The sequence below is a fragment of the Lynx canadensis genome, chromosome D2, assembly GCF_007474595.2.
Source record: "Lynx canadensis isolate LIC74 chromosome D2, mLynCan4.pri.v2, whole genome shotgun sequence".
NCBI classification, from domain to species: domain Eukaryota; kingdom Metazoa; phylum Chordata; class Mammalia; order Carnivora; family Felidae; genus Lynx; species Lynx canadensis.
In genome coordinates this window covers 2,695,756-2,760,877 of record NC_044313.2, presented here as the reverse complement: position 1 = coordinate 2,760,877, position 65,122 = coordinate 2,695,756, and the positions used below count along the sequence as shown (strand labels likewise).

General features: G+C 48.9%; 1 protein-coding gene across 1 annotated transcript; it reads left to right on the top strand.

Annotated features, from left to right (window-relative positions):
- Nucleotides 1–13,140: 13,140 nt before the first annotated feature.
- GLRX3 (glutaredoxin 3) lies at nt 13,141–45,066 on the top strand. The gene is made up of 11 exons (XM_030334622.1): nt 13,141–13,246; nt 19,491–19,599; nt 28,456–28,530; nt 29,273–29,474; nt 34,371–34,543; nt 34,783–34,844; nt 36,915–36,972; nt 38,708–38,760; nt 41,328–41,367; nt 41,462–41,554; nt 44,817–45,066. The coding sequence occupies exons 1-11, from the start codon at nt 13,158–13,160 to the stop codon at nt 44,865–44,867; spliced, it is 1,005 nt and encodes a 334-aa protein (XP_030190482.1). The 5' UTR covers nt 13,141–13,157; the 3' UTR covers nt 44,868–45,066.
- Nucleotides 45,067–65,122: the final 20,056 nt, after the last annotated feature.

The window sequence follows — 65,122 nt, the reverse complement described above, 5'->3', positions numbered from 1 at the left end:
ACTTAATACCATTGAACTCTACACTTAAAAATGTTCAAAATGAATTACCCTGTGACCCAGCAATGGCACTACTAGGTATTTATCCAAAGGATACAAAAATGCTGATTCAAAGGGGCACATGCACCCCAGTGTTTATAGCAGTGCTATCAACAATAGTCAAAGTATGGAAAGAGCCCAAATAGGTAAAGAAGATGTGGTACGTATATACAATGGAGTATAACTTGGCAATCAAAAAGAATGAAATCTTGCCATTTGCAACAATGTGGATGGAACTAGAGTGTATTATGCTAAGCGAAATAAGTCAATCAGAGAAAGACAAATACATGATTTCACTCACATGTGGAATTTGAGAGACAAAACAGGTGAACATAGGGGAAGAGAAGGAAAGAATAAGATAAAAACAAAGAGGGAGGCAAACCATAAGAGACTCTTAAACGCAGAGAACAAACTGAGGGTTGCTGGAGGGGAAGTGGGGGGGGGGGATGGGCTAGATGGGTGATGGGCATTAAGGAGGACACTTGTTGGGATGAGCCCTGGGTGTCATATGTAAGAGATGAATCACTGGGCTCTACTCCTGAAGCCAATACTACACGGTATGTTAATGAACTTGAATTTAAACTAAAAAAAAAGGTAAGACAGACAGAAATAAATAAATAAACAAATAAAATAAAATGCCAAGAAGTCTTTAATAAGAAAAAAATGTTTAACATGGTGAATTTTACGTATATTTTACCACAATAAATATTAATTATTTACCACAAATAAATGAATACATTAAATATTAAAAGAAAAGCATTTCTCTGCACACCATTTACCATCCCTCGCACACCACCTTCCAGGGAAACGGCTCTCAGGTGACCTGAGGTCCGGTTCCACCCTGCCGATGTCCAGCTCCCAAGCGAGCTGCTTTAACCTCTCACCCCCTGCCCCCCTCAGTGTAGAAGTTCGGGGTGTAAATAGCGATGTCTGCGTCAGCGCGGTCCTGTGCGTCTTCCGCGAGATACCGTCTGTACCGTGGCGAGCCTGATGTGCGGTACTTGGTCACTGTAGCTGCCCGACCATCTCTAGTCTGTCCCCATCTGAGCCCTGGACCTTTCGGAGTCCAGGCGGTTTCTGGAGGTTCAGTTGGCATATGGCTGTCAAACCTAACTAGTGATGTTCACCGGGGCAAGCATTCATTTCTAAGCCTCAGTTTCCTCATCTGTACAATAGGAATGAAATGGCCTGCTCCTGTCACCTGCCTTCCAGGAAAGAGGGAGCTTCAAAAGTAGCCTGCAGATGGCCTCGGAAACCATGTACAGCTCAGCCCGGTCAAGGGAGATCGCACGTGTGTTGTAGGGAGGGGGATGAGTGACAGTTCTGTTCAACTTTTGCAAAGCTAGGGCTAGTTTGTCATGAACTTAAACACCCCCCTTTCACTCTCCAACGACTTCTTTTTTTTTTTTAATTTTTTTTTCAACGTTTTTTTTATTTATTTTTGGGACAGAGAGAGACAGAGCATGAACGGGGGAGGGGCAGAGAGAGAGGGAGACACAGAATCGGAAACAGGCTCCAGGCTCTGAGCCATCAGCCCAGAGCCTGACGCGGGCTCGAACTCACGGACCGAGAGATCGTGACCTGGCTGAAGTCAGACGCTTAACTGACTGCACCACCCAGGCGCCCCTCCAACGACTTCTTTTAAAACTTGCTACCTCTTCTTGTTGGGATGTGAAAGAGACAATACATCCACAACCTCCAGTACAGAGACTGGCACACAGTAGGTGTTTAATGAATGCCCCTTCTTTTCCTTCTTGCCCTCTTATTGAAAGAAATTCTCAGCACTTTCTTTGGGCACAAGCATAAGGATACCTTTCTTTCTTTGAAGTTCTCAGCTTTTAGACACTATCATAGTGGTAAGGGTCATCATCTTTGCCTGGAAACACTTCCCCCTGTTCTGCAACAACTTGCTTCTTCTTGTTCAGATGTTGGCGGTCCCGCCCCTCCTCAGAGAGGCCAAGCTGACCCGCTGACCTAGAGCAGTCACCTACACGCACCTCAGCCGTGGCCTGACTCCAGTCCTCCAGGACACTCAGCTCAGGGGTCAGTTTTCCTTCTTGCCGACCGACGTCCCGTAGGCCCCACCGAGGGCTGGTCCCCCACTGGCTGGGACTGGGCCTGCCGTCCATCAGGCGTTGGAGCTGGAGCCGTCAGCTTTGCGTCCCTGGTGTCAGTGAAGCCACGGCAAGGGTGTCTTTGTGTTCAGATACCAGAAACAGGCTCAGAGGCCTTACCTGTGGAGCCCAGGGCTGCGGGAGGACCGGCTGGCCGACCCGAATTCCCTCGCAGCTCCGTTGGGACCTCTCACCAGTTTTTCTGCCCCATAGCCCTTCCTGCCTGTGGAGAGCCTCCCGATTAGGCTGCAGGTGTTGCTGGAAACCGGGCAAGTTTGCTCACCCCAGCAAACAAGCACCAGCAACAGCTCAGGTCTGCCATTGGCCCCAAGGGCCTTCGTCTCACAGGCCGAGTTTGCAGGCGCCCTGCCGGAAAGCGCGGAACCGGCATCGGCCCTCGCGAGGTGACCGTCTGTTGTGCGCCGGCACGAGGAGTCTATTCTGCACACTCCCCTCTGTGCCGCCCCTTCTGCCCAGGAGTGGGCGGTCGAGGGCCTTCTCCTCCCTGAGAACCAGCCCGTCTCTGCCTCCCTGGGTACGGCCTCACCTAGCGGCCTGTGTCCATCCGCCGCCTTCCCTGACCAGGAGCCCCGTGCCTGTCAGGCCTCTCTCTTCCCACCTCTCTCTTTCACCTCTGGGCTCAAGGTCCAGCCAACGTCCAGCTCGCCCACGGGACTTCCCTTCCGTGGCTCTGACGGCCCTGCGGTCCTCCACAGGAGCCACCCTCTGTCTGTCATGCTGTCTGTATCTTCCCACGTGGGCCCGTCTGGACTGGCCAAGTAACCTGTGCCAGGGGACCCTGACTCCAATGTTTTCTGCATCGAGCTGGTATACGACACATGCCCTTTATTGGCGAGTTAACGTGGAACGTGTGCTGCCTACGAAAGCCTCGGCATGGTGCTTTCCTTTCCGTCGTGACGAGAAGCCAGCCGACAAGTGAGACCACCTTCAGACACAGCGCCAAGTCAGGACTGGAAGGGCAGCGCTTCACGCGCTGACGGGGAAACTGAGGCTCGCTTGCCCGCCCACTCACTCATTCCAAAACATTCCGTTGCCTGGAACACGGAAGGTTCTCTGAGTGGGAGTAGGTCTGTGGTCCATGAACTCAGGGTCCAGCCTGCCACTCTCTGGAAGCTCCGTGAGCATGTTTATCTGTGTCCCCAGCTCCCAGCGCGGGCAGGGCCCAGGGCGGGTACTCAGGGCAAGGCCAGTGAATGAATGAGTGCAGCACCGTTATCTGCGAGGCATCGGCTCCAGCCACAGCCACGGCGGCCTTCAGGAGGGTGCCCTGCCCTCTGGCCTCTGGGCTGCTAGCGGTAAGGACCTCTCTTCTCGCTGGGCTGGTGAGTGGGAACATAAGCTCTGCTATCTCTGGGCTCGCATCGTTAGCCTTGGTCTTCAGCAGCTTGTGAGGCCCTCGCCCTGCGGACAGACTGCTTCATCCCCAGAGGATCCGAATCTGAGGCACACACTCTCTCTAGAAGGGAGACGCTTGTTTCCCCGAGGGTCACGGTTTGTTCAATGCCATTTTAGTCCGGGCTATATTTTCCTTTATGGAAAGAGTCGGTATAAGATTCTTCTACATGCGATCTTGATAATGCTCCAGGAAGAGTTCGTTGAGGCCAAACACAGCCCAGCACGTTTCACCTTTCAAAATGCTATCTCTCCGTGGAGACGTCTCTGATCTAAGCCAGCTCCCTACATTATTTCCTGACACTGTAAGTGTACTCTTTGGGAATGACCAGCAGCAGATGATTATTTAATACTGAAAGACTTTGGGGGCACCTGGGTGGCTCAGTTGGTTGAGCATCCGACTTCGGCTCAGGTCATGATCTCAAGGTTCTTGAGTTTGAGCCCCGCGTTGGGCTCTGTGCTGACGGCTCGGAGCCTGGAGCCTGCTTCGGATTCTGTGTCTCCCTCTCTCTCTGCCCCTCCCCACTCATGCTCTGTCTCTCTCTCTCTGTCAAGAATAAATAAACATTACAAAAAATTAAAAAAAAATACCGAAAGACTTTGTGGCCAGTACAAATTAGAGATATACATGAGATGACATAGCACACGATGTGCGCGCCCCCAACCCATCCCATAACGTCCGCATAAACACTTGTTACGTACAGAAGGCAAGAAGGAAAGCTTTTTATGGTCCGTCGTTTTGCATTTTCTTCACAGGCGCCGTAAATAAATAAAAATATGAATAAACCACAACTGTGCCGCCTAAAATCAATAGTAGCTTTATGTTTGAATGGAGGGATTAATTGGGTCTCCTTCTGACCTCTCTCTGCTTCTAATCACTCGGTAATATTTGTCAAATGCCAGACACAGGTGTACTTTCTATGCTATGCTGTGTTTTCAACAATAGATTGAGATTTTAGCACGATGTTTTATATTTCATCCTAAATTTTTTTTATTTGCAAGTGTATGAAGTCACATTGGTTATGTTTGATAATCCATTTTTGGCATGTATTTTCATATAAATGATAGGGTGTTTGGGCCTCTTGGCTCTCACAACATAGTAAGGAGGACCCCTGCATGTGGAAATATGGCTGTGTGTGGGTTGGAAATAATAAGGATTATAAATGACTCACTAGGTATAGAAAATAAAGGAGAAGACTTATCGGGGAGAAGTAAAGAACCTTGCTCTCTTTATGCACCGCCAAAGAAGCCACCACGAAAGATATATTACTGTTTCCCTTCTTGTTATTTCTAAGGGGGGTTTTATTAACCCCTTTTTATCAATCAAAATAAATTGATTGCCAGTGAACGCAATATTTCCTGACTATATATAATTTGAAATTATAAAAGAAAAGCAAAGATGTGCAAGCTCATATACTACAGCTCAGGTAAAGAAGAGACAAACCCCCTCCAAAGAGATTGCTAAATAGTGTTAAAGATTTGTGCGGCCAGCCCTTAGAACATTCTCTCTAAGGATATGATCAGGCCTGGGGAGTCTTCGGGAATCCGGCTTCCTTCTGCCGTGTCAGTGGCCAGGTGTCCCAGAACACTGCCATTTCATATTTATGCCCCATCATAAAAGGACATATTTCTGCAGGGTAAATATAGGGACGGTCAATAAAAACTCGGTCCTGGGTGAGGAAGGATGATTCAAGCAGGGAGAAAAGTGAGTGGCCGGAAACCCACTGTGCATCATGAAGAGGGGACCAGTCACTGCTTGTGATTCAGGGACCAAAAATGCATGGAAAGCTAGAAAATTAGGATTTCATCCAAATGGCGGAAAGCATCGCTCCTGGTCCGTGCCAGGCTGGTAAGAAGGCGGGAGGGTCCAGGACGATAGGAGTAAAACACAGCAGGATGGAACGGGGGCCCAGCCGGGCTTCCCACACGGAGGGGCTTGGGCTGCTGGCTGGCGGAGACCTCACTGAACCAGGAGGCTCTTTGCCTCTCCCACCACAGGCCCTGGGGCGATCCAGCCCCACCTGCTGGGCTCGGCACCTGCCAGAGCCTTCCTGTGGGGTCTGTGGGACCCACCCTCTCCCTCAGACCCTTCCAGGGTCCCACACATTTGCCTCTTCACATAGGAAGGAGACTCTTCCCCTCCATCTCCGACTACTCATTGAACTGAGGAAAGAAAGAATGGTTGGAAAGTCAAAAGGGAATGTTAGCATTGACATTTTTAAGTGAGATACTTCTTTCGATTACAATGAGGCGTATTTCATATGAATGAGTGAATAATAGATACTAACTTAAACGTAGGCGAATAATGGCGTTACCACCAAGTTTTGCTTTACTCTGATGGAAGGGACACATCCATGGAGGTCTAAACTTCGGCTACTTTATCATGAGAATGTGAAATAGTGACTCATTTATTTTATATACATGCTACAGAGCAATAGGACCCAGGCATCATTTAAAAATCAGTGGTTTGCCAGACACCTTGGGGGGCTCGGTCAGTGAAGCGTCTGACTCTTGATTTCAGCTCAGACCATGATCTTATGGTTCATGGGTTTGAGCCCCACGTTGGGCTCTGAGCTGACAGTGCGGAGCCTGCTTAGGATTCTCTCTTTCTGCCCCTCCCCATGCTCTCTTTCTCTCTCTCTGTCAAAATAAATAAATAAACTTAAAAAAAAATCAGTGGTTTGCTCTTTTTTCTCCTTTCTTTTTTGTTTGTTCGGTTCTGGAGGAAGGAATTTTTTTCCCTCATGTTTATTTTTGAGAGAAAGAGAGAGAGAGAGAGAGAGAGAGAGAGAGAGGCAATGCAAGTGAAAGAGGGGCAGAGACAGACACACAGAATCTGAAGCAGATTCCAGGCTCTGAGCTGTCAGCACAAAGCCCAACTCAGGACTCGAACCCACCAACCGCAAGATCGTGCATGACCTGAGCTGAAGTTGGATGCTTAACCCACTGAGCCACTCAGGTGCCCCCAGAGCGAGGAATTTGAAGGCAGCAGCTATTCTACAGGAAAACCGCCCCAACCGTGAAAACCCGAAATGAGTGAGCTAGTTTGGAGACCATCTGAACTGAGAATCCTTTCTGGATTTGAAGCAAATCCAAATTTGTTCCCAGCACCAAGAGTTAGTATTTTGCCAAATCCCTGACATTGCCCCTGAACTTCCTGGAGGGCAGCTACTGGGAACGGGCACAGAGGCTCCCGAGCCGGCTGAGTAGAGGTGCCTTGAACGTCATGCATTTTGCCCTATCCTGCCCACTGGACTCCAGCGGGGGCGCCGTGGCGCTGGGCCAACGTTCACACAGCAACTCTGGAAAAGGTTCAAGAAGACAGATTCCAGAGGATTAAAATAAAAATCCTGGCCTACCTTAGTCCTGCCCCTGTGCAGGAAGCTGTTGTGGGTGTGGCGGACTTTCGAGGAATTTAGGCAAGTGTAAGACTACTGTGGTCGTTGATTTAACCAAAGTCGAACAGTCAGCTTCCCGGGTTGGGATGGCCTCTGCTGTGCACTGAGAACCGATGATTGGCTGTCAGCGGTGGGTCGCTGAGCTGTGTCTCCAAGGAATGTGTGTGTTTGCAGTGTTTCCCAGACCTCTGTGCCCTGAGTCCCTTCCACAGACGGGAAGGGCCAGCTTCACTCATAGTGCCTACTGGACACTCCAGATGTCCACTCCGTGTGGCGACCTCTCCGTGCCAGAGCAGACTGTGAGAGGGCGCCAAGGTCAGCGGGACAAAGGCCCATGCATTCAAGTGAGACAACATGGATGGAGAGCCAGGGTCTGTAAGGGTCCCTGTTGAGACGTGAGCTGTTGGGGCCACACAGCCTGAAGGTGCTTCCCTGGTTAAAACTTCTCAGCTCTGTTAAAGATTTTTTTTAATGTTTATTTTGAGAGAGAGAGAGAGAGAGAGAGAGAGCGAGCACAAGTGGGGGAGGGACAGAGAGAGAGGAAGACGCAGAATCTGAGGCAGGCTCCAGGCTCTGAGCTGTCAGCACAGAGCCCGATGCGGGGCTCAAACTCATGAACTGTGAGGTTGTGACCTGAGCTGAAGCCGGGCGCTCAACTGACGGAGCCACCCGGGCGCCCCTAAAACTTCTCAGCTCTCTTAAGAATGACTTCTGATTGACAAGGGATCTGGTTTGTGACACCAAGTCAAGTTCATCTGTGTCCTTAGTTCCTCAAAACCGATGCAGGAATTATAACCAGGAGCAGAGAATTAGCACCAAAAGGACTTAGAGAAGACAGAGTCACACATGGGTGCGCACACAATACGGTCTCCCTGTGAAAGGTTGACGCAAGACAACGAGCAGCTGCATAGAAACACACACAGCGATCACAAACACTCGTGGCCAACCAAGTGTCCTGTATCTGCAATGATCACACCCCGGGACCTGGACCTTCAGGTAAACCAACACGCATGTGCACGTGTAGTGACAACGTGCGGAGTTGTCCTCACCACCACCCTTCCCCCAGCCCCATACTGACATGCCTTCACAGCACAGTTCAGACTTGGTAAATGTCACAGGATGTCAAGTGCTGAGAAGGGCAGGAGAAGGTACCAGAAGTTGGCAGGTTGGGGAAAAAAGTACCCATTTGGCGGATCAGCAGATACAGACTCAGAATCAGTATTTGAGGCCAATCTGAATTCTGGCCTCTCTAGGTTGAATAAAGAAACCACTCAACAAAGGATGCTCCTTCCCCAGCCTGAGGAGGTGGCTAATGCCACCTACTGCCCGGAGACTGGTTCTGCAGCCGGTTCCGGCCACCCCGTCTGGTCCTCGGTGGAAGAGAGATTAGAATTTATGCCAGGGATGGAAAACAGGCTGTCACCTCTCAGGACGGTGATACATTGCAGGGAATTAAAAATTAATTTAAAAATTATCTGGCTAAAGTGTTTTTGGAGATCGCAATAAGTTGGATTAAGATTCGTGGACTACATTTCTTATAAATACATTTCTTCTGCAGGGCGCCTTATGAGGTACGTTCTTATTTTTTTCGTGGGTAGCAACCCCAAAAGCTTCATCCCAATTCTAGATTAGGTTATTGGGTACATGCTTACCTGCATAGTCGTATCTTAGGAGAAACTGGATTGCTGTGGAACCATCAGATAACACACATTTCTGAAAAGAAATGGAATGTATTTTTATTGGCACAGCCAAGATGAAGTATGTCTTGAAATCTGTTTTACAAATAAACTTGCACATAAATTGTCCATTCACTGCTTTGAAATCTTTTTTCACGTTTGAGGAGCTGTCAGAGGTCCCTAATAAACATGAGTCTTATTTAGTTTACTGGATATGTAATTCTTCTTTTCTTTGAAAATAATTATTTTTCAAGCAAGTGCAGCAAAAATACAACCAATAAAAATCTAGCTATGACAGCATAAACAACCTTTATAGCCAGCATATACATAGAGTTCTTCCAATAAAAGCAGTTTCTAGTAGGGAAAGGAACACAGAAAATTGGCCGACTGGTCGGAGATCAAGGTCTGGGCTCCTAAGGGTCGACAGCCTGTTTCCACTTCTCCATTGGGATAATCCCTGGTTATCGGGGACAGTTGGGGCATCCCAACTGCTGGTATATTTCAACGTGGTTTGTGAGACACCTGCCCCAGGACCCATTCTTGGGGCCACCAAAGCTGATGGACGGTGGGGTGAAGGTCCCCAGAGGGCTCTGGAGGGCAGGATGCAGACCCTCTACATTTTGCATCCGGCCCTGCGGTCTCTCAGGAGGGTGGTGTCAGGATGCCAAGGTGAGTGGGCAGGGCTGGGGCAGGGGGATTAGGGTCCATTTAGCAGAATCTGGTCCAAGGATTCTACTCTGGATTTTGGTCACCACCAACTCCGACTAGTCAGGGCTCCCTTCCAGGTGTGTTGTTTGGGCCCTTCCCAGCTCTGCGTCCTGGGGTGGTCTCACTGTGCCCTGATCATGATCCTTGGCCACCAGCACGTGTGGACAGAGCATGAACCCTGCAGCTGAAGGCTCCTGGGCGTCCCCAGCCAGGTGCAGACTCTTCCCGGGAAGCTCCGTGTTAGCAAGTTCTCAGCAGACACGCGGGTGCTCATTTATGCTTTTTATAGTAGCTCCAGAAGATGTTATCGCAGCTTGAGAACAGAAATTAAAATATGTATCCTTCAGGTGCAAATCTACTGTACTTACAGTTTTACTGTTTCTCTGCAGGGGGGCTCCATTAATCTTGTAACAGTGAAATTCCTAAGGAAATTAATTCCCTCCAGTTGGGGTTATTCTCAACTGGTCTTCGGGGGGCGGAGTAATTGGAATTTAAGAGTCTCTCTTAAAAGAAAGGAAACATTGGCCATTTTACTTGAATAACAACACTTTTTAATGCCATGCCTTGCCCATTAAAAACGCTGGTTCGTTCTCTCCCCGCCCTCCCCCCACCCCAGGACTCCGGTGTCTCTCAGATCCTTGGGGTGAGGTTTACAGAAACCCCCTCCAGGTGGGGACTTAATTCCAAGTCCTCACCTAGAGTGACCAGGCATTCCTGTCAGCCATGACTTATTTGTGTCTGCCTAGCTCCTCAGCACTGTGCCCTGCCAGGGAGTAAGTGACACTTGGCCCCAGGAAGGAATGATGTGTCATTAAAAATGCAGGGCGATGGGGCGCCTGGGTGGCGCAGTCGGTTAAGCGTCCGACTTCAGCCAGGTCACGATCTCGCGGTCCGTGAGTTCGAGCCCCGCGTCGGGCTCTGGGCTGATGGCTCGGAGCCTGGAGCCTGTTTCCGATTCTGTGTCTCCCTCTCTCTCTGCCCCTCCCCTGTTCATGCTCTGTCTCTCTCTGACCCAAAAATAAATAAACGTTGAAAAAAAAAATTAAAAAAAAATGCAGGGCGAAAATATTTCCTTGCCTATTTAGGAGCAGTTAATGTTAGCTGTCGTTACCTGGAAAAATAACGACCCCACAGTCTCTCTCTCACACTCAGCCCTCTTTAAAATGGGGTCCATTCATAGATGCAGGGTGTGGGGGCTGCTTTGCTGCCAGGAAGGCCTCCGGCAGCTCTGTCTGGAGCTTTGGTTCTCCCGGGCCAAGACTTCACAACGCGGGGTCCCGGCCTCCAGATCCCTGTGCTGCGGGTCCCTGAGACGCAGCACAGCACCCGTGGAGAAACCTAACTGTCCTGTCCTTTTCAGGGCTGGGCCGCTGTCCCAGGAGAGCTGAGCTGTGCCTGGTTCCTGACTGAGCAGGGTCTGGGAGCCCGGGAGAGGCCCCTGCTCAGGAGACACTTAAGGTGAAATGTCACTGGCTTCCCTAAGGGGGCGCCGGGAGGGAATAGAACACGGCTAAATGATGCTTCTGTATGGGGTCAGCAGAAGGTCAGTGCCTGGGATGAACACACATCGGTACATAGGCCGAAAACAGCCCCAGTATATTGCTTTCCTGTGTTTTTAAGCTCTTCCACACTAACGGGCTGGAGGGAAAGCCAAGTCCAGAGTATTCTGTAACGGGCCAAACCAGTTTACTAGGATGATGAGCTTTTCCCTTTGGGTGCAACAAGCTTAGAGACGACAGCGTACTCACAGCGTACTCACATGGAAGGGATGGGGTGCAGTGGGGTACACGAGACGGGCAGGAGGTGTAAAGAGAAGGCCTAGTGTGATCTTGGTGTTGGTCCTTCCCTGCCGCGGGTCTGGGTGTTTCCTTAGCTATGAAGTGTAGGTAGGTGGTGATGTTTTCACCTCAGCAGCCGGAGGAGCATTGAGTGATAAATACAGACTCTTTTGTGAGGGCTTCGGAAGGCTGACAAGCACTTTATACGTGTATATATGCTTATGTACCTGTAACTCAGATGCAACAGCCTCCCACATGTGGCTTGGGCTCAGGGCTGAGGGGAGTGGTCTTTTGTTGCCAAAGTCAGAGCATTTTATTTTTTTATTTGAGAGAGAGAGAGAGAGAGAGAGAGAGAGAGCGAGCGCCAGCAGGGGAGAGAGACAGAGAATCCCAAGCAGGCTCCACACTCAACACGGAGTCCAACTCTGGGCTCAATCCCACGACCCTGGGATCATGACCTGAGTCAAAATCAAGAGTTGGACACTCAACCAACTGAGCCACTCAGGTGCCCCCAAAGTCAGAGCATTTTAAAGCTCAGAGGTCAGCTGCTAACCATTATGCCTGTGTCTGATGTCTATCACTCACTATGTCGATGGTGATAGCGGCAGAAAGAGCATGAGTGACAAGTGGTAATGTAATCTGGGAGTTTTCCTTTTTTTTTTTGTAAGTAGAGAGCATGTTCTGTAGCTGGTGTGTGCTACTATCAGCAAATTCCATTTAGAGGGGAAATCAGGATTTTTAAAACAGCCACATTCAGAAGGGGTGATTACTACTGCTTTTTGAAAAAGAATCACTATTGCACATTTCCCTTGTGCATTACAATTTCATTATTTTTTAAAATTACAAAGACAGTCCATGTTCTTTGAAAAAATGCAAATGACACTAAGAAGTACATAATGTAAAAAATGAAGGTCTTCCCTTTCACTCTGCTCTTTTGCAGGGGCAAGCTCTCCTAACACTTTGGGGCACATCCTTCTGAAGAACTTTTTCTATGCTGTGTTCAGCTATAGGTAGTTATGTCATTTAATTTCTTATATTCCTGTTTAATATGGCCATCAGAGTGGGGTACCTGGGTGGCTCAGTCAGATAAGTGTTGGATTCTGGATTTTGGCTCAGGTCATGAGCTTATGGTTTGTGGGTTCGAGCCCTGTGTCCAGCTCTGCGTTGACAGCATGGAGCCTGCTTGGTGTTCTCTGTCTCTGTCTCTGTCTCTGTCTCTCTCTCTCTCTCTCAAAAACAAACATAAAAAAACTTTTTAAAAATGGCCATGGGAGTATACACCCTGTTTTGCAACATGGGGTTCCCCTCCTTCTATTGCATTTTTGCATAGTAATCTCTAGGTTTTATTTAAAAAACTTTTTTTCATTGTAAAATAATTTTGTGCCACATGCAGTTCTAAGAAATAATACAGAGAGATCCTGTGTACCTTCTCCCCCAAAGAGGACATCTTGCAAAAAACCATAGTACAAAACCACAACCGGGATGTCCATGATCACACAATCCGCCCCTTTTCTTCAGATTCCCCAGTTTTACTGGAATTCATTTGTGTGTGTATTTTGTCCTATGCAATTTTATGTTTAGGTTTGCATGTGTAACTACAGTCAGGATACAAAACAGTTCCTCATGGCTCTCATTGCATTTTAAATAATGTAATTTTCCATTTTCAGTAACATCTATCCCATTCCATCCGCACCTTTTAGTTAATTTCATTTTAGATTAAAATGCTATCCTGTGGGACGTCCAGACCTGACTTCACCTGCACTCGCGCACACACCCTCCTCCCGGCTGCTGTAGAACTGTCTGGAAGGTGCGGAGCCTCCGGGAGCGGGTGCCCAGCGAGGCGGGCGTCCGCGATGCCAGGAGCAAGCGGGTCAGGCGAGCGGGCGCTCCCCCGGAAGCTCCGCCCCCGGTTCCGTGCTCGCCCCAAGCGCAGGCCCGGGGAGGCCCGGGGGCGGGGCTTCCGCGCGCAGTCGCCCGGAGGCCCCGCCCCCGCCGGCCGCCCGCGCTCGATTGCTCTTGTCTGGCGGCTGCAGCATGGCGGCGGGGGCGGCCGAGGCGGCGGCGGCTGTGGTGGAGGTCGGTTCAACCCGGCAGTTTGAGGAGCTGCTGCGCCTCACAGCCAAGTAAGCGGGGCGGCGGGCGGCGGGGCTGGGGGGACGCACGCGGGGGGCGGCCTCCCGGGCGGCGGCCGGCGGCCCCCGGATCCCGAGCCTGGTCTCCGGGCCCGATCCCCGGCTCGGCCCGGACGCCCGGCCTGGCGGCCGCGGGGCGCGGCGGCGCGGCGAGTCGGCCCCGGGGCCGGGGGAGGGGCGCGGAGACCCCGCGGCCGCGTTGCCAGCAGCGGGCGGTTGAGGAGGGCCTAGCGGGTTAGGTGACTCTGCCTCCCTGGAGCCGAGCGGTCGAGACGTGTGCATACTCGGGTAGTGCTCGCGTGTTCCAGCTCACCTGCAGCCGCAGACGGGGATTTCCTGTTTGGGGAGCTGGCCGAGCCGGGGTCTGTGCTGCTTTGGCACACGCGCTCCTGGCCCTGGGGACGGCTCCAGAAGGGGACCCGCGGGGCTGCGCGGGATTAGGGGACACCGAACTGGGTGGGCGCGTACGAGCCAGGGCTTCCGGGGCCGCCCCGCGGCGCTCCTGCCGCCTCCCCCCGTGAGCCCTCCGGGGCCTGGGGGTTCTCTGAGCTTCGTACCGCTCTACTGCCGCCGGGTACGGTGGGGGCTCCAGGGCCGGATGGCCGGGGAGCCAGTCCCCAGCCCCGCCACTACCTAGCCTTGTGACCCTTGGGCAGGCTTCATTACCGGGCCTCAGTTTCCTCGACGGTGAGATGGATTCTTAGAGTAGCGGCTCCCTAGGGTTGTGGTGGGTGAAGGAGGAGGTGCGTGTACCCCGCGACCTCGCCTGGCGCGCGGGATCGTCAAGCCCGGAGTATTTTCAGTATGGAACAGAGTAGTTGCATGGCGGTCCCAGGCAGTAAGTGCCTGTGGACCCAATTCCGTGGGATTAACCCCACCCCCACCCCCACCCCCGGATTTGATTTAGGGGCAGGTAGTGCCCTGCTTGGGAGAGCAAGTGAGACGGGGGAGTTAGGTGCCTGTGTTGGAAATGGAGCAGGGTGAGAATTCCTGCCTGAACTTGTGGCTGGTCATGGGCTGGGGACGTGGCGGAGTCAAAGGTATTGACCAGAACAGCTCTTTTGACTTTTGAGGCTTGCTTGGAAAGTTGTTTGGGGTGGGGAGGAAGGAGAGAAATGACCAATACTCCTTGATGAAAGGTGGGTTCTGACTCATCCGCGCTTGCGTTCAGATTACCGAGGACAGCCAAGGTGGACGCTTCCTGAAAGGACCAGGGCCTGCGCGGGCCTGCCCTCTGGACGTGTTTGAACTTACTATCACCTGAAAGACTGTTTTGCTCTGTGTGTTGCACAGTTTGGTTTTTAGGTTTCATTTTTTATTCATAAAAATCCTTAAAATAACTCAGTCCGTACCGTACCACGTATTCTTGCCGCTGGCCCGCACTTAAAGTGATCCAGGAGACAAGACACCTTTTCCATAGCGATTAAACAGGCACCTGGGCAATGATGCATGGCATCCAGGAAGGGAATAAATCTGCCGGTTTCGGTGAAAATGGAAGCATTTACGTTATTAAGTAGGGGCGCCTGGGTGGCTCAGTTGGGCCTCAGACACTTGATCTCCTCCCAGGTCTTGATCTCGGGGCTGTGGGTTTGGGCCCGCGTTGGGCTCCGCGCTGGGCGTGAAGCCTACTTAAAAAAAAATTAAATAGTACTTGGCATTGTAGTCAATTAAAAATCTGCTTTGTAAACATCACTTCTCAATTTTAAAATTTTACATGAGGGGCGCCTGGGTGGCGCAGTCGGTTAAGCGTCCGACTTCAGCCAGGTCACGATCTCGTGGTCCGGGAGTTCGAGCCCCGCGTCAGGCTCTGGGCTGATGGCTCAGAGCCTGGAGCCTGTTTCCGATTCTGTGTCTTCCTCTCTCTCTGCCCCTCGCCCGTTCATGCTCTGTCTCTCTCTGTCCCAAAAATAAATTAAAAAAAAAAAAATTTTACATGAATTGAACTTTTTGCTTGCGTCGTGTCAGGTGTTTGTAGATCGCTGACACCTCAGCTGGTCTGTGCTGGGCGGAATGTTAATACCCATCTGCAGAGTAATTGAGATTTTGCCCGTGTGTAAAATACTTACGAGTCGAGTATAGGCGGTATTTAATAAAGTGTAGCTGGTGTTATCTGCAGATGAGGAACTGCAGGAGCAGAACACCTAACGAGAGAGAAACTGCTATTTATCGAGCACCATTTATCCTGCTGATGAAGAACCAAGGTGTCTGTTACGTTGTCCAAAGTCACGTTAGTTGGGATTTGAACCTGGTCCTCAACGGCACACCATGCACACTGGATTACAGAGTACTCTTACCTATAACCTAAGAGAGGGCGGAGTATGTTTGTTTCAGGTTTATATCCTCATGCTACCAGACCCAGCGTACTTAATTAGAAAGCTAAGCATCTAAATATGAGAATATTGTGGGTAATGTAAAATAACTATTGATACTATCATACTTCTGCGTTTTCAAAACGTTTTCATATTTTTGTTTGATCTTCCCAACATTCCAGGGTATTAGTTATTGCTATTTTATAATTGGGAAGATTCTATGATTAAGACCTAAATTACTCTTCAAAGCCATGTTAGTGATAATGGAATTTAAGTTGTGTAGGTGTACTTTTTTCGTTTTTTTAATTCTTAGAGTATAATTGACACAGTATATTAGTTTCAGGTGCATTATTTATTTATTTTTGCATAGATGAGTTCATACTATTATAAAGTTTGGTAACATTTTAATTAAGTTATTTTTTAATGTTTATTTGGGGGGGGAGAGAGAGACAGACAGACAGACACAGCATGGGTGGGGGAGGGGGAGAGAGGGAGACACAGAATCCGAAGCGGGTTCCAGGCTCTCAGCTGTCAGCACAGAGCCCTATGTGAAGCTCCAACTGGAGCCGTGACATGATGACCTGAGCCGAAGTTGAACGCTTAACCAACTGAGCACCCAGGCGCCCCTTAATTTTTAAAAATACAATCATATTGTGAGCAATTTTCCATGTCGTAAAAATTCCTTGAAAAATGATTCTTAATGTCTTGATAGTATTTTATTGTTTGACCATTAAAAAAACTATAGTATTGTTGAAGAATTGATTTTTCTAGTTATTTTCTATAAGATAATGGAAAAGTATTCATATACATAAATCTTTGTCTCTTTAATTACCTCCTTAGGATAGATACTTGACCGTGTGTAGGAAATTTCTGAAAGGTTGCAGTTTAATTTTTACCAGCAGGATATGGAAATGCTTGGCTCTCTCCATCTTTTTGGTCGTGGAATATTATTTAAAAAATCCTTTTCAATTTAGTAGAAAATGGTATCCCAGTTTTTTAAAAATGAGGTATTAACATACGCACCATGTAAAATGCACAGATCTTAATAGTTAGGTATGATGAATTTTTATAGTTGTACGTACACAAGTAATCACCATTCACAACAGTATCGAGCCCCAGAATGTTCTTTAGCTCCTTTCCAGTAACCCCCACCGCTGATCCACTTTCTGTCAGTGTAGATTAGTTCTGCCTGTTCTTGGTACTTTATGTAAATGGAGTCTACAGCTGCTGATTTTTTATGTCTGGGTTGTTTTGCCCAGCATGCTTCGAGATGCATGTTGTCGCATGGGTCTGTCATTAGTTCCTTCTTACTGCTGAGGAGTATTTTATTATATGAATAGACAACAGTTTCTCCAATTTGTAGACATTTGGGTCATTTCCGGTTTTTGGCTATTGTGTCTGAGGCTGTTGTGAACATTCGTGTGCAGGTCCTTTTGTGGGCCTCTTTTCTTTCTCCCCGTCCCCTTAGGCTTTGGAGCCTCCCCAGCATCCTCTGCAGAGGCTCATTCAGAGGTTTTTGAGGGGCAGGTAGATCACTTATGGCCTGCGTCACACTGGCCAGAGCTCAGTTCTGGGGCCCCAGACAGCTGCAAGTGTAGTCAGGCTGTACGCCCAGGAGGAGAAGGAAACCACACTTGGTGAAACACAGCATAGTCTCTGCCATAGACCCTGAGGCCCACCTACCCACACGTTGGAGCTTCTGAGTTCTGCTGGACACGAGCGATAACCTATTGATTAGGGACCCACAGTATGTCCTTTCCAGCCTTAGGTGGGTCTTTCTTGAGAACATGCTGCTTTCCTCTTGTGTGCCCCCGGGCAGCTCTCCCTTCTGCCTCAGTGCTGTCTGGGACTCAGACCTCCATCTTCCTTTGTTTCAGCAAATGACACGCTTCCTACCTGGGAAAACAGCATCTCCCCAACTCTCCTTCTACTCTCCCCTCCCCCAACATCTAACATTTATTCGTAGCTTTACCCATTCTGGATTGCTTCACTCCTGACCTGGAGCAGACTGCCCCTTATCTCAAGATGAATTCTTCTCTGCTCTTAGGTTCCCCTCCCCTGCCGCCCCGAGACTTTGCATCCTTAGAAGGCTCTTTTGCCTTCAACCTTTTCCTCTCCACTTGCACTACCCCCTCACAAGATAAACGTGAAGATTTTCTTGTATTAAAAAAAACAGGGGCGCCTGGGTGGCTCAGTCAGTTAAGCGTCCAGTTTAGGCTCAGGTCATGATCTCACAGTTTGTGGGTTTGGGCCCTGCCTCCGGCTCTGCACTGACAGTGTGGAGCCTGCTTGGGATTCTCTATTCACGCTCTCTCCCCCTCCCCCGCTCACATTTTTTCTCTCTCTCGTAATAAATAAATAAACTAAAAAAAAAAAAAAAAAAAAAAAAAGCCAATCCCTTGAGCCTGTCTTTGCCTCTGCCTGGGACTCCCCCTGTTTACAGACAGATCTCTTATAAAAGTGTAGATTTCTAGCAACCTGCTTCCTCCTCTTAGGTTCAGTCCCCCGCATGCTGCAGTCCGACTTGTGCTTCTGCCGTCCAGCGTTGCTGGTGCCCTGCCACCTGCATCAGATGGTTGTCATTCCTTCCTCCTCCTTCTCTTGACTTCTGTGAGGCCCTTTAACCTTTGAGGGGCACAACAGAATCGAGCCCCAGAATGTTCCATTTAGGCTCCATTTTCTGGTCTACTGCCGGGTTCCTTTTCCTTTGTCTGTCCCAACTCCTGTTGATGAGTCCAGAGGCTCTGACCTCTGTGTTTTTGGAGAGCTTGGTGCCAGCTCTGTTTCTTGATTCCCAAGTCTGTCTGCAGATGAAGCACAGACTTCTTTCCTGAGTTTGAGACCATCACTAGCAGCCCACCAGGTTTCCTCTCCTCTCAGGTTAGCGGCTAGTATATGTGACCCATGCCTGCTGCCACCGCTGGTCATCCATCAGTCACTGAAACTTGGGAGTTGCTCTAGCCCATGCTTCTAAGGTCACCAACCCAATCCTGCCCCTCCTACCTCTGAAATCCCTTTCCTTCTGTTCTCTGACGCTGGATGGGAGGCTCACTCTTCTCTCAGCCGTACTGTTACACTGGTTTTACAGGTTGCCACTCCTTTGCTTACCCACAGGTTAGTTGCCCTTACTTCCTTTCTCTATGTAACATTTTTTTAAAAATTGTGTTTTTTTTCCCTGCTTTTTCACATTTTTTCTGATTGGGGGTGGTTATATTTGAACTTAGAATTCTGTGGAAGGGTGTTTAAGTTCAGTATGAGGATAGATCTTTGCCAAGACAATTTTGTATGAAAATGGTTGATAAATATACACTGAGATGCCTAAGAACTTAGTCAACAATTTATTAATCCACTGTCCTGTCTGTTCATACTATCAACTTTTAGAAAATCTTTTGTAGTATAATGTAAAAAAAGGATGTCATTATAAAAAAGTTTTTTTTCCCCTTGTTTTCTGCCTGCGTGCCTTCATTTTCAACATTTTATTCCTGTTCCTGTGGTCACAACTATACCTCTGCCTCCACAGTACTGTGCTTAGAAAGTGAATCCTAGAATTTGTAGCGACCATCTATCTGCAGTCCCTTTTCAGAGACATCGTGCAGACATCTAGTTTCCGCCTTTCCTAAGGATCTGAGAACATAATTGATTTATAGGACTGTGAGTTGAGATGGATGAATATTTAGAACCACTTCATATGAAGTAAGTCTTCACTCAAGAGATACCATTGACTTGAAAGTTCATCCGAAAGATTATCAAGACCTTGCAAGCCTTCCATTTCAGTCTTTGTTTAATACAACAAAATGGTAGCAGTACAAAAGCAATTCAGGCAGTTCTTGTACAGGATTTTTGGTAATAGAATTGAATATATATACCTATCTCCTTATTTTTAAAGACACTATAGCTTTAAAACATTGCTTTTTGTTGATTTCTAGGTCCCTCCTCGTGGTCCATTTTTGGGCGCCATGGGCTCCGCAGTGTGCTCAGATGAACGACGTGATGGCAGAGTTGGCCAAAGAGCACCCTCAAGTTTCATTTGTGAAGGTATTGTATTTCCAGTGTCGCATCTTTTGTGAGCTTAATTCTGACTTATGATGCAGACTGCATTTTACTAACGTAAGGGAGGAGGGGTGTGGGATGCTACATTTATAGTTGGTGCATGTGTTATTTTTGCGGTAGATTATTCTTAAAAATCTTAAAATTGCTTTGCATTTCTCAAGTACTGAGTAGTGTAACAATCACCATACTTTCCCTGACACATGCTTGGTAGATTGCAGGATGGGCAGCGGGGATGTTTGTGAACAGAAGCAGACTAGATCATTCAGTGTGGGCCATTGTGGTTTTAGTACGGTAAAAATACTAACAGAGCTTGCTTCATTGAAGAGCAAGGTGTGATGTGCCAAGTGATTGGAGAAAGGGTGTGTGAGGCGGCTGGGAACCCGGGGAACGGAAAGAAGCTGCTATCTGGGATCTGGGGTCAGGTAAATGCAGACCCATAGGAGAAACCGAAAGCTTTGCTGACCTGTTTAGGAAGCAGAGAAGGAAGGAATCTGGTGTCTCTCTGGCTTGCCTTGTTTTCACCCAGCTTTGCGTGCTCTAGTTCCTAGTTTGTGTCTTGGGTGGGCACGTACTAGGAAGTGATAGTTGAGGCTGTGGATTAGCTACTTGGTTTAGCACATTTAATGCTGTCATTCAGGACTTAGTACTGGTTGAAACAACAAAGCCACAGTAGAGAAGCCGAGAATCTTAGAAGGGAAACCCTGGTTTCAGAAACCTGAATCCTTCAGATTTAAAGAAACAAGAAAGACCAAAGCCTTATTTTATAAAACCAGAATTTGTGAGTTCAGAGGACATGTTTAGCAAATATACCCACATGTGGGGTTAAAAGTGACATCTCTATTTTCCGCTTTGTGTATCAACTGAAAACAGAATTCTGAAGGCTAATTCATCCGTGTAACAGGAGATAAAACTTTCAGGCAGTTTCTGTACAGATAAGTGTGCTTTGGATGGTGTTGCAGTTAGATGTCTCAAAATCACAACCCCTGCACCTTCTCCCCGCCCCCCACTCTGCTGTCCTGCCCTATAAAGAAGGGGCTGCCTGTGTTAATTTTGCATGAATCCTTTCAGTGTTTTCTTTTTTTTTTTTTTTTTTAATGAAGATAGAGCAAATATAGAAGTAATAGCTAGCTTTTTAAAATTTAAGGACTTATTTAAAATTCCAATGAAATGTGTAAATGTAACCTTAGAATGTAACCCTAAAATGTCCAGTATAAATAATGGAAGGAGACATTAAAACTGCATGTTTGGTCAGTGATAAAAGATAATGATTACAAGTGGAATGAATGATTAAACATTTCAATCATAAGATTAATCAAGATGATGGTAATTGTTGCAAGTCTGCTTTTATGTGTATAATGTTACAGGTTTAGGTGACACATTGTTCTGAGCTGCCATCTGAATGGTTTATTTAAAGAGACTATAGAATTACTTCTCACATTGGTACCACACTTGGCAGTGAGATTTTAAGTTGTTCACGTGCTTAAGTGTCTCGCCAGGCGTTGGAAGTCCTGGTCTGCTGGGGATGCCTGAACCCTACTGCACCTGCCTCTCGGGGGTAGGGGGTGGCGCTAGGTGGGGCAGTTCTCCCAGGAGTCATTACTTTCTGAAAATTCACTCTGTGGAGTAGTTGGTCTTTAAATGGCAGGGATAACCTGCAGTGGACTTTGTAAGGTAGGTAATTTAATTGGTGAGCAAATAAGAAGTAAAATATTTGAGAGGTCTGTTGGCATTCCCCAGTAAGAGAGGGTGCAGTTCATTTTAAAATAACTGTCTTTTGTTATTGAGAGCTTTTTGAACAGTCTAGGGAAGGGAACTGATGTTCTGCTCTGTGTCTTTTAATTTGATTTCTTAGTTTTTTTTGTTTGTTTTTTGACTGCCAACAGTCTGGCATTTTTGACTTGTGAATTATAGAGATCAGTCCATTTTATAACTTAGATTTCCAAAATCATCATGTAGGTGATCTCAAGCATAATGTTTTTAATACTTAATTTTTTTTCTTTTTTTTTTTTACTGTTTGTTTATTTTGAGAGACACACAGAGCATAAGCAGGGGAGGGGCAGATGGAGGGAGACGCAGAATCTGAAGCAGGGTCCAGGCTCCAGGCTCCGAGCTGTCAGCACAGAGCCTGACGCGGGGCTGGAACCCATGAACCGTGAGATGGTGACCTGAGTCAAAGTTGGACGCTTAACCGACTGAGCCACCCAGGCGCCCCTTTAATACTTTGAGTGTAGAGTTTTGTGACCACCAACAGTTTCTTGTTTTGTAGACAATGGGAAAGTAATACCTGAGAAAAGTTAGCGTACGTTTTGGTCCGAATTAGTCTGTGCTCACCGGAACAGGTTGTCGAAAGGCAGGACTCTCACATTTATTGCACGTGAACGAACACCCTCCTTCCGGTACTGATGGGCTGGTGATGAAGTGCACACACGCTCTTTGGCACCACGTCTATGCCCGTGCCTTGCGGTGATTCACTGTTGCACATTGGCTGCCCCATCTAGCCCGAACCCAAGGCTCTGGGCCCCACAGGAGGTTCGCACACCTCCAAGGCCTTCGAGAAGACATAGGAGTCGCTCTTATTGCCCAAAGTCTTACTGAAAACTTAACATTTGTTCAGAGTAAAATTAAATGGCTAATTAAAATGTTACATGTCCTTGCTTTTCAAAATGTGTAAAGTCAGTTTGTTAGCTCTTTGCCTTTAAATTTTTTAATTTTGTTTCTTTAATTTATTGTTTTTTTAATGTTTTTATTTATTTTTGAGACAGAGAGAGACAGAGCATGAACAGGGGAGGGGCAGAGAGAGAGAGGGAGACACAGAATCCTAAGCAGGCTCCAGGCTCCGAGCTGTCAGCACAGAGCCCGACAGGGGGGGAGGGGGCTCGAACCCACAGACTGTGAGATCATGACCCGAGCCGAAGTCAGACGCTCAACCGACTGAGCCACCCAGGTGCCCCAACTCTTTGCCTTTAAAACGGGAATACACGTTTATTGTTTACTCCCTTGTTTGATAGATAGAATCTTTCAAGGTCTAGGGTGTGGTAGTGGGGTGGGAAGGAGCGAGAACAGCATAAGGCTCCTTTTGATGGTGTAGTTGGGTACCAGTAGTTCTATTCGAGGTCCGAGTCAAATTCGTCTTTTTGTAGAGTGGCTGTTCATTTTTTTTAATTTTACGTTTGATTTTATTGTGATTTAAATTATTAATTGAAATATTTTATTCAATTTGTTACATTAAATTTATTATTTTTTTTCTTCAAATGAGAATTGTATATTTTTAAGGTGTGCAACATGATGATTCAAACCAAATCCCTTTTATATGAAGTCTCCCATGTACCCCTGTGGCTTTTTTTTTTTTTTTCCATCTCCAAACTTAGTCTGTGCCTATGGTTCAACGATTAGAGAATATCTTGTACTTTTGTCTGTTCTGTCGTTTAATTCCTGTTTTGTTTGGCTTCTTGAGTAGGTGGTGGGATATTTGAAGTAGAGACCTGTACCTTACCTTGTTTTCATTTTTTTATTGCTTTCCTTTGTGTCATTGGCTTCCATCTCCTATGCCAGCCTCCCCCACCCCTCTTCCAGCTTGGCATTCTGATTCAATTAAGCCGTGGTACTCATTTTACCATATAAGGCACTTTGGTACATAAAATCTCAAAGTCAAGCTTATTGGCCACCTGGTTGGTGAGGTTTTGTACTACTGTATTTCATTTAGTAGTAATCTGATTTGTATAGTTCCTGCTGAACTTGAATTTTACGTTCATTGTAACTTCAGATATGAAGGCAAAGGTATAGGACTTACTTAAATTTGTATTTTTTGATTCTTAAAAAATAGGAATTGTTATAATTTTATTCTTGAATGCGCAAGCATCTTAAAATACAGCTCACAGTTCAGTTTCTAAGGGTCTCTAAAATCAGTATAGATAATTTCTGTGTGGTTATAGAAATGTTCAATTCTAAATGTCTGTTCAGTTAGTATTTGTAAACAGACAATGTAGGGTCATCTCCAGAAGGGTGCCAGCCAGCTGTGTAACTAGGTACCACTTAGCTGAATTCCTGTTTTTCAGTGTCAGAGAATACTGACCAGTTTATTTGGCATCTTAGAGAACGTATGTAGGATTCCACTTCTGGAGAACTCTAAAAATGCCTCTCAGATAATTCAAGTAGAATTGCTAAATCTTTTTTTTTTTTTTTTTTTTTTTTCAACGTTTATTTATTTTTGGGACAGAGAGAAACAGAGCATGAACGGGGGAGGGGCAGAGAGAGAGGGAGACACAGAATGGGAAACAGGCTCCAGGCTCTGAGCCATCAGCCCAGAGCCTGACGCGGGGCTCGAACTCACGGACCGCGAGATCGTGACCTGGCTGAAGTCGTACACTTAACCGACTGCGCCACCCAGGCGCCCCTAGAATTGCTAAATCTTAAAAATATCCTAGTTTTTATTTATGCTGTCTTGGTAATTAAAAAAAAAATTAACAATTAACAGTTCATTAGCCATTCCTGGGCTACGTTTGGTAAAGTTCTTTTAAAAAGCTATCAAAAACATTAAAGATCTATTTGGACAAGGAATTTTACTTCGAAAGGTTTTCCTTTAATATCACAAGTCACAGAGTTAGACAGAAGCCTCTTTTTGATGTTTAACAAAATATTCCTGAATGTCAGGTTTAATTGTTCTCTCCTCAGCCTTGGGGATCAGTGCCACGCTGGTCAGTGGTCACTCCCGTTGTTGGCTTAGCAGTAGTGACCACCATTTATTTACCCAACACTTACAGGCCACTACTATGCTAGTCACTGGGGGTACACAACAATAGGGTAATCGGGTAACATTATCAAGGTCATTTCAGAGAATAGTTCTGAAAGGAAAGAAATCGGGTGTGGAAGAAGAGAACCTGGGCTGATGGGTGCTTTATTCCGGTCTGGCTGGAGAGCTGCATCTAGTAAGAGAGCTGGAGAAGGAAAAGGAGCTGTCCTTGGGAGAGCCAGGACAAACTTTTAGGCTGTGGATTAGCAAGTGAGTACTGCTGGAGGGCCTGGCCTGCATATGGGCCACCGGTGGGGCCAGTGAAGGGGGAGAGGGTATGGCAGGAGGCTGGAAGGGGAGGCAACAGCCACATGACCTGTGGGCACTGGTGGAGTTTGGGTTTTATTTTGAGTGCAGTGGAAGTGACACATCAGTTTCTGGTTTTAAGCGCTTACCTGGCTGTCCTGTGGGGAGTGGGTTGAAGTGGCGGAAGGATGCAGACTGGAAGCAAGTACGCACGTTAGGAGGCTATTTCACAGGCCAGGTAAGAGATGCCTTGGACACTGGTGGCAAGGGAGCATCGAAATGACGTCATGGTCTGATTTGGCTTGTATTTTGGAGGGGGAACCCAGAAGACCTGTTAACGGATTGGATGTCGGGTGAGGGAAATGGAGTAATCAAAGTTGTCTTCCTTTTGATTGGATCACTGGCTGGATGAAAGAAGACAGAGATGCCCTGGGGAGGAACAGGCTTGGTGGGAAATGCCTGGTAGAGATCCACATGCAGATGTCAAGTGTGTAGCTTGGAGCTGAGCGGGGAGGTCTGGCCTGGATACAACTTGGGCGTTGTCACCATATTGGTGTTTCTTAGATGAGACCGCTCAGGGAGGATGAGCGTAAATAAGAGAAGTGCACTCAGAACCAAGTCCTGGGATGTGCCAGCCGTGGAGAGGTTGGCCAGATGTGAGGGAAGAAGCCAAAGAGACTGAGTCATGAGAGTTATGGGAAAAACAAAACAAAACATGGAAAGCCAAGTGAAGGGTATCATGAGAAGGTGGGTGCGGTTGTACTAATGATACTGAAAGGTCAGTAACACGATGAACAAAGAGTAACCATTGGCTTTGGTGAAATGGTAGCTTGGCGGTGTAGAGAGGAGCTTGGCTCTGGAGCTACAGTGCCCTCCTCCACTGCTCACCATTGTTGGAATCTTGGCTGAGTTACCTAACCTCCTTAAATTCCAGTTTCTTCTGTTAGTTAGGTGTAATGACAGCATCTATGATCGTGCAGATTAAATGGCTCAGTATACAAACTGCACTTAGAACAGTGTCTGGCTTAGATTAATCATAGCTGTCAGCCATTACCATCATAGTGGTCTTTGGTGACCCTCTAGAGAGGGAGTTCCCTACCTCTGCAGTTAACCTTGCTGTGGTAACAGCTCCTTGCCTCTCCTCACCCGACTGCACACGGGAAGGGTCTGAGTTTGAGAGTCATGGTTCAGGAAGTAGATGGTTCCCAACAAAGGCATTCTGTCTGAAATTCCATTCTGGAAACGTTCGTGTTTGGTGAGGGCTAAAGTCATGTATAAATCCTATCTTTGAAATTTAATCTTTCTTTTTGATCGATACAGTAGAAAAAGTTTACCGTAGTATAGTGAAAAAAAGCATAGGTTTTGTAGTCAGTCTTGGGTTTATTTCTCAGCTCTCCTACCCAGTGACTGTGTGTTTTGGGACAAGTTACATCTTTACCTAGCCCCCTGTAAGGTTGAGATGATAATGTACCATACACTTTTCCAGGTGTTAAGTAGTTTAGGCAATTGAATGCAAAGAGCCTGTCATGGTTTATGGCACCGAGTAGGTTTTCCATGAAAGATAGCTATTATTGACTGCCGTTGGTCTTTTCTGAATGCAGCTCACTTTTCAGTATTTATTTATTTTCTATTTTCATTGATAGAATTGTCATGTTGCTTTACATCCAATAAAAATGTTTCCAGAGAATTTTACTGCTGCAAAGGTTTTAGGGCCTCAGATAACCCTTGATGTTCTGGGAGAATGGCTGTGCCTTTAGTGACAGTCCTGGCCCCTGCTCTGGGAGGATTTGTTTGTCACCACTGCCTTTGTCTTACGAAGAAGATGTCATCTCGCTGGGAGCTATTCTGAGGAGAGGTGCTTGTGGTGATCCTCCTGGCTTTAGGAATTTCAAGAGGATGATTTGCTTCCTAGAAGAATTGTCACTAAGGGAGACCCTTGGAAACCAGCAGGAATATGAGAAGAGGTCAACTTTAAGCAGCACAGAGGAATGTGTTTTTATGATTCCCGATGTTGCCTGTTTTGGTTTGGTTTAAGACCATAGTATCTTGTTTTTGCTGAGTATTGCCCCCTTTCTTTTATTAAAAAATTTTTTTTTTAATGTTTATTTTTGAGAGAGCTAGAGCATGAGTGGGTCAGGGGCAGAGACAGGGAGACACGGAATCAGAAGCAGTCACCAGGCTCCCGGCTCGCAGAGCCCAACGCGGGCTCGAACTCACAGACTGTGAGATCATGACCTGAGACATGTGAGATCATGTATAAATTTACTTTATGTTCAACCTACTGAGCCACCCAGGTGCCCCTTAGTACTGCCCCTTTTTAAAATTTGTGTTATTTTGCTGTTAGAATCCAGTTGTACCAAAGATAGGGATCGTAACTGAGCCTCACCCAGTGCCAGTGTGTGCCGGGCACTCCAGGGGTATTATTTGCAAGAGAAAATAACGAGCTGCCCTAGTCATCGCCTTCTCTGCTGTTATTTGCTTTGAGTGTGCAATTGTATGAAAGAAAACGGCACAGAAGTTTTCAGAACTTTCAGAAAGCGTGTTCTACATAGTGGTCTCCAAATGCTTTGTCTTCTCTCTGTTCATTTTTTTTAGTTTATTGGACAGTTGATGTTGACTTGAAACGTATATAATTTTCACGTTAATACATTTTGAAAGATGAAGGTAATTAAAAATATTTGTCTAAAGGGCGTTTTAAAGAAATAAAGTAGTAAAAGAGCACCCGGGAACGTGTGAGACAGAAGATAGAAACCAAAGACGAATGACTGTGCCTCCCACTTACCGTCCAGGTTCATTTGGATAGCTGGATGCTGGATTGGGGAAGGCTCTAGATAAGAATAGTGTTTCAAGCCCAGTGGAAACCTTCTCTTCCTGGGAAAATACAGGATATATATCTTTAACTCTTTTAACAGTATAATTTATCAATAAATTTTATTTCCTACAGGTATGATGTGAATTCAGATTTTTATTGGTTTTAAAAAGTTTATATTAAATTGAAAGTCCTGTGAGGGAAGGATACAATATTATGTCTTAGTTTTTCTCAAAGTATATTGTTTACAAAATCCTGCACATAAATAGCTTACAGGAACTGTGTTCTAATTATTTAGAAATTGAGTTGTGTAAAATTCATATGTCAGGTAACACATCGTGTCTCGTTGAGGGGCCTCAAGGAAATCATCAAGCAGAATGCAGTCGTCTTATTGAAAATGCATTTAAATGTATGAATAGACCCAGAAGTAGATAACCTAGCAAGATCTCTGCCTAGTGTCCGGCAGCCTTGCAGGGGTTAAAAGTAAAATTTATCAGACATCAATAGTTTATTGAAGAAATACTCCTTTTTGCTTCATAATTTGCAGAAGGCTGCAACTGTCAGTCATGATGTACTGCCTCTTGAAATTAGTCAATAGAGCAAACAGCAAGAATTGCTGTGGGCAGAAAATAAGCACTGTAATCATGACATAACTGGGGTCAGTGATTTATGGATTTCAATATAGTAGTAGCTGCATATGATTGAAAATTTACTAGGTCACTAGTGCACCAAAAATTTTATTCACAGCCTCCAGGCATCCTTTGAAATGTGCAACAAAATAAAAACCTCTGAACCTGTTTTGACACTGCGGACTCAGTGGATGACACACCAGCCCAGTGAGTCTCATTTAAATGTAAATGTGTCATAAACTTTTGTACCAGACTCTTTAGAAACATCACCTACTTGAAGGGATGCTGCATGTGAATCTGGTAGACATATTGAAGTCGTAAAAAAGGACCTTTTCATAATCAAGCTTTATATTCTTTTGTTTTTAAAGTTGGAAGCTGAAGCCGTTCCTGAAGTATCTGAAAAATATGAAATTAGTTCTGTTCCCACCTTTCTGTTTTTCAAGGTAAGGATAAGGACGCACAAGAGATCCTGCATCTGTAGTGGGCCAGGGGGCTGAATCTTGGTTCCTTTACCCCTTTCCCTGATCCGTGAACGTTAGACACTCGGTTGTTCCTGGCTTTGCCCCGTCTTCTTGTAGTCTCCTTGTTTGCATTGATGCTAAAGCTTGGCCTGGGGCATCCTGCAGAAGTGATATGGGCCATGTAGAGGACCAGCAACCAGAATTGGAGCTTCTGGACAACAGTCCAGATACTTGGCTCTAGCCGCAAAATGTCGCCTCCGTTGGGTAGAAGTTGGTTGCTTAGGGCATGTGCCTGGACATAATGGAACATCTGGCCGGTCCTGGTTTGATTAATGACTCCTTTAGGAAGCAGGTGCAAATCTGTGCTTCAGGGCACCCCTGAGTGTCCCCACAGTTCCTCCAAGTACTGCATTTGTACTTAGTAACAGATTAATCCCCACGAGGGTGGAGGAAATCTTTTCTCTTTAAGGTTGGACTCTGATCTGGTTTGAGTTTGAGGTGTAGCGATGTTTTCCTAGTATGCTCCCAAAAAGGGGATGAAAGAAAACAGTTACATATTTCTGAAATGGAGATGCATTCCGCCAATTGGTAATCAGAGTTTTAAAAACTCACCTAATAGTAAGTAGTGTTGACCTCTTTAAAAATCAGCTAGAGCTGTGGATTCGTGCTTGTTTTAATTTTGGAGCTTTATGCCACTTATTTTAAATGACTTTTTTAACTTCAGAATTCTCAGAAAATTGACCGATTAGATGGTGCACACGCCCCAGAGTTGACCAAAAAAGTTCAGCGACACGCATCTAGCGGCTCCTTCCCACCCAGCGGTAACGAGCATCCTAAAGAAGACCTCAACCTGCGCCTGAAGAAACTAACTCATGCTGCCCCTTGCATGTTGTTTATGAAGGGGACTCCTCAGGAGCCCCGCTGTGGTAAGAAGCTGCTTTCACACGGACGCGAGCAGAGTGGGCTCCACCGGCGTGGGGTGCGGCTGGGTGGGCGTGCTCTGGTCCTGCCACACCGTCCCTCCTTCGCCTGTGTGGAGACAGCTTTAGGAAATCCGGAAGGTCCTAATTCCCGCTGACACTCTGTATTGAGGTGGTGAGAATCTGTTTTGCACCACAGACACAGAAAATTTCAGAACCCAGAGGCTTCTTAGAAGTCATCCAGTTGAAGATTTTTGTTTATGTAATAAGCACCCAGAGACGGAAAGCCACTCAGCTTACCGGGAGCAGAGTTGGGAGGGCATTGCTGTTGTGTGAATGGGCTTTTGTCTGTTCAGTTCTTTTTGCTGTTAATGGTTTCCTGTCTCTCTTGGTTTCCTGAGTCTCTTTTTATTCACCTTGCCCAGATTGAGTGGTTTAAAAATTTTCAGAATTTTGGTGGTGGTTCTGTGTCTCCCCCGTACTTTGGCCTTCCCTGTTGTCGCACATCGAATTATGCGACTAGTGTTCAACTACTGCTGTCATTTCCAGTTTATAGGTGCTCTTCTTTTCTGTGTATGTATACACCTACCCACCTACCCACACACACACACACACACACACACACATACACACATACACACATACACATACGTGTATATATACGCTTGTAATTTTCTCCTGAAGTAAGTATTAGGGTTTATTTGACCCCTCTGGTATTGGGTTTATGTTATTTTCTTTTTACTATGCCTAGTACAACATTATTATGCTTCATAATTGAGCATTTAATGCCTTTTGATGATGCTGTTGAGAATCAGTTTGTTTCAACTATACAGGGGGGAGTTTTTTTCAGATAGGTGGCAGTAAAATTGAGTGTGCTGTTGATAAGATTACTGCATGTCCAGTGTGACTTTATAAAAATAACCTAGCTTCTAGCATAGCTTTAATTGTAAATTCTTCCCTATATGGTTAGCAAATTACATATTAGGTTCTGAAAAAGTCCAGTTTTAAAGATAAAGTTTCATGTTGAGTCCCCATCTTAAAACGATAAAAGGCTCCTTTAGCTCTCACTTCTACTTGAAAAATTTCCTTGCTGGCATTTACGTGTCTAAGGATGCTTGCTGTTTAGATGTTGAAAAGCAAACTCTGTCTCTACCAGAGTTAACTCCAGGTAGCAAGAGTCAGTCTCTGTTGTGGTTGTTTGTTTTTAATAGAGGTTGTGGCTGGTTTACTTTCCCCTATCAGGCAGGAGAATCCTTTCTGGTGCTTTCTGTGGTGACCTAATAACAAGGACTTACAACGTGAGTCTGACGGGGTTTGTTCAGTGCCTTCACTGAAATGTGACGAGTAGTGGAACTGGCTGTCACGTGGATGCACCTGAATGACAGGTTCCCACGTAGGAAACCTGCAGTAAAGCCGATACAGTGCTCTCTTCTTTGGGTTCGAACAGGACCGTCCTCTCACTCTTTTCTGAGTGGTGACCTCACCAGATCGGCAGGTGGTAAAACCCGCAGCTTGGGGAAGGTGTGCTGAGGCAGCAGGGGGAAGCACAGTGGCCGGGTGTCACAGCAGGGGGGCTGCAGCCCAGTGGCACCCTTGGTGACGTAGGTACAGGTCAGTGACCCTTTCTGTGCCTTTGGTCCTTCCTTTGGTGGCATTGGGGTTGGAGCCAGTCTTGGGGATCCTTTGCAAATCAGATGTTGTATGATTATTCAAATAAATTAGAATTACCCTGAGGAATAACCATTTTTCTGCTTACCTCTTCATTAGACTTAACTTATAATGCATTTCTAGTCATTTGTATGTTAACTGGCATTTAGAAGAGTGTATAAAAAGCAAGTTAGAGTAAAAAAGAAGCTTTCAAACATTTTGGAACAATCTGAAAAACATAATTACAGACATCTAGATAATAAGAGATGTAATTGGGGAATTCAAACAAGATTTTTAGATATATGTAATTTAACAGGTACAGTTTCATTTCAAACAAGTACTTGCTTTATTCTTTATAATTTTTATAACTATGTTTTTGACAAGTTTTTCTGTTTCCTGAGGTCTTGATTTGTGTAACAACATGTCTTTGTATCAAATATAGTAAGTAAGTGACGTATGGGAAATAGATCACTTTAGAATGTTGGTATTCTTTAATAAAACGTCTATTCAAGGATCAGTTAGAAGGTGCCTTTCTTGTGCCTGTACCCTGCCACTTCCTTCATTGATGCTCCTCTGGCTCTGTGTCCCCCTTTGTGCGCCCTGCTACACGGACTCTTCATCTCGAAACTGTTCTCTTTCAGGAATGTACTCGACTTTCACCCTCTTCCTTTCTGAGCCCACTTAGTGGAAAATAGGTTTTGCTCTTGTGTTCGCACATCCGAGGTGAGGTACAAGCGGAGCCTCCTCTGTACAAGCAGTGGCCGTCAGTGCTCGCGAACGCCACTGGCTGGTATTTCCATATTTGGAAAGAATTCCCTCGGAAGGCCCTGCTGTCAGTGGCAGCCGGTACTCCCCGTGGGCCCCCTCTGTGGAGTGGAGCTGCGGTGATGTTTGATTAGCCGACCCCACCTTGCTTTCGGGTAATCAGAAAACATGAATGTATAACATTTAAATTTTCTGTCAGGGAAACCTTGAGAGCCATTTCAGGGTCTGCCCTGGAGCCCCGCTTGATCTCAGCCCAGCCCTTTCACACTTTACACCCCGTCTTTGTGGCTCTCAGCTTTGGCTTCTCCCGGCAGAACTGGGTAGTGTGTTAGGAGCTGGACGTGGTGGTAGGGTGTCAGTCGTCAAAGAACTGGATTATTCTTACTCTGTGCTCCTCAGGAGGACAGGAAAGAGAGGGCTCTCGTGTTTTAGGCAGATTTGCAAGACATACTGAGATGTACATCTTTTTAGACAGAATGTTAAATCCTTGAACATGCAGGTTAATTAAGTTATTTGGGAATTCTTGTATCCATTTCAGTTAACAAAGCTTTTAGCAAAGCAAAGGGTATTTGAACCACGGGACAGACTTTTCTTCTGCAGCAAAAGTCATCTAACAGGGTTTTCTTTTTAAATCCGACACAAACATTGTAGGTTGAGAAGTGGGCTTTAGGGTTTTATTGTTACTAGATGAAATGTACCAGTCAGGCTTATTGTTCATGCCTTCTGTCATGAGTAGAAATGACTGCAGACAGAAACGGTGGTTCTGTGACAGCTAAGTGGTTCTTCTACTTTTAAATATTTGTATTGCGTGCATACGTTTTTCTTAAAAGTGTGTAAATATTTTGTTATTGGGATGAAGCCTTCTCACTGTTTTATCCTTAAGCATAACATTTCCAGTCTGCTCCTTTAACCCTTAAAAACTGAACATTCCCCATCAATCTTTCTAGTCTGCATGTAATTGCCTAAAGCTAAAAGAAAGCTTTTCCTCAGCCAGTTACAGTAGAAATGAGTTAATATATTGGCAACAGAATAACCATCAGCAATCAGCCGTTAGCTGTTTACTAATGAACTCCCAGATGAGCGAAAAAAATTTCAGAATCAGTGTTTTACTTCAGGCTGTACATGAACTTAACACTTCAGTTGTAGGGAAAGCAACTTATATGCCGTACAAATACCAGTGCTTCATCTCAGTAAACTGTAGATTTGAAAATTGTTTGGAGCTCAGTAGTACATCCCCGTTTTCGTAGTAAAAGTGCTTTTGGAGGACACCAGGTGAAGCCTGTTCTTGCAATTAATCTTACACTGAATTTTATGATTTGATTTTATTTAAAAATACTTGCCGATGCTGTGAAATCCTATAGGAATTTTGCACCTGAAGAACAGGTCATTTTCCAGTGAATTATGACTGTTTGAAAAGAAGGATGGTGTGTGAAAAGAGTAAAGTGGTACAAAGTATTGAAAAACAATTGGGAAGAATTAGCTTATGGAAAGAAAAATATCCTCTTTTCAGACAAGACGAATAGATTTATAAAAGACTGGTATTCACACTCTTATTCTTCAGTACTAATGTCATAATAAGAAAATGATGTCAAAAAAGTACAGGACAGAAATGTGTCACAAAAGTATAATAAAATCATGGAACAAAGATTGTCACTATGGTGCAGTAAAAAAAAAAAAAAAAAAAAAAAAATCACATTACATACTTTGGGGAATGTAAATAGTTTTCAAAAGGAGACTGTCAGGTAACAGCACCAGATGAGAAAGACGCTGTCAGCCTGTTGACAGTTCCTATGTAACAACACCAAAGACAGCTTTGAAACTCAGTGTATCCAGTGTCCACTAACAGAACACATTCCTCCTCGACCTAGATAATTTATTCTGTTAAAGATCATATAGGCTGAGAGCTCCTGAAATGGACACTCAGGAAGTACTTCCAGAGCAACAGAAACCAAACGGCTGGGATTCAGTATGCTCACGGAGTGGTTAAAAATGACTGTTGTGATTTTTTTTCCCCCATCCAGTGTTCATTCTCATAGACTCACAGACCGCAGGGCTGGGAGGGACCGTGGAGGCATCCGAATCCGTCCCCTGATCGATGGGGATGTGCGGGAAGGTGGGGTGGCCATCCAGGGCTCAACTGTTTGTCTCCTTGGTGGGTGGGGCAGGTTCTGGGGCTTTCTGGCCAGCCTTATTTCTCCTACAACAAAATCATGCCTAATACTGAAGAGGAACATTGATAAAGAGAGACTTTTTAAAAAATTCACAAATGTGTTAAACTCTAAGCCCCACTTGAACACGTGGTTTACTTCAAGGTCAGATAAGGGGCTGTTGGAATTTGTTTTCTCTTTCCATGCTGTATAGCCATGCTAATTAAATCATGGGTGAGATTGAGGCAGACATCTTTGTTCAGTAGCTAATGTGTGTTGTGAATTAATTTAAAATCATGTGTAAGAGAGAAGCTAAGTTCTTTATTTTCTTTTTCTTATGCAGGTTTCAGCAAGCAGATGGTGGAAATCCTTCACAAACATAATATTCAGTTTAGCAGTTTTGACATCTTCTCAGATGAAGAAGTTCGTCAGGGCCTCAAAACCTACTCCAACTGGCCTACCTATCCCCAGCTCTATGTGTCTGGGGAGCTCATAGGAGGACTTGATATAATCAAGGTTAGAACTGAGAAGTCTGTACCTTGTAAAGAATTTTCATGTAGAGCACACTTTTGTAAGTGCTGTAATAAATGTAAAGTAGGAATTTCTTAAGAATCTCTACATTTACGAATATGAATCTGGAGTATATGCAAAGTATTTCTGATGAGATGGTTGATTGATATTCTGTGTCAGGGTACGACCAAGGAGAGTTGCTTTGTAGTGAACGTTTCTTAAACTTACACATGTGTTTATTTCAGGAGCTGGAAGCATCTGACGAACTAGATACAATTTGCCCCAAAGCTCCCAAATTAGAAGAAAGGTAAGTGTTTAAAAGTGTCAAATAGTCTACCATTTATTACTTTAAAAATATTTCCTAATTCTTGGTTTTTGCATTGCTCTTTCCATATAGAAATGAGGGATTTGTTTTCGTGTGCCGAGGTCATAAGAGTGTTGTTTGCAGTCAGACTAGTCATGCGAACTTGGGAAGGTCTCATTTGCACTGGAGAAATTTTTGTGCCAATTTAATGAGCATGTGGAGGATATTCTTTGTTTTTATAGAACGAAATGTCATTGTCTCGGTGGAATGACTAAGTTTTACTTACTTCTTCTGCATCTCGGAGCCAGGCTCCAGCGGTCCCGGTGTTCAGCCTTCAGTAACAGCCCCTCCTCTCAGCGTCATCTGGACGCGGGCTGTGAAGAGTGCCCAGTGTGAGGAGCGAGGGCTGCGCATGTGGTACCCGCGTAAACACTTTGGGGGCCTCACGCTGCCTTTCTAACCATGATAACTTAAAATTCAAGGAGATTTGGAGCTGTAAAAATTGGTCTTTGTTTTATGAAGGATCTCAATCAGCTTTTAAAGATCTTATCTTATGGAAATTTTGGACTTTGGCCTGTAGGGAGACTTACAGGGATTTTTATTGTAATAAATTTGAATTAATGTAGAGGTTTAAAGAAGAATTTATTTTGAAATACATCCGTGTATCAGCCGTTCGTAGTTGGGGCTTGAGTCTGTAAGGCGAAACCTCCTCTTGTAGTTTTCTTGCCATTCAGCATTTTGAGATAAAAGTGTTTAATAGTAAGCACCTCATTTATCTGTCCTTGATTAATAAATAGTGTCCCATATGTGTCAAACTGACCTTTAAGTGCCACACTTTCTCAAATGATTTAGACCCTTTGCTGCCTTTTTGGTAGGACAGTGAGTCTCCTAGTGCCTTTGTTGACTCTGGGTCCCCAGTTGTGTTCTTTGCTGAATAACCTGGGTGGCTCACGAAGGCGAAGTGGCCTCAGAAACCTGCTGTGCTTTGTATGCGCTAGTATCTGCCTTCATTCTGTCTTGCTGCTGTTTATGTCCTCGTCTTCGTCAGACCTTCTGTCTCGTTTCCTAATGTGCTGTGTCTATGTTTCCTGTGGCCTCAGACTCGATAGCTGGAGTTACATAGAGATTTCTGTAGAGATACACTTGTATTTTGAGTAATCACTTGAAGTGCTCCTGGCTCCTGAGTTCCTGGCTCTGGCGACGTCTCTGTGAGTCAGACGGAAGCGCTTGTTTTGGTTTCCTGGGCCCAGATAGTTGGGTCGCTGCAGGTGACTGACGGCGATCAGCACCATATTCTTTATTTCTGAGTTTTTCTGAGAATCGGCCCATCGTACTCTACCGGAAGTGTACGTGACGAAGCTCTGAGCGTGATTTGGGTGTTTCGTTTGTGATCACTTTGTTCTCTGAGGAGGTGTTGAGCTGTGAGTGACCCAGAGCACCGGTGGGAGGAGGATCCGGTGACGTGACCACCACAGGTTGTCCTGACGCTGACTGTCCTGGGATTTGTGACTGACCCTTAGGCGGCACGCAGACGGCTGCCGCTCCTGACAGCAAGTGGGGGATGGCCTTTGGAAGATCGTACAAAGTGTGAAACGCAAAGTTAAGACAGGGGCGTTTGATGTGAGCAGCTGGCGTTCCGGCACTTAGCACCTCGCGTTCCCTCCGTGACCTTGTGAACGTCGGGGAGTGTGGGGCCGTGTGCCGCCTCGTGGCGGAGAAGGGAGCCCACAAGATGTAGTTCTGGAAATTGTGGGTGGGCTCAGTGTACAGGCCCCTTCCTGAACAATTCCTTACTGAATTGGCTATTATTATTTTTTTAGTGCTGTGAGTTGATGGGCTTGAATTGCAACTCGAAGGAACATTCGTTGCCTTAAAAGCCATATTGTGTTTTATGGTGGCTCAGGGAGAGAATGAAATAAAGGAAAATGTCAATGCATTTGCTTGTTTAATACCACTCAAAGCTGTGAACTATCATCCTGCTATCCCTCAAATATGCATGTTACTCCTGAAGCGGAGCAGAAGTGGTGTTTAATAATTGAGCTGAGCCATTTTATATCAATTTTCTCTCTTCAGGCTCAAAGTACTGACAAATAAAGCTTCTGTGATGCTCTTTATGAAAGGAAACAAACAGGTAAAGAACTCAAAAATGGTTTTATTTGTAATTTCTTTCGATGCTAACATCTGCAACTAGGGGACGCTTAAATCTTTTCTCCTGGCTGTGGCTAATGAAGCTATAGTGGCATCAGGAAGTTATCCAGGCCTTAATTGGTGCTTATGGAGATCAAACAAAGTAATCCACATCTTGCCTGACTTCATAACATCAACATCTCAGCGGGGTGCATTTCTCTTTGCTGCCAAACTTGGTCAACACCGTTCACCCTCTCCTGGTTCTGTTAGTTGCCGTCCCGTCCCGACTTGAGTCCCTGGGCTCGTGTAGTGAGCAGTTTGGTCCACACGCGTCCCGGGCACAGGGAGCCTTGTCGCTGCCGGGGGCACCGGTTTGATGACTGAGTGAAAGTTTGGCAGTTCTTACTTGTAACGGGGTGGTTCCTGGAGCTTGCTGGATGAAGGAGCATACTGGTTGTGCATCGTTTTGAGGACCAAGTTAGATAAGAGCACTCCCACCGGCAGCTTGAGCAAAGCTGATTATCATTTGTATTTGGGCTAGAACGGAGATCTCCAGAAACCAGGCTGTGTTCCCTTCCTTTATTCTCAGCCAGTGACAGAGGTAGGCAGGTGGGACAGAGTCTGGCTCGTGGCCCAGGGGAGGAGGTGAAAGCCCTGGGAGGCGAGGCTGGTGGAACGGAGGGGGACGGCAGTCCGTCTCTTCTGTCGTCCCGGGCTGCTTGCTTCACCTCCCAGGGCCTCACGGCCCCTTGTGTGAGTGTTCAGTGTGCTTCCCGGAGAACGAGGTTGTGATAGCGAGTGTGAAAGTTAACATAACTAATACAGTAAAACCAGCTAGTTAACATAAGTCCTCAGCGTAACTGTTACAGCGTAAGCAGTAACCGGGAAAATGGTACTATATGTCTCAGCATGCTGAGATCACAGATCAGGACCTAGATTCTTTGACTGTTTCACTAATTTTATTAAAACAAAATAGAGGAAGTTAATAATTCCCAGTAGTGATAAAGTCATCTTTTTATATCTTCTTGGTGATTGTTTAAAGCAGGTTTTTATTCTCAAAAGAGTTTGTTTCTGGAAGTCAGCAAGTATTCATACATCTCGGGAGCAGAGTTACTTGCGCTGTTGAGAAATGCATGTGGTGCCGAGTCTTCCCTCCAGGATCGCTAGGATTTGGGACCTGGCGGCCTGACAGAACCGTGTAGCCCTTCCATAACCTCAGAGAAGCCTGGCACTCTGTGACTCTGTAACGTAAAGATACGTTTTAAAAACTGGGGAGTAAAAGTCCAGTTGGGAACAGGCAGGCGATGATCCCGCTCAGTGCAGAAAGGTTAGGTGAGGCGAGGTCATCTGAGAGCGAGTGGAGAAGGAACTCGAGTCTTGGTGGAGCGGCAAGGTTCCCCTCTGAGGACCGTGTCACCACAAAGACTGTCAGGTTCCAGGACACGTGTCGTCCCCGGTGGGTAGAGCCTGAAGGAAGTCTGTGGGCTGAGAGTCCAGGGTGATGTCTGCATGGGTCAGGACTTGAAAGGGGGGTGGGGTGGGGATCGGTGGCCTCCTGAAATCCCAGCTGACCCACTGCTCTGTGATGCCAGAGGCACTGGGAGGCTCATCACTAGAGTGCGCTGTGCCCACTGTGTCCCAGGGACAGGGCGTCCACGGGACCAGGCTAGTGGGCTGAGTAGGAAATGTAATCCATCTTTACATGTGTGTGTGTTTTTTTCCCCCCCTTCTAAATTTAGGAAGCAAAATGTGGCTTCAGCAAACAGATTCTGGAGATACTGAATAGTACCGGGTAGGTAAATCTTGTTTTCAAATGGTGTGTTAAAGAAACTTCAATTATCCGTAGTGCCATTGATGCCTTTCGGTTGCTGTGGCTCTATCTGTGTATGTTTATCTATTTGTTTTGGCTGTGCAGCTTTGTGAATGCTTTAACTTAGACCACAAGAGGATTTTTTGGACAGTGTCCACTGATTGGTAACATAAAGGAGCTTCTTAGGCAATTACTGGAATAACTATTTGTCTGCTTTCCCAGAGGAAAGTTAATAACTGAGTTTTTGAACACGCACAAAGATATTTTAGGGAAATGTATTAGAGGTTTTTAATTTCCTTAAAAACGATTCTAGTTTTCAACATTTTATCAAATGCATGGGGCCCATGTACAGGTCATTCTGTGCATCTCAGAAGCAGGGTGAGTTGAAGGCTGTGTCCATGCTTTTGATCTGCTCAGTGGTAAGAAGATTGCAGCTGATTTTTTTCTGATTAAAAACAAACCACTTGTTTGGAGATACTTCGCCCATATTCGGTAGAGTTTATCAAATGTATTTGCTTATTATTATTATCATTTTACTTATTTCACAACACTTTCTTTTTAATGTTCTTACTGTGCTAGCCATAGCTTGCTTTATTTGGTTTTTAAGTTAATTTTTTAGCCATAGCTTTAAAGAGATGAACCATTTCTTTGAAGTCGTGGGGAAGGTAATCTTTTGAAATACTTAGACATGCGTGGGCATGGTTGAAAGTAGTCAGTTGAGTAGCACAGGTTAAATACAACTCTGGGGACATGAAAAGCAAAGATTGATTTCTTCAAGTGATGGTGACATTTTACAGAGGAGAGTCTAAAGAGTCTTTTGTCATATGGTCTCTAGCCAGACCTTCCTCACCCTGCCCGAGGACAGAGCAGAGGCTGGCTTGCTTTTGGTCATCAGTTTTTATGGCCCCGTTCTCTGTCTTCTGTCACAGCTCCCCGGTGTGACACGCTCAGTCCACCTATCTCTAGTGACAGCGTGTCCCCTCGGGGCGTACCTCCACGAGGCCATGAGGCCAGGGCACAGGAGCATCGGGCCGTCTCAGCTCGTATGTTCGGTGGAGAGTCGCCCAATACCTGTCTAATCCTGTTTGGATTTGCAAGTACCTGCTCCCCAGAACAGAGGGGCTTCTTTGGAGACAAAGCGCTCCCAGCTGCAGACTTGCTGACACAGTCGGCTCTGCGGTGAGCGGGGCCGTGGGGACCTTTGCCGCTCTTCACCTTGAACAGACCGTCCTCTTGCTGAGAGCTGTCAGTTTGTGGAGAAAGCTCTGGCTTTTTATTCCTTCCCTCCGTTCTTACACTCCTCTTCGCCTTCTCTGCCCAAAGACACACGCCTCGAGGGGCCGTGTACGTACGAGCATACACGGAGGTATGGAGGTACTCTGTGCACAGAACTTTCAGGAGATGCATTGGCTGTCGTGACTGCACACACACCTGCACGTGTGTGGACCTGTAACTCGCGCTTATCGTACTGTTCAGACTAGGAGATCTGCCTCCTTTAGTTCAACCTGAAGGGAAACTTACATTGGGTCTTTTTTTTTTTTTTTTTTTAATCTTCTCTTGCTTTCAGACAGTCCTGTTGTTGGTACTTGGTGCTGATTTATCCTGTCATCTTGTTTTTTTGACTGTTTTCTGCACCATGAACAGTTTTCTTGGGAACTTGTTTACTGAGTGAGATTTCCCTGTGAAGGTGGTTTTGGTTTTATGGAACCCGAAATTTATCTTTTATATGTGGCGTTTTCTTTGGCCGGTTTGTGGGACTGCACGTATCTCCGCAGTCTCCCTGCAGGAATTCAGTCCTACATTCATACCGATTCCTCGGCCACCAAACAGTGAAGTCCTTCTGAGTAGATATGGCTGGATTTCCATGCAGTGATTTTTCATTCATTATAACAAGTAGAGTTCATTGTACAGCACGAATCCACACCACTCTCACTGGTTTGTGCGTATTGAAAACAGCATGTGTGTTCTGAAATAAGTTCGCTTTCACGCGGGAAGGCACACCTCCGTAAGGTGGCGTCTGTTGGCAGCGTCGTTGTCCTGGGCAGTGAGCGTCCGGCCCAGCCCTGGTGTCTGCGAGCGGTCAGACGTCAGAGCTGCTGCCCGCTCCCTGAGCAGCTTCCAGGACATCAGAAGCGGCGGCTCCGGGGCTGAGGGCTGGGAACGGAGTGTTAAGGACAGACTCGTGCAGACTTGGGGTACAGGTCTGACCTGGGCTTGGCACACGGCCACACCCACTCCTGTCTGCCCTGTGTGGTTGCTTCTGTGCGATGCAGAGACTAGCCTCCAGGGCCTGCGTGTTTATGGCCTTTTGCCCTTTCAGGAAAAGGGTGCTGACCCCTGTAATCCAGTATTGTCTAGAGAAAAGTCCACGTGAATTTGTACCTACCTGACAGATTGAGGGAAGTAAAGTCATTTCCATTTTTTATGGTGAATGTCATTAGCAACGAAACAACTTACTTTTCCTGACTGTTTTTTAAAACACCAAGTAGGCTTTATAATTTTTGTTTAATACAGCTATTTCCTGTTAAAATGTTCTCTCCTTTTTGTAGTGTTGAATATGAGACATTTGACATATTGGAGGATGAAGAAGTAAGTTCTGGGTTTTATGTTTCTCATCCTTTGCCTTTAGTTTTACTCATTAGGGTCTAATAGTAAGGTTTCAGAGCTTCTCTTGTTTCCGTAGGTTCGGCAGGGGTTAAAAACTTTCTCGAATTGGCCCACGTATCCTCAGCTGTATGTGAAAGGGGAACTTGTTGGAGGTCTGGATATTGTTAAGGTAAGGTTGGAGTTCATTTGCATCCTAAAGATGGGAAATGTTGGCATGTTTGAAAATTACAATTTCATATCGAACAGAAACTTTGGAGCTTCCCTGACTCCTTTCCTTCCTGGCCTCCAGTCCAGTCACTTCTGGCTCACTTGTGATTACCATTTCTTTTAAAAGATTTTTTTATTTCCATTTTTTTTATTTACTTTTACTTTTCACATGTGTGTTTTTGAGAGAGAAAGCACGAGTGGGGGAGGGGCAGAGAGAGGGGGATAGAGAATCCCAGCAGGCTCCGTGCTGTCAGCACAGAGCCCCATGCAGGGCTCCAAGTCACGAACCACGAGATCATGACCCGAGCTCAAGTCGGACGCTCAACTGACTGAGCCACCCAGGCACTCGCCCCGTGTTACCATTTCTGTGTCCCTAGTACCTTGTCCTCCCACTGTCCCTGTTGGATCAGGCTGTGCTCACCCGTCCCCTGAGCCAGCCAAATCATCCCCCTGCTGTGGGGCCTTCTGCCTCCCCGGGTCTTCTGCACAACCTCCTTCCTCTCCCGAAGAGCTTCCGGCCAAGGCCAGAACTGTAACTTGGCCTTCCAAGATGCTCTGATTATGGCCAAGCTCGAAATGTGATTTTCACTCCCACGCTACTAAATCTGATGGAACTGTCTTCCATGTTTTTAGCCTTTCTTTCCTCGTCCCCCCTCTGCTTTGGATATCTTGTGTTCCATAGTTACATGTGTTCTGTGCCCTTCAGGACCCTTGTTGTCTATGAATTGTGTATAGATTCTTGAAGCCAGAAATATTTCGCTCCCGTTCCTGAAGTTCTTCTGTCCTTTTGTATTTACATTGTATTGTGTTTTTGTGTTATTTTGCCTTACATGCACTGGGGTGATGGAGTGAAGAGCGCCGGGCCACGGGCAGGAGGCCTGACACCCAGTGCTGCCTGGTCCTGTCAGCTGTGTGACAGACCCGAGGCCCCTGACCCCGGCTTCCTAACAGAACTGTGCGAGGCTGCTGTGGGCCTTCCCCACGTCCAGCTTGGCCTCAGACGCTAGGAGATCGGTTAGCTCTGTCAGATCGTAAGCATGTTTAGAAACGATACCTTTTCTTATACACCCTTGACATCTTTGACCATTAATTTACTTGTTCAGTTTGCTTTAAGGAAACCCTCCGCGAATGCTCAGTGGGCAGGACTTTTCTTGGGGCGCTTACACCTGATAGCGCCTGTGTGTGCCACACGCTGTTTCTTAGCCTGGTCCCGCAGGGACGCTGCAGTGCTAACCCCCCGGCAGCAGCACTGCTCCTAGTTAGGTTTTAAAATAAGTTTTAACTCCTACTTTGGTCTTGTTGGGAGGACTCGAGCCCAGCGCTGAGGGACATCAGCTCTGTGGGCCCGGACGTGTGGTGTACACGGGGCAGGGGTGCCGTCTGCTGTGGTTTCACCCACACCAGTCTTGTCTGCTGCGGAGTGCTGTTTGACATGGCGCTTCTGAAGGCAGCGAGTGAGGCATTTTTACTAGTAAAGTGTCTCATTCCTGGAGGAGAAGAACAGGCTTAACATAGTAGCTCTTGAATAGCCCTGAAGCAACAAAAATAGATCTGCATTTGTTATATTATATATGTGTTTTATTTTTTTAAGACACAGTCTTCAAACCCAAATACTCCTGAGCCTGTTCTTGTCTGAATGTTTTATAGCCTGTACCTTAGCCATTGCTAACTCTTGGGAAGATAACAATCGATCTGTCTCATTTAATTCTAAAGCCGAGCTGTGCGGGCAACTTCGTTTTAGGTATAAAACAGGATGTTACAGGACTCTTGATGTTCACCTGCTAAAAAGACACATCTGGACATTTGTGATATTGGTAACATTTTCTCCCGAGAAGATAACTGGGAACGGTTCTTAGGTTGCCATTTTAGTCCGTTTCCCACAGAGCACGGTTCTTCTGTCTTTAGTTCAGCAGAAACATCATAGTTGCCAGGTGGGTTAATTCTGGCTGGCCTTTAAGAGCACTGAGTGCTTTTTGCTGTTGAATGGTTAGATAAAGAACTTACCCGGTAATTCAATGACTCAGTCAATCTAGTGTCTTGAGAAAAATAGCAACTAATTAGTACATATTCAGTGAGGTCATGTTATCACTACTGCAGAATGTTTGTTTACAGAGGGAATATTTAGATAAGGTCGGCGCACATTAGTGGTGGTGATGATGGCGATCCCGGTGTGCCAGGCAGGCTGCCTTAGTGCTTAGGCCGTCCTCACAGCATCCTGAGTTCCTTGTCCTCAGTCGTCAGATGAGGGGACACAGATGAGAAGTTAGGTAATCTGCATGTGATGTCACAACTCGTGAGTCCTTGAGTCCAGATTCCACCTGCAGGCTTCTGGGCCTCTCCATGAGCAGCATGGCCTCCTGCCCTCCAGGTCATGTGCTCAGAAAAGTCCTGCCTGGTCCTTTAGTGCAGTAGGATGTGTGCTTGTTAATGAGTTAATGTTGGAAGATCCCAGAACATCACTGAGAGTTGTCTGAGTTTATATGACAGAATCACACCTGATGGGGTTTAACCAGAGATGAAGTCACATGGAATTTAGTGTGTGTGTGTGTGTGTGTGTGTGTGTGTGTGTGTGAGTGAAGTAGGCACCATGCCCAACGTGGGGCTTGAATTTACCATCCTGAGATTGAGAGTCGCACGCTCTACCGACTGAGCCAGCAAGGTGCCCTGATTTTTGTGGTTTTATTGATGGATGTTCATGCTGCTTAGTAATAACCTGCAAATTTACGTCAGATTAAATGTTTGTCTTAAACTAGAAAATCTCATTCATCATTTATTGTCACATTTTAAATTTGATGGCTGTGTTCCAGATTTTAAATCTGCAAGATAGCACACAACATTTCTGGATTTGTATGTCTTTTTAGTGTTTTTTGGCCTCTACATGTACACTTTTACGCTCGTAGTACTGCGGCCTTTCCAGGCTGGGTTGAAACAGTGAAGCCTGTGTACCACCCGTGGGGCTATGGGTGTTTTGCTCTAATTGCTGTGTTTGTCAATGCTGATCAATCTGTTGGTTTTGGAATGCCTTTTAAAACCTCAGTTCTGTAATCTGATAGTGTTTATGGCATAATAGTTAGTTTCAGCGTGTTGGTGAGCTAGAGTTTTAATCCAGTGAAGTGTTTCTTCTGGTCTCTGATAACGGATGCAACCTGTGATTGTTCTTCAGACGTTTCCATTTTTCATCTGTCCGCATACATGTTGTTTTTGCTTTCTGTTTTCGTCGTTAGGAACTGAAAGACAACGGTGAGCTGCTACCAGTACTGAAAGGAGAGAACTAGAGGCTTGTACGCTCAGCGCCCGACTGTTGCGGGAACCACTTGGTCACAACTCCGTGCTCAGAGGTGGGCGAGGGGCAGAGACTGCGCCTCACCCCGTTACGCTCTGTGTATTTCACAAGCTTGTGCTAAATACGTGTATGTGTTGTTTTGTTTTTTCCACCAAACAATGCAATAAACATCTTCAAAATCCAATTAAAAATACTTGTGTAAAGAAGGTGTGTTTTTACGATGATGTTAAACATGTAGTAATTAGCCTGCTTTAAATTTCTTTTTCGAAATACATGGGCACCTTGTCGCAGTTCAGAAACGGCAGGTTTCAGGAAATTCAGAACTGTGAAGCTGTCTGAAATCCACACTAATACTTAGAACAGCTCATAGACCAAACCAGTGGCTCCCCTCAATGGCCAAAGATCTCTTTACAGCTTGGAAAAATTCAACTGAAAATTTTCCTCTGACAGCATCCCTGTGTGAGGCGCTGGTGAGATCGCACAGGCTGTGTAGGGCTCTGCAGACGTGGAGACTCGTTTCAGACAGCGCCGGCGGTGTGTTAGCGGGCGGCGGGCCAGAGGAAAGTGATTTCTCGTGAGCGCGTTGCCCTCATGTGCTCCAGGACAAGGAGAAGAACGGGGTGGGCCGGAGGATGACAGTCGTCAGTTTGTGTTAAGCACCACAGTTTATTTTAGTCATTATGCTGAAAGCATTGATTTAGCCCTTAAATAGGCTGAGAACATCCTGAGGTCCATGAAAATTTCAACAGTTTTGATCCTGACTCTCACATATTTAAAAAATAGTTGCTCTGTTAGGCCTTTGTTGGGCGTGCCTCAAACAGGTGGCTGAATTCACCTCCTGGGTTTGTAGATTGTGTTTGGTGCCCATGGCACATGTTTTCTTCATTAGATTTTTCTAGCTTGTTGGTCTGGGTGGTTGAGGCTCCACAGAAATGTCTGGTGATCATAAGGAAAGGGTGCAAAGGTCAGCAGTTTACATGAGAAACCAGAGGAAGTGCACGAAGATCTAGTGAAGTTAGCCTTTCACCGGGACACGAGCACCCGGCTATTTCCTTGCTCTCTCTGTGTAGAGGAGAGATCTGATGTCTGTTGTATGTCACAAAGGGCAAGTCTGCACAAAATCCTAAAGGTGGTCACGGCCCTCCTGTCGGAGGAGGACACCTGTTGTCGTGGGTTTCCTTGCCAGTGTGTGTGATCAGATGGGGCTCCTTTGGGCATTGGTGCATGAACTTCTTTTTTCTTTTTAAAACAGAAATCCTTGCATAAGCGAAACCTTTACAACGCAGATGGAAATGGAATTCTAACTGAAACTCTATGAAGCTTCAGGGATGCCGTGAACCACGGAGGAGTGCATAATTTTCTCATATCCGGTGTCCCGACATTGAAAGCCTTGCGTACTGCTTTTGTGATTTTTTGCTCTGTCTGCAAAGTGCCACCTGTCAGCAAGCCACCTTTTAACTTCCCCTTATCCCAAGTGAGAATATCTATCTTTGTGGTCGCAGATTGGATAAGCTAGTTTTTTTCCTAATGCACATTTAACTAAAATGCGTAAAATTTAACGAATGCCCACCTGCCAATTTGGGAACCATTGATCTGGCCAAGGTGGCTGCTCGGGTAATGTGAGATGCTCATGCATCGTAGGATGACCTCCTCCTCCTGTGGGTGACTCTTGCGTGATGCAAAACTCTGATGGCGTCACCCGTGATTGAACATCATAGTTTGAGTCAGGGTGAGTGTTCAGAGTTTTTGGGGGACATGTCACTTTGTTAAATTCTGCCAGTTGTGGGCGCCATTGGCTCCAGGGATGGTGGAGGGGCGGTGGCGCATATTTCTGTTTTATAGGTGTTTCCAGCTAGACATTGGGAAGATCAGGGATCTCGTTCATACAAAGCGATTTAGTTGTTCCTAACCTGACTTTATTAGGTATGTTTTAGGAGCAAGGCAAGCGATTCTTGGGCCCACCTGATCTGGGGAGCTCCATAGGCAGTCCCAGATCCAGCTTTCTAATCAAAATGAGCCTACCCTCGTAGGAGCGTTTTGTCAAAACTGAAATCCTCTCTGGTCCACAAATCCTAGAGAAGGTTGTGCCCAGTGCTCGAGAGACCATTCAGCTCACAGGGTTAGGTGACCGCGTCATTGGGATGCTGCCCTGTCCAAGCCGTGGTGGGAGCTTGTGGTGGGGGGCGGGGCTCACCTGGGTGCTGTCCCGGGTTTTAGTGAGTCCCGGATGTTTTGGAGGAGCAGGGGCAGGGCTGAGCTGCTCTGTGCGCCGCCCAGCTCTGCCTGTTAGGCTGCCTCCCTGTGCTTGTGCTTCTCTGTAAAATGGAGCTCATCGTGGGGCCCTGAGGGGCGGGGGAGGGCGGTTAAATCTCCAAGGGCAGCCGGTGCTGCTAGAGGCTCACGAGGGGTGGCTGCCTTTGGGACTTGGCCTGTTCACCCCCACCCTCAGGGCCGTCCTTCCAGAAAGGCCTCCTCAAGGAAGGGCTGGTAACTCCTCCTGACTTGCGTGTCCAGGCAGGAGGTAACTTCCTTTCCAGGGAAGGGTTCTTAGGGAGTTAGCATCCACCTGGAGAGAGGAGCCTGCAGGAATGGATCCCCCTCCCACTTTTTAAGCTCTGACTTTGTTTCATAACCAAAAATAGAAAAAATAAAAAGCCAACGAGAGGAGTTGGGAATTCTGTGCAGGGAGGAACTCTGTAAAGTCAAAACTTGCTCAAGAGTGCAGCTGTGGCCTCGGAGCTGGGAGTCCCGTTCAGGATTCGGTGACTCCCCAAGGCTGGGGCCCATTGCCACCACCAGGCTCCCCCGTGAAGGTGGGGGATCACGGTGCCTTTATGTGTGTGGGGAGGGGCGCGGGCCGCTCCCCCTGGAGCTGCCCACTCCTAGGTGCACCAGGTGACTCTCAAGTCCAAGGATTGACCTGCAGGAGGCCCGGTAGGTAGGTGTGTTGAAAGTTGCTGTAATAATGTCGATGTCCCTCATGAAGATAACAGGATGGAGGGTTGGCTTTGCCCATGCGGCAGCTTATTAGACGTTTTTGTGTCACGTTGTGGGACAGCTGAGGCTTGTGGAACCATGCTTTTCCTGGCCTCCGTCAGGAACCCCAGGCCGTGTCCATCTTAACAGGTGGTTGACTTGCTCAAGAAGGACGAAGACAGTGATTTTCCATTTTCAGTCGACAAGAATCTTACTGAGTTTCAAATTGAGATGGATTTTTTATTTATTGTATTTACTGAGATTGATTTTTAAAAACAGCATGTTTTGGGGCGCCTGGGTGGTCAAGTCAGTTGAATGTCCAACTTCGGCTCAGGTCATGATCTCGCATTTCGTGGGTTCGAGCCCCATGTCGGGCTCTGCTGACAGCTCGGACCCTGAAGCCTGCTTCGGATTCTGTGTCTCCCCCTCTCTCTGCCCACCCCCCGCCCCCCCCCCCACCCCACTCATGCTCTGTCTCAATAATAAATAAACGTTAAAAAAATTTTAAATACAAATAGCATGTTTTTATAAATAGAAAATCTCATTTTAGCAAAACTACATTGTAGTCACGAAAAGTTTAATTGCTCAGTAAAATAACTGCAATACATTTCAAGTGCCTGACTTCGGTCACCATCCCTTTGTGTCCCAGGAAGGAATCATACAGACGTGTCCTGTGGTCAGAGAAGTTAAAAGCTTCAGATTAAAATAGGAAATATTATTTCTGATTTAGTTTTTAATTACAATCCACTTTCTTGGGGCACCTGGGTGGCTCAGTCGGTTAGGCGTCCGACTTCAGCTCAGGTCATGATCTCGCAGTCTGTGAGTTCAAGCCCCGCGTTGGGCTCTGTGCTGACAGTTCAGAGCCTAGAGCCTGTTTCAGATTCTGTGTCTCCCTCTCTCTCTGACCCTCCCCCGTTCATGCTCTGTCTCTCTCTGTCTCAAAAATAAATAAAACGTTAAAATTTTTTTTAAATCCATTTTCTTAAAATGGACAGTTGGTTCTTGTTTTTCCTAAATAAAAGTAATTTGGTTCTTTGTAGATAAATTCATTTTTTTTAATGTGTTTCAAGTGTTGGGTTCTAGGAATGGGTAGAAGTTGAAATAATTTACTGACGCCTCATAAACTGAAATGTATAGTTCCAAGCAAGACAAGGTTTCATAATTGGTCTCCCAACTCTGGTTTCAGAGTCTTGGCTTTTTTCTCCCATATAGCTTTGTCTGTTACCTATAGACGTTCACATTTGATAGACGGGAGTTCAGCTGGCCTCGGGGACAGTCAGGGACCTGGGGAGGGGGGTGATAAGGCTCGCCTGTGTGCTGGGCGTGTATTGGGGCTCACCATGTGCTGGCTCATCTAGGGCCGCAGCAGCCTTTGTGGAAGGACTCCTGGTGTGTTAAGTCACTGCCGGTTCCCAGGGCCAGGAGCTAGGATTTGAAGCAGGACCCTTGACCTCAGCTCCCCTGTGCTGTGCTTTGAGCAGGCCACGTGCGTGTAGGGCCTGAGCCCAGGGCCAGCCATGGAGTTCCCAGGGCCCGGTGCAAAATGCCATTGTGGGCCTCTTATTCAAAAAGCAGGAAAAAAGTGCCCTTACAGGTGCTAAGGCCTAAAGCTGCTTTCTTGCACATTCTCTACCTGTCATGGTTTTTAAAATTTGCAATTTAATGTTCTAAGTAAAGTTAACAATGATTAGCACAAATCCATTTTTCTTTATGTCATGCAGTGATGCTTTTAACTGCAAATGTAGGAGCATTTGGCTTGTATGTGGAATACCTGACCCTAGTTTGGTTTTTTCACTGCTTCCGCCTGCGTATTTTGTTACCAGGACATCGCAAATGTGCACAGCGCCAGACTTCACCTCTCGCTCACTTCTCGATTGGTGCACATTCTCTCAACGTTCACCTTCAGTGCATGGTGAGTGAGGAGGACTGGGTGCTCTCTCTTTCCTTCTGTCAGGTTCCCCGTAGGTGACTGGCTAGCACGGGGGGTGACAGAGTCAGAAGGGATAAGCATCAGTCATTTGTCTCTTAGACCGCTGTTGCCTTCGAAATTCCTGTGCACAAAACAAGTTGTGGTTTGAACAGAAAGCATGGTTGCTTGGGGCTGTGTGCTCCCTGCTCCTTGATCATATGTGTAACATGCTCACCTGTACCGGCCTCGAGTCCCACTGACTTCCCACGCATCGGGGGCCGCTGGGATTCCGTGCTCACAGGGCATCAGGAATGCTGTGTGTGGACTGGAGCCGGTGGACCTCTGCATTACACGTGTCTCCTCACGTGCATGCTCCCTTATCCCATTACACTTCCAGAACACTAGCACAAAGGTAAGATGATAAGGAATTCCAAGTGCCAGAGCATGAAACTAGCGTGGGCCCTTCTGAGGGCAGGCCTGTGGGACTGACTGTAAGGCCCATGAAGCTGGGCCTGCTTCAGAGGGTGTGGTCTGAGGAGTGACGGGTAGAGGTCAAGCCCTGGCCCCAGTGTTCTTTCCTAGAGATTCTGTCAAAGAGCCAGGTAGTGAGTGTAACCACTACCTGCTAAGGAACCTTCTCTCTGAACTTGATCAGAACAGTTCACTAGATGGTGCCTGGGTGGCTCAGTCGTTTAAGCAACCAACTCCTGATTGAAACTCAGGTCATGATCTCGTGGTTGGTGAGTTCGAGCCCCAAGTCGGACTCTGTTGGAACAGAGCCTGCTCGGGAATCTCTCTTTCTTTCTTTCTCTCTCTCTGCCCCTCCCCTATTCATGCTCTCTCTTTCAAATACAAATAAAAAAAACTGTTTTCTAGAGAAATGTACACTTAACCCCAAATGTGATTGCACTGTCCCCTGAATCCTCTGTGTGTGTGAATTCCTGTGTTAATGATTTAGTGTAATAACAGCTATCACTTACCTGGTGTTAACCTGGAGTCAGGTGCTGCCCTAAATAATGGACACATTAAAACACTGAATTCTACATTGTCCACCCCATCTTAACAGATGGGGAAACTGACGTTAAACGAACTGAACTGGTCCAGGTCGCACAGTTCCAAGTAGACCTGGGATATGGCCCTTGGTCATGTGGGTCCAGGGTTCAGCCTACTGCTGGCAGAGTCCCTGAACAGGCTCGTTCGATCCCCCTTGAGTCGGGAGGCCGGAGGACCCTGGGCCGCAAGCGGTGCTAATGCGCCGCGCTGGTATAGGAGGTCAGGGCAACGACCAGCGTCCCCTGCTTTCATCAAGAGGGAAAAACTGATCATCGCAGGAGCCGCCCTCTGTGGAAGGCCAGGTGCTGCTGGTCGCACGGCGGGTACTATTGAGAAGCTGCTAAGGACCCAGCACAGTGTGTCACCGGCACTCTCTTTGCCTTTGGGAAACAGGTTCAGAAATATGCCCGAGCCGAGCCGCTAACCAGAGAGTGGTCGGGCCAAGGTTCAACACAGCGAGGGGTCTTCCTCAGCAGGTGCTGCGCTCTGGCTGGCGTGGGGGGCGGGGCTCGCAGAGGGTAAGTCCTGGCCCACGGCTGTACCAGCGCGTGTGGTCGGAGGGAGCCCCTCTGCTCAGGGCAAGCCCCCTCCCGCCTCGGTCTGGGTCCCGGGGCCCCAGAGGGGCGACTTGGTGCCCTGGGGTAGCCTGGGGAGCAGGCCGGCGCTCCGGGAGCTAACCTCCACTCCAGTTGGCACTCCAGTGTGCCAACAGCGAAGTTCTAAATCAAGTGAACGAAACGTTACAATGTGTGCTGTCCTCTTATCTTGACAAATACAGCCCGCTAATGACCTGGAGGAGTACACTTGAATTTAGAGTAATCTGCTGGGAGGGCTCTCCTGGGTCCGCCCCCGCCCTTCCCGCCTTCAGTTTTCCTCCTCGCCTCGAGGGCCTGGCGCACAGGTGCGGCGCCCCAGCCCGACCGCCCGGGTCTGTGCGCAGGCTCCGGGTCCGCGCGGGGAGGGAGTGCGCAGGCTCCGGCGGCCCCCATCCCCCCTCCGCGGAGTCTCGGTCCCCGCGCGCCAACTTTCTTGAAGGGCCGGCTCCGGGCACGCCCCACTTCTGGAGGGGAGGGTTCCAGTGCGAGCGCCTCCTGAGAGGTAAGTCCCAGTGCGCCCCCCTCCAGACGGGTCGGTGTCGGTGCGCCCCCCTCCCGAGGGGTGGGTGACGGTGGCCCCCTTCCCGAGGGGCTGAGGGGCTCGGGCGCGTGTGCGCCGGGCCCGCGGGCTCCTCGAAGGAAAGCGCGCCGCCGCGCGTGCCTGGAAGCAGATGCCAGGGTCGGAGCGGGTCGCGGGCCCTGCCCGTCTGGATCCCTGTCCCCTGCATGCCGCGGTCGCGGCGTCTCCAGGGGAGCCCCTCTGGCCTTCACCTCCAGGGCGGGTGACTGCGGGCAGTGACGCTAAGCTCTCCAGCCCGCGCGGCCTGGTAGAGGCTCGGGGTGACCTCGGAGGGACCGGGCCGCGAACTGCCACGTCCGGAAAGAATCACACCAGAACGTCTCAAGCCTCAGTCCCTGCAAGTGCAAAACGGCCCCGGCCGGTGCTTCGACTCTCTGGCCGCTGCCGGATCGTAGGGGGTTGCGTCAGGTCGGCCCCCCGAGGGGCCTCCACGCCGGCCGGGGATCTCGGGCGAGAGGAGGCGGCGCATGTCCACGCGGGAGCGCTGCGCACCGCGTTTCGGATCGACCCGCGTCGCCTGCAGGGAGGCTGCCGGGCGCCAGGGGGCGCGCGAGGACCGAGGAGCGCTCAGGATCCGGCCTGCGGAGCCCGGAGCGCGTGCGCTCGGTGCAGTGAGCGCGCCGCGCCGTGTGCGCGTGCGCTCAGTGCCGACGGCGCACCTGCGGGACGGCGGTCCCATCCCTCTCTTGCTTCCCGGGAGCGCGCCGCGAGCACCTGCGCGGAGGTCAACCGAGTGACTCACGTCGTCCCGTCCGCGAGTTCCAAGCGTTGGGGCCTCCTCTTCCGACCCGGGGTGTTCACGATGCCGTCGCCAAGGCCGCCCCCTGCAGCCGGGCCCCGGGAGGCCTCGGGTGCGGGCCGCAGGGGACCCCGCAGGGCTGGCGCGGTGAGCGGTCCTCGCCGAAAGCTGGCGCCTCCGGACCTGGCCGCGGCGGGGGGCGGCCTCCGGCAGACGGCTCCGCGGGGAGGGCCCGGCCCCCTCGCTCCTGCCGCGCACGCAGAGGTGGCCGCGCAGTGCCGGGGCTCAGTGCTCGGCGGCCTCCGGGCTGTGTGGTCAGCTCTGCGCGTGGGACTTCTTGTTATTGGGCCACAGTAAACCCTCAGTGTCCCGTTGAAGAGGGGAGCCGGTCGGTGGGGGGGGGGGTGCTGCCAGACAGTGGGAACCACGTGAGTTTAGATTTTTTTTAATTAGTGTTTATTTTCTAGACTAGCTCTAGATTACAGAAACATAAAGTCCGTGGTCCTGAGGGTGCCCATATACCCCCCACCCCGTGTCCCCAATTATGAGCATCTTACCTTAGTATGCTTCATTTCTTATAATTAACGAGCCAATATGGATACGCTGTTGGTAGCTAAAGTCCAGACTTTTTCAGATTCCCTTAGTTTCTACCTGATGTCTTTTGTTCCTGTCTCAGGATCGCAGAGAACACTTAGTTGTCATGTTTTCTCAGGCGCCTGTGTGACGGGTGCCTCAGACTGCCCTTGTTTTTGATAACCTTGGCCTTGGAAGAGGTGTGCTTGGGTACTTTGGAAGATGTCACTCTTTTGGGATCTGAGGTCTTTGCCATAATTAAATAGGGGCAGTGGGTTTGGGGAGGAGGTCTGCAAAGGTAAAGTGCCCTTCTCATCACACTGTGGTGAGGGGCCATATTGTCAACATGACTTACCACTGCTGACCTTCACCTTGATCTGGCTGAGGTCACGCTTGTCTCCACTGTCCGGATACTGTTTTTTGCCCCTGTCCATACCGACTGTCTTTGGAAGGAAGTCCCCACACTCAGCCCATGTGTAAGGAACCTCTTCAGGGGGAATATCTAATACACCACCAGGAATTCTTTTACATGGAAGTTTTGGGAGATTTTTCTCTTCTTTCCATTTGTTTGTCCAGTCAGTTGTGTCCTATCAGTATGGACTCACAAGTATTTATTTTATGCTTAAAAGGTAGGTCAGAGTAGGGCTTTAAGGTTGGGTAAGTCTGGAGGTGTATACATAGCTTTTGTTATATGGGTCCCTATTGTTGTCTGTGTTTGGAGTATTTCAAAAGAAGTGGAAAAAAAATAGGGTCAGGGCCATCGTTGAGGGCCTGAACCAAGCAGGTGGACTGTCAGTGTCCCCGTGGCACCCGATGATGGGGAGGGCTAAGCCTGGATGGGTGGCCGCTCTGGTTGCTCTCTGCCCCTTCTCTCTGCCCTAGCTCCCTTCTAGGGTCACGTCCAGGGCTCCTGGGGCACAGGCCCAGCTCCCAGTGGCATCCGAAACCTGCCATATTCAGGTCAGGGCTCTTGCTCAGCTGACACAGACTGCGGGCAGGCCTCAGGTGGGCTGGACCAGGGCCCTGTCCTCCCAGATGGCCTCCCTGGGGCACACGCACACTGCCTTTTACTGGACTGCAGTATTGTTGCCGTGGAGGAAAATGTGACTTTGAAAGTGCTGGGCTGGAGGGCATCTGTGGGCGCCCTGTTTCCCACAGGGATCTTCAGACAGAGTCACCATTTGTGCCCTAAATGGAACTCCTATCCCTGATTTTGGGCCACACCCCCAGCCAGAGGGAGGTGTGTCTGTGGGGGCCTGCTCGGACTGCATCCAGCCTGGGCTGATGGATGTGGGCTCATTATCTTGTCTGTCTTGGGGGATGGTATTAGCTTGGCAGTTAATAAAGGATTTTAATTAAAGAGGGAAGAATCATTTTGGCAAAGTAGCCTCATTCCCAAACTCAGATGACCTATCAAAGTTATAAGTTTGGTTCATTTCCATACGAGGCTCTGCTGTTTAGCAGGGAGTTTGGTGTGGAGCCTGGGGGAGATGCTGGGCACCCTGGGGTGGGGGGGAGCCTGCTTCCCCCTCTCTTCTCTGCTGTGGAAGCCCGGCAGCCCTCCCGATCCTTGCGTCTTCAGTCTGTCCCCTCTGGCCACCCCCAGGACCCCTAGCAGGTGTACATGTGCCCTCTGACTCTCTCTGTGTCTCTGCCTTGCAGGGTTTGGCTCTTGCAGGGGCTGCCTGGGGTCTGCAGGCCATTTGGGCTGTTGCGGCCTGTTCTGCGAGTGCTGGCCGGTGGGACCTTGACGAAACTTGAGATAATTGTAGGTTCACATGCAACTGTAAGAAACAACACAGAGAAATCCCAGTACCGTCACCCGGCTCCCCATAAGGGGCGTCATGCAGTGTGCTAACAGCACATTGGTACCAATATGATGCACCGGCCGTGATCAGATTTCACCAGTTCCGTGTTAACCTGATTATCACAGAAGATATCTGGTTTCCAGGGTCAGGTGACGATCCAGGGCACTGCCACCCTGTGCAGCCTGGCGATTTGGTAAGACTCCCTTCTTTCTGTGCGTGCTCAGCGTTAATTGTTTTCATGTAAATAGGACGTTTATTCTCACTCTCTGCACCAACTTTGGCCACAGTAGCAGCACTGTCCCTTCTTCGCCTCTGGTCCTGTCCGGGCCTCCCTGTGTCTGCCACCATCTGGGGTTTGGGGGGGGGTGTCTCATACACACGGGATATGTGGGCTTGGCTGGGGGCTGGCTGGCCTCTCCACCCCCCCCCGCCCCGCCCCCCGCCAGCCTAGGCTTGTTCTCACCATGTCACAGTGTCCAGGAGAGGGAGTGCGCGTGTGCAGTGCCTCTGGGGCCCAGGCGAGAGCTGGAAGCCTGTCCTTTGCTCTGCGGCTGCAACCAGCCCCAGTTCAGGGCCAGAGAGAGACTCTGCCTCTTCCGGGGGCTGCAGAGGGGCACTGAGAGGGGCCGGGTTGCAGGGAGGGAGAGCTGGGGCTCTCCTGTCCTGGTGCAGCTAAGCTGCGGGGGCAGAGGCTGGTGCAGGTGTCCTGGTCAGTCTGGGAAGAGAGGCTGGCATGTGCTTGTGAGTGAGTGCCTGTGTGCTTGCTTGTATGTGTGTGCGCGCACACGCACGTGCTCGGGAGGTACAAGCCCGTCTGCAGCGTGTCTTGTTTGTGTTCCTGTCAAAACCCCGGATGGTTTGTGGAAGGCCAGAGTCTGAGTCCAGATGGGGGCTAGGGCAGGAGCTCCGGCAGCGTGTGGTCCCGTCTGCTGTCCAGGACGGACCCTGAGATGCTTGCATGTGACCTTGCAGAGTGTTGCCAGGAGCACGTGTTAGTTCAGTCCCTGCTTCGGTGAGGCTGTTCTCCATGACAGGGTCCTGTGAAAGACCCGTGGGCACAGCAGGTCGCAGTGGGGCACCCAGCCTCCCACTCGTCGGAACGGCCACGGTCAGTGACTCACCGGCTGCAGCCACCCCACTGGAGGCTCCAGACTGAGGGAGGCCTGCGGGGCATATGGGCCGTGCCCTCCTGACCAGGGTGCCCCTCTCCAGCTGTAGGGGTCCCATGGGCCCCGGAGAGGAGGGGAGTTCCCCAGCTTCCCACAGTCCCTTTCTGCTCCAAATCCTCTCTGTCGGCTGGACTCAGATTCGATGGACCTTTCTTCTCCAGGTAGGAAGTGGTGTGAACCAAGAGATAAAAACTGGGGACTGATTGCTTTTAGTGCTCAAGGCTGAGACCCTCAGCGCAGATTAGTCTGTAGGGAGAGGGCGAGCGATGCCCCCAGGTTCTCCACAAACGCCGATGACCTACCTAACTGTTGTGTGTTGTCGTGCTGAATGGACGCCATGGAGAAGCAGCGTGTGACAAAGGTACCAGCTGCTGGCACAGCCCTCTGGGCCCTGGGGTGGAGGGACATGCATGTCTCTCAAGCACCAGAGTCAACATGGTGACGGAGGCAAGCCGCTCAGTGACAGTTTTTCAGGGAACGTGTTTGGCTGCCTGTGCAAACACGCGAATAATTGCTTTCAAATACAGATCAGAATAGAAATTGTGAAAAAGACGCCAAATGTTCGGCTAATAGAAATTAGTGTTTTCTCAGAGCCCTGGGATCTGTCTGAGGAACTTGTCCCGTTTTCTCCTCAAGCTGGAGGTGGGGAAGGGGATCCCACCTGGAGGTTTCACGGCGCAGCAGGCTGCATTGTAACAACAACCCTCCTCAATGCTGGTGAGGTGGCTTTCCAGCAAAGGTCCTGCGGCTCTCAGTGTGGTCTGCGCTGCAGAACATCAAGAGAGCGCTTTGGGCATGATTTTAAAGTACATTGTCCACGACAGACATAGACTCAGTCGGGGGACCGAGTGGAGGCACCTGTTCCTGGCAGGGCCACGCCCCCTGGCACTCTTCGGAAATAGAGAAATCTGGTTGCTCCTAAAAACCCCCCCTAACTTGTGCTCGTGATTTCCGGAAGCCCGGATGATGAGGCACCCCTGCCTCAGGACCGGCTTCCAGGCGGGGTCCTGGCTCGTGGTCTGGCTGGGTGGCCCTGGCCTCCCCTGCCCAGCTCCGGAGGCTTTGTCCAGAGCAATGGTGGCTTCATTCTTGAAGCTTGCTTTGAAATGCACTGCTTTTTAGTGTAGACTTTGCTTAGAAACGAGTATAAAAGTCACATGCGTGGTCTGGAAGGATTTACGAGGGGGTGGCTGGAAGGTGGAAATCAGTGACACTTTGCTTTAATCAGATTTAGTTGCTTTGTGCCTAGAGGGAAGTCAGATTTCCAAGTACGGCTGGCCTATCTGACATGTTAATCCTCTGTCCTCCCCTGGCGGCTCCCTCCCCCTGTTCCAGCAGGTGTCTGTGCTCCAGGCCGCCTCCAGGGGAATCCTGTCTACTTCTGGCTTGGCTCCCTGGGCTCCCCGCCTGCCTGCAGGAGGGTGGATGGCTGGGGGAAGAAGGAGCATGGTTTGGGGGACAGGGGGCAGTGGGTGAGGAAGGCAGACAGGGAAAGGGAGAGATGATGACTACTCCCCAGGTGGGTCCTGCTTGCGGGGGGTTGTCTCCCCGGGTGATGGTGGGTCTGCAGGGGGGGACAGCCCTGGGGGATAGGGGGATGCCAGATAGCCGGTGCCGCTGGACCCTGGACATGAGGCTCCCCTGGGGTAGGGTGGGGATGCCCTCAGCGGGGCTGCAACCCTGCCCCCCACCATGCCCCCCGTGTTTGGGCGTCATGCCACAGGGAGGCCCCAGGAGCGACAGATGAAGCATGTTCCTGTGATTCAGAGAAAAGGCAGGAAGTGTTGTTTCTGGAATGTGTGCTCTGGGAGACTTGTCTGCACCCCACGCCCGTCTGCGAATGTGGACTTGCACAGGTTCGTCCTTGCCTGTGCCACCCTGGTGGTGGCCTGCCTCAGTTTGCTCATCTGTAAGTGGGGCTGGCAGGAGGCGTGTGGTGGAGGCCCCACGTCCCAGGGGCCCGGTCTCAGGGTGGCCGTGTGCCAGCAGTGAGTCAGGGGCGCAGAAGGGGAGGTGAGATCTGGAGGGAAGGAGGTGCCCGGCTGGGAAGGACAATGAGGTGGATGGGGGGTTGGGGCAGCGTGGGGGTGGTCCCAGGCAGAGGCAGCAGCAGCATGGCGCCTGGGGGATTCTGGGATCTGGGATGGAGGGGGGCAGGTCCCCAAGAGCTGCCGTCAGAGGGTGCTGTTGGGTGGGGGTAAGAACTGGCGAGGGTTGGGGGTTGGGGGTCCTTGCGAGGGAGTGAGGGAGCCGGGGCCTCGGCTGCTGGGCAGCAGGAACCAGCCAAGGAGTGGTGGGCAGGTGCCAGCGGGATGAGGCCAGCCTTGCTTTTTGGTGGCCAAGTGTGTGCTGAGCCCAGAGGGGCTGCTAGGGCCTCTGCAGTGAAATGGGGGCCCCTGCAAATGTGTCAGGGTGATGAGCCAGAAGCATGTGATGTGCAAAGCGGCAGGGTGTCCCCAGGGTTGGTGGCTCTCATAGCCTCCTGTCTCCCTGGGGACCCGGCCTCCCCTGCCTTGTGCTGCCAGAGTCATTGTTCCCAGGATGGTGGTGGAGCTGGGCCTTCTGTCTTCCTGCAGCTTCGCTCCCGGCTGCGGGAAGGGCGCAGAGGCCCCTGGTACCCCAGAAGATTGTGTGTTTTGCAGCCTCCTGCAGCCAGGCAGCTCACCCCCTGGAGGAGGTCCGGAGACCCTGGCAGTGGGCAGAAGGGCCAGCCTGGGGGCGCCTGGGGGACTCCGTCAACTGAGCATCCAACTCTTGGTTTTGGCTCAGGTTGTGATCTCACAGTTCATGAGTTCAAACCCCACGTCGAGCTCTACACTGACAGTGCAGAGTCTGCTTGGGATTCTCTCTCTCTCTCTCTCTCTCTCTCTCTCTCTCTCTCTGCCCCTCCTCTGCTCACAGTGTCTCTCTCTCTCTCTCTCTCTCAAATACAAATAAACTTAAAAAAAAAAAAGGAAGGGCCAGCCGGGAGGGCCCTGTGCCAGCTCTCCCACCTCGCCCGTTAGTGCCCGCCGAGCCACGTCCCTTGAGCCACGCTGTTCCCTTTGGGAGGAGACGCAGGCGTGAGCTCCATATTTCAGAATTAACGTTTCCTTCAAGCGAACACTGGAAGTCCCATAATTTCATTAGGCGCAATCAAAAACTCCATTTGCTTTTATTAGTTTGAAAGCTGCTCACAGAGTGGCCTCGAGGACAGGGTGGCTCGCAAGACAGGAGGAGGAGACTCCTCCCTGAAGGTCACCACAGCTGTGACCTACAGCCTCTCTCATCCATGCTGCTGGCCGCGGGGCAGCCTCGGGGGCTGGGGCTGCTGTCCTTAAAGATCCCTTGTCTCCATGCAGTGGACTGTTACTGAACATTAAAAGGAAGGAATGCTGACACGGGCTGAGGCACGGGTGAGCCCTGGAGGACGTCACAGAACAAGTGCCCTGAGATTCCACTTGCAGGAAGGATCACAAATAGTACAGACAGGGAGTTAGTTGAATGCGCTTTCCAGGGGATGAGGAGAGTTAGCGTTTAGCGGGGGCAGAGTTTCCATTGGGAAGACGAGCGGGTTCTGGAGACGATGGCGGGGACGGCTGCACCACAGGGCACAGGCATTTAATGCCACTGAACTGCGCGCCCCCAAGTGGTCGCTTTTATGTTCTGTGTATTTCACCACAATTCTCAAAGTGAAAAACGGGTGCCTGGGGGGCGCAGTGGGTTAAGCGTCTGACTCCTGATTTCGGCTCAGGTCGTGATCTCACCTGAGATCAAGCCCCGCATCAGGCTCTGCGCTGACGGCACAGAGCCTGCTTGGGACCCTCTCTCTCTCCCTCCCTCTCTGCCCCTTCCCCACTCACACTCACTCACTCTCAAACTTAAAAAAAATAAAAAGTAAAAAGATTATTATTATTATTTTGGCCTTGGTCAGCTTTGCGTTAACAAAGGCCCCTTGAGCCCTCAGTAAACCTGGGTCACCAGCCGCAGATAGTAGGCGAGTTGCCGTGGGCTCTGGGAGGTGGGGACTCACGTTGCAAGCACACCCTGGTTGCTGGCTGTCCATGAATTTGGGGGTGACCCTCTGCCATTGCTTCTCCCTCTGTGAGTGGGGGCGGCACGGTCAGCATCCTTCCTGGAAGTTGAACGCAGACGCTGAGCAGTGGTTGTGGTTGCATCGAATGAGTTTTCTACTCTAAGTCCTAGGGTGAGGTCACTGTAACTGGGAGGTGGCCACGTGTCCCATCTCTGCTGGCTCATCTCCGTTCACGCCCGGCACAGTTATCAAAGCCCTCTGTCCGTTCTCCAGAGCGTCTCCTTGTGGGGTGATGCGTCCTGGGGCCATCCTTCCTAGAAGATGCCATGACGGGCCAGCTCCTCTTTGAGTGGGTTTATGCCCCCAGCTGTGGGAGAGCTGCCGTCAGGCCAGCCGTCTCTGAGAGTTTCCCTCAGCAGGCCCGAGGTCATGCCCTTCCCTGGGGTATTGGCGGGGAGCATAAGGCCCGGCGCCCCTCTGGAGGGCATCCCCGTGGCAGAGCTGCATGGAGGGTGGGCTGAGGCCTTTGTGGAGACCGAAGGCAGCCTGCCTCACCCTCCGTCCGCCCGGCTGCTCCCCTCCCCTGGGGTGCAGGTGCTCAGAGGGTCCCTGATAACCCTCCTGCGCACTAGTCTCCACGTAAGGGTGGGCTCCCCCAGGGGTGGCCTCTGGAGGCAGACACTGAGGTGAGATTCGGGAGCTGGCAGTGAGGACCCACCTCTGGTGGTGGCGGCGTTGGGGTGGGGGGCACAGACAGGTGGGAACAGCGGACGTTCCAGAGAGAGCACCCTTGGCATCAGCTAGAGCCCCCAGCCCCACAGCGGGGGCACAGGAAGCTTCAGCCAGGCAGAGCTCAGCCTTGGCAGGGGAAGACAAGGACCTGAGGTTTGGGAGGGGGTCCCGGAAGGTCTGGGAGGCTCTGATTCTGTGGCGGAAGGGGCCACGTCCTCCCACTGCCGGCTGGGGCTCCCCTTGCCTGAAAACAGTACAGACTCCTATCCCAGGCCTCAGGTCCCCCTCTTGGACACAGGTCACAGCCTCTCCCCAAGTTGGGCGTGCGGAGGGCTCACGCCTAAAAAGGCCCTTGCCTCGGGCTCCAGGATGCGCTGGGGTGGGGCTGAGCCTCCACGGTAGCACATCAGGGTAGGAAAGGGAATTTGTGACACATCCTCAGGGTTGCTGGAAGGCCACCCGGAGGTGGTGTCCCTGGGGAGAGCCTGGAGGCACGAGGACACGCCTGTGTGGGGCTCCAGCACCCCTGAGGAGCTCCACGGTGGCCTCCCCCGTAGGAGCGGGAGGGGACCCCACACTACAGGGGACGAGCTGTCACTGAGGGAGGCCACGGTCACAGCAGTGAGGGGCTGGAGGAGGACATCACCGTGGAGGTGTCAGAGGAGGGCGGCCAGCAGGGAGTGTTCGCTGTCCACAACCAGGGGAGTCGGGAGGCTGGGGAGCTGCCCAGGACAGGGCACGGCCTTGGCCAGATTGTGGGACCTGAGACACTTTTCCCACCCGAACTCGTGAGGGAGGGAGGCCAGGTGTCCTGGAGGAAGGACAGGGTGGGGGATAATGGCCCTGTGCAGCCTTAGCACATGCAGGTCCAGAGGAGCCAGAGGGAGGGGGGCCCAGGTCTGCCTGACAAAGGGCTGGGCGCCCAGGACAGGCTTCCAGAGCCTCCCTGCTGAGCTGGGGAGTTGGCCTGATGCCTGCCTAGCAACGCCGACTCTGTCTGGCCGAAGGGCATGTGGAGTCCCTGGGGTCGCCACCACCGGGGAGAAGATGGTGGAGGGGAGGGAAGGGGTGAGGGGATATGGAAGGAGTGAGCCAGGAGGAGAGGTCCCCTGCCAGGGAGGTGGTGCCGGTCTGAGGAGGGGAGGGCAGACAGCGAGGCACCGGGGAAGTTCGGCTGCACCACCACCAGCTCCTAAAGCTTTCCAAAGCCTATTTACTGACACGTAAAAAGAAACTTTTTTTACTGTCACGGAAAAAGAAACACAGCGTGGAATTTACCATCTTCACTATTTAAAGTGTGCGGTTCAGTGGTGCTGAGTGTGCCCTGTTGTTGGTGAGCCGCTCGCCACCAGGCCTTCAGTGTCCCCCAGTCCCCAAAGCCCATTTTCTTTCTGTAACTAACAAATGATCCCACTTTGTTGGTGGCGGGCCGGCCATTAATGATCCAGAGAAAACCCTGACTTCCTGGTTTCTCCCAGCCTCTCACCTCTTTCCCTTGAGAAGGGAGAGACCATTCTTTCCTGTCTTCCTGGGATTTTAATGGATCTTACCCTCCCGAGAGGAAGAAATAGCCTTTTAAGACAACTTCCTGAAAGTCAAAATAATTCCCAGTGGTTATTTTTAATGCTCTTATTATATGAATTGCACAGAAATAGCTCGCCAATGTCGTTTCTCTCCTGTAAGCTCCACTATGATGTATCTGCCCTGAAAAGCCCTGCCTGCCCTTCCGCCCCCTCCCTGCTCTCTCCTTCCTCCCCCTTTCTCTCCCTCCTCTCCCTCCCTCCTACCCACCCTCCTCCCTCTGCTTCCTTCCCCTGTCTCCCCCCCACCCCCCGTCTCCTTCCTCCCCCTCTTTCTTCCTTCTTCTCCCTCTCTCTCCCTCCTACTCCCTCCTCCCTCTCCTTCCTCCCCCTCCCTCCCCCTTTCCACCTCCTCCCCCCCTGCTGTCCTCCCACTTCCTCTCCCTCCTCCCTCTCCCTCCCCTTCCTCCTCCCCCTCTCTCCTACTTGCTTCCCTCCTCCTTCTCTCCTCCCCTCCCCACACTCCTTCCATATCCCCTCACCCCTTCCCTTCCCACTCTACCTCCCCCCTCCTTGTTAAGTGGCTGAGGGGTTTGTAGGTATCAGGCTGATAACGCAGTGGCTCTTCCATGTGTGGTCCTGTGTCTCAGCCTGGTGCCCTGAGGGGTAGAGGGTCACTGAATGCCCACTGTGATTCTTGAGTTGGCTGGTGGGTGCTCAGCCTTGTGCTCCCCACAAGGCCCAGTGGAGACCCGTGCTGGGGCAGATGCTCTTAGTTTGCCGAGCTGTCTCAGAGATGGTGGCTGGTAAAAGATCTCTGTCCAACTGCAGGGGCCAGAAAACCCAGCGTTGTTGGTTCAGCCCATGGTTCAGGTGATTTTCTGGATGACTGCCTCCTTCATGTTCAGGGAGACAGTGCCCTCTACACCTCTGGCCAAAGTGGAGAATGTGCGTTGCAGGAGGCATCCTTTCTTTGAAGCTAGGTGGATATGGGCACGGCCTCCTGGGCAGCCCTGGGCTCCGGGCTGGTGTCCTGTGCCTGCTAGCTCCCAGGTAGGCATGCACAGGGCTGCTGCCCCTACCCCACCCCCAGATGAATGTGGCTGAGTGTAGTGCTTCCGGCTGCCTGTCTTTCTGACCTTCGCAGCCAAGGCTGTGAAAACCCATTGAGAATCTGATATTACAGATTTTCCTTAAATGCTGTTATTTCATGTCAAAAATGCTGGCCAGGAGATGCCACCACATTCTTGAAGGTCACAAAGGGTTTATGAAGCCAATTTGAAAGGGTGCTTGTTGTGAACACAAACTTACGGACACTTTTCTGTTTCTTGTGGATTTTCACTATTCAACAGGCAATCAGATTTATCTCCTACGTGTGTTCTCATTTTCCTCCAAAGATAATTACACGTGATACACTCTGGCATGCTGAGCTCCACTTTTGTGTTTTCCTTGACTTCGAAAATGTGAAGATATTATAAATTGTGCAATAAAAAGCTGATTCTGTATCGAAGGAGACAAAAAGGCTCTCTTTCTAATTGCATGTGTTAATCTTGTACACATCTTCATTAGGGGTGTTAGTATATTGGAAAGATGCATCAAAGTTGGCAAGTAAGAAAGGATCCTCATCAAACACAGGTTAATACATTTTTCTCTGTTGACGGCTGTGGGAAGGATGCATCCAGGATGGGGCTCAGGTCTGCACCAGGGACCCTGCCTCTTCCACATTCGTGGGCTTTGATGAGTGTCTGCTTCTGGGGGCACAGAGATTTGGTAATGGGGCCACGTCAGGGCTGGAGTGTTTAGGGCACTTTACACACACAGGAGCCTCACAGCTAAACCAAATGGTGCCTGGGGCTCCATTTTGCAGGCAAGGAACAGGTTCAGAGAGGTAAGGACGGGTACAGGACACATGGCAGGGATTGGAGCCCAGGTCTATTTTTGTCTGAACCCAAAACCCCAGCTTTTCCCTTCAACCAAGGGTCTCCCTGAGCCTGTGGGGCCGGCTAGGTGGGAGGGTGGGGCACCACGTGCGGCCCAGGGACAAGAAGGGAGAGTGTCTTTGGGTGAAATGTGTTTGTCCTGTGGTCACTCGTATTCCACGGCCTCACCCCAGGCCTTAGTCCTTTGGGTTTCCTCCTCCAGCACCATGGACAGAGGAGAGGGCACGGAGGCTAACAGAGGAGGACAGAGGACCAAGAAACATTAAAATCTTCGTCCTTGTGTAGTTAAGCTTCTGAAGCATTTGGTTTCAGAGCTGAGAGTGGGAGAAGAGGAACGCTTTTAAGCAAAAAACAAAAAAACAAAACCCAAAACACTGAAGTAACAGTTTATTGGTCTAGTTGAGGAAGGAATTGTGGGAATTTATTTCCCAAAGAAATGGGGTATTTAATCAGACACTGATAAAGAGGTCTGCTCGCGTCTGAGAATTTTGAAGGGCTTTATTTTCCTCTTGCTGCTGCCATGGTGAGCAGTGTTAGCTCGTTTTGTTTTCACCGTTATTTTCATTCTGTTAATTAACTCAGCTAGCCAGCATTTGTAAAAGTCGCCAGGAATCCTCTGTGCAGAAGCCCACTCACT

Excerpts from the sequence above, each read along its gene's own strand:
- GLRX3 (XM_030334622.1), top strand. The coding sequence starts at position 13,158 with ATGGCGGCGGGGGCGGCCGAGGCGGCGGCGGCTGTGGTGGAGGTCGGT. Across the intron at positions 13,247-19,490 it reads CTGCTGCGCCTCACAGCCAA|GTCCCTCCTCGTGGTCCATT; the intron begins GTAAGCGGGGCG and ends GTTGATTTCTAG. Across the intron at positions 34,845-36,914 it reads GCTCCCAAATTAGAAGAAAG|GCTCAAAGTACTGACAAATA; the intron begins GTAAGTGTTTAA and ends TTCTCTCTTCAG.